The sequence below is a fragment of the Lactuca serriola genome, chromosome 2 (genome assembly GCF_051521515.1).
Source record: "Lactuca serriola cultivar US96UC23 chromosome 2, Lser_US96UC23_V15, whole genome shotgun sequence".
In the NCBI taxonomy this organism is placed as follows: Eukaryota; Viridiplantae; Streptophyta; class Magnoliopsida; order Asterales; family Asteraceae; genus Lactuca; species Lactuca serriola.
This window is the reverse complement of record NC_136409.1, coordinates 13,769,089-13,841,177: the sequence shown is the minus strand read 5'-3', so window position 1 is coordinate 13,841,177 and position 72,089 is coordinate 13,769,089.

Below are 72,089 nucleotides of genomic sequence, written 5' to 3'. Positions count from 1 at the left end.
ATCAAGTTTGGAACTTGGTTGAGAATGTACCAGGTCGTAAGACCATATGGTGTAAATGGATCTTCAAGAAGAAGACCGACATGGATGCTAATGTACACACGTATAAGGCACGACTGGTTCCAAAGGGATTTTCTCAAACTCTGGGAGTTTGATTATGATGAGACCTCTTCTCCAGTAGCCAAGATTAAGTCTATTAGGGTTATGTTAGCCATAGTTGCATTTCATGACTATGAAATATGGCAAATGGATGTCAAAACCGCTTTCCGTAATGGAATGTTGGCTGAGGAGGTTTACATGAGTCAGCCAGAGAGTTTTGTCAACACAGGGTACCCTAATAGAGTGTGTAAGCTTGAGAAATCCATTTATGGATTAAAGCAAGCACCTCGCAGATGGAATCTTTGCTTTGATGAGAAAGTCAAAGAGTTTGGTTTTTCTAGGAGTGAAGTGAAGATGAATCTTGTGTATATGTCAAGGCTAGTGGGAGTATAGTTAGCTTTTTGGTATTGTATGTGGATGACATACTACTCATAGGAAATAACATCCCAACTCTGCACGAAGTTAAGTCCTGGCTTGGGAAATGTTTCTCTATGAAGGACCTAGGAGAAGCTGCCTATATTCTAGGGATAAGGATCTTGAGAGACTGGAGTAAAAGACTAATTGGACTTAGTCAGAGTACCTACTTGGATAATGTGCGAAAGAGATTTAGCATGCAGGACTCCAAGAAAGGAGACGTACCAATTCAGTGTAACGCCAGATTGAGTAAGACTCAAAGCCCGAGTACTGAGGCTGAGATAGCAAAAATTTGTCGAGTACCTTATACTTCGGCTGTAGGATCGATCATGTATGCTTTGACTTTGTACTCGACCTGATGTAGCCTTCGCTTTGAGCATGGTTAGCAGGTATCAGGAGAACCCTGGCAAGACATACTGGACTGCGATAAGGAATATCCTTAAGTACCTACGGAGGACTAAGGACTAGGTCCTCACCCTCGGTGGGAGTGATGACATGAGAGTTGTAGGGTATAGTGATGCTGGCTTCCAGACTGCTAGGGATAATTTCCACTCTCAGTCAGGCTGGATCATTACCCTAAATGGAGGAGCAATCACTTGGAAGAGTTCCAAGCAACAGACAGTGGCTGATTCCACTTGTGAATCAGACTATATAGCAACGAGTAAGGCAGCAAAAGAGGCAATATGGCTGAAGAACTTCATTGGAGACCTTGGGGTTGTACCAGCTATAAAGGAGCCTATGGAAATTTTCTATGATAGTGAAAGTGTTGTTTCCTTAGCTAAAGAACCAAGGGATCACGGGAGATCCAGACACATCGACATAAAATATCACTTTATCAGACATCGCATAGAAGAGAGAATCCTCGTGGAAAAGAGGGTATCATCAGATGAGAACCCAGCAGATCCCCTCACGAAGAGACTGAGTCGAGTAAAGCATCTTCAGAATGCTCGGAGCATAGGGCTAAAGGATGATATTAGTTTTAGTATTTAGATAACTTTGCAAATTGGTAAAGTGTAATTGACATTTGATGATGAATAAAATTTGTGTTTATTTAGGAGTAAAGTGTTGCTTGCTTTTGTCAATCGTTTACAAGAATATCTTTTGTGTCTTTTGACTTCTAGAATATTATGTTTTGTTTAACATATTATTCAAATTTTCCACAGTTGGTCGTATGTTGGAAGTAGATATGAACTAAGACTGTCATGAAGTTGGTTGTAGGTGTCAAAGTTTTAAGACAACACTTCATGAGTACTAATAAGTTCTGAGTATTGGAATCAACCCACGCTCATTGGTATCACTTCATGGAATTTATCTCGAGTGATTAGGAGACGGTAACATCATATAAGTCTTCAAACCTAGAGATATGATTTGTTGCCCTTGAGTTGGTTATGCATTGATTGTACGAAAACGCATTGGTAACTCGATGTTATAAAACATGCTTTTGTATATAATTTAACAAGTAGTAGAACAAACATATGAGTCGAAGTTTATCTGTTCCTTCTTAGATTAGAAGCTGATGTCTGGGTCCCTCGATGATTTTTTTTAACCTATGTACTAGGCCCCGTCAGAACTAAGTTGATGTGTTCAATTAAGTTCTTTGTCAAACAAATCGGAAATCGGGAAAAAATTGTTGGACAATAAGAAAGACATTTTTCCATGTATTTGTCCGGTGGATATCTAGAACAGAGGATTATATGATCACTTATCTTAAATGGAGCTACGATTGCCGATCAGTTCCTGAAGTCATACTTGCAGTTATAGTTATTAGACTTATCCAAGTGGGAGACTATTGGATAAGGTGTCTAAGTCCAAAACTATTTCTGGTATGTACTTCACCCGACCCGGCATGGTCCATTTAGGTTGCATGGCACCATGCATTGGATAAACTAAATGAGAGAAATAACACTTATGGTTTATTAATATATTATAATTTCTAATATATTAATAATATTATTTAATTAGTTTGATCAAGAATTAATTTAGAATTAATTAAGTGATCAAAAGATAAATTATTAAATATATGGGTTGATTATGTAAATCACCCATAACATATATAGTGGGTTAAGAGGCTCCATGGATTATCAACTTGGGTTCCAACCGTAGGTTGCTCCATGGAGTTAATCCATGGATCATGGAAATGAAGAGTCATGTTACATTAGGGTTTACCTAATGCACCACACTATATAAACCATGAGACATCTCCCAAAATCGGTGACACTAAGTAGAACAAGAGGGCTACAGCCGATTTTAGTGTGTTATACATTCTCTCCAAGTTTACTCCATAGCATTTGGTGTTGTGGTAAGCATTTGAGGCATAACACTTGGGGTGCTAGGCTCACAAGGTTTCAACGAATCAAATTCAACAAGAAGGTAGTTTATTCTATCTTACATTGAAGTTAAAATGTTCCCCATGTATGCTAGATTGGATAATGAACCTTGGAAATAAATTTTATATGAATCTTAGATAAACATAGATCCAAGGTTTATAAGGGTTGCATGTACACTTAGGAAGTGTTAGAATGCTCAAAACCCATCAAGAAGCACCTGAGGGAGGTGCTAGAGACTTTGAGGAGGGAGAGAATTTTCGCAAGGTTCTTCAATTGTGAGTTCTGGTTGCACGTGATGTAATTTCTTGGGAACCTTGTCAATCAGAAGGATATTCTAGTCGATTCGACCAAGATAGAGTCCTTGATGTAGTGGGAGATTTCGAGGTCTCCAATTGACATTCGGAGCTTCCTGGGTTTAATGGGTTATTACCATAGATTTATTCGGATTTTTAGAAGTGGTGTGATCTTTTGGATTAGCTGGTGTTGAAACCCTATCAAGGATAAGCGTAAGTTCTAGCAGATTGGTCATGGGAGGGTAGGAAGAATTGAGAATTTTTCTAGTTTTGGGTGTTGTAGGGCATTAGCTGAATCAAAGTGGGGGAGAATCACCCAAGGATTCTGAAGCAAGTGCGGTTATGAAGATAGGATAAGTTTCGCATCCTTGTCAGGAAGGAAGAAAGCCTAAGCGGGTGTATGATTTGAGGATTGAGTGAGATGGAAGTTTAGAAAAACTTGCCAATGATGAGATCGCGTTCTTGGAATGTTGCTAACAAGCCTTAGGGAATCAGTTTGGGGATTCCAATCAGGACATGGGTTCAATTTTGGATGTTAAGTCGCATGTATGCTCGACGCCGGATGTGTTCGAATTAGTAATCAGCGAATGAGATAGTTTCTGAGTGTTGTAAGTCTACGGGTGTAGCTGTAGCATTCACTAGCAGCCAAATATCACCAGAGTGTTCTAAGTCTGCGGGTGTAGCTATAGCATTCAGTTGCAACCAGATAGTGTCAGAGTGAAGTATGTGGATGTAGCCATAGCATTCACTAGCAGCCAAATAGTGTGAGAAAGTGTGGTAAGACTGTGGGTGTTATCGTAGCATTCACTAGCAGTCAGATAGTTCTAGAGTGTTGTGAGACTGCGGGTGTAGCTGTAGCATTCACTTGGTTGGTTGATAGCATGATCACGTTGTTAGGACTCGGAAGGAACAGTAGTACCCACCCGTTTGGGTGTAGCAGTGAGGATATGGAAATCCACAGATTGGATTTCGGAATTTCCCAGACGGATTAGACCTGGTTAAGCCAGTGATAAGACTGTAGGAACGCCACTAAAGTTTTGAGATCGAGAACGCAATTGATTGCTTAAGGTTGCTTGTTATATAAAGCTTAATTGGTCATGTAGGAATCGAGATTAACCGTGGGTTGGTGATATCAGGATTCGATACACAGACCCGATTAGTTGGATCAGGAGGTTGTTAGAGTCTCAGTTGCATGATAATTAGTGGCAACTAGTTCCAGAGAAGTATTTGTTCAGAAGTCGTGCGAGTCGACTAAGTAGGGGACCCTTTGGCTCCGCAACCGGGTGGAACCCAGTATTTCAGGAAATTGGTGAATGAACTGAGACTAGAGAGGTCTCGTTAGATTTTGGAGAGCAACCATGTGGCAGTATACTGATTCAGGCAGTTCAGTGTTCGGGCAGTTTCAGCGTTTTGGGCAATGTTAGTAACTATGACCCAAGTTGCAAGTATAGAAAGGACAGGAATGATTTAGCATGTATGTGATGGTAAGGAATGTTTTCGAGGACGAAATATAATTTATGTGTGGGGAGTTGTAACGCCCCATTTATTTAAATAAATTAATAAATGTAAGTCCCGGACTAAATTGCGAAGAATTTTAGAAGTTGGTGGTTAAAAGTGTAAGTTCCAGATTAGCTTTATAAGAAATTATGAAGACGGGGACTAAATGGTAAATTGTGGGACTTCTTTTGAAAAGATTGTAGAGGTTAAAGGACTAATTGATAAATTCCGAATGTTATTTGTAAGGAAATTCCGAAGCTGGGGTAGAAAAGGTAAATAAGGGGCCTTGGTTTGAAAAGATTTTATGGGGAGGGACCGTTCTTACCAATATGGAATGAAGATTGTTCGTAGCATGTATATAAATGTTGCATTGCTCAAAACCCTAACCCTAGGGAGTGTTATACTCAGCCACCGACTTCACTACTCTCGTGCCCTCCTCCAGCCGCCACTCGAAACCTTCACGTTTTTCCAGCCAGACAAAGACCCGGCTGCCACAAGCGTCCATGCCGTAGGCCAGAGCCACACTCTAGCATGTGACCATCCCATTGCCGATACAAACCAAGAGCGGACGTCATCTCCTTCTTCCTCGGATTGCCGATGCTCTCAACAATCGGTGGAGTCGCATTGAGCCTCTCTGTCTTCTTCTGCCCCTACTCAGTCGCCGTTGATCATCCCGAGGGCTGTTGCGGCTGGTGCTCCTTCCCGGCTGCCTTGCGCCACCTCGAGTAGTCGCTCTTGTCAGAGTGCACCTCTAGATCAAAATTGCGACATCTTGGGTTCTGTGGACGTTGTTGCTGAGCTGGGACGCAAGGAAACTCGCCACCACCATAAGGTGGTGGCTGTTATCGAAAATCCTCCGGTAATCGTTGCTGCTGTCGTCGCCTCGTGTCACCACCGCCACCGTACGCCACCAGGTGGGTGGCTGGCATCCTTTTTCTAAGCAAAGAAGTGAAGATGTGCATATTTCAATTAGCGTGTATGGGTGTGTATAGTTGGAGTTCATGGAAACGGCATGACCACCACCATAGGGTGGTGGCTGCCGCCAAGTGCCACCGTCGGTCACCATGGTGTGGTTATGTGTGCATGATAGTTAGTGTGTGTGTGTTTTTATCTTCGGATTAAGCATTTTAATTGTAATTTCCCAAATGAATAATGAAAAGAAACTCAAACCACCACTGTAAGGTGGTGGCTGGCATCGTGTGCCGCCATTGACCACCACTACCCGAGGTCGTAGTAGGTTGTGCCCTACTACCAAACCCTAATGGTCTTATAGATTAGTTTTGGGCCTATTGGGCCATGTATCGGTGGAAAACCCTAATTGTGAGTATTTGTGCCTTAGACTTGTTTGGACCCACTTTTGGGCCATTGGGATTGGATTATATATTAAGCCCAATTACTCCATACCATTTATCTAGTAGGGTAAGGGACTTAATGGATTAAGTCCTTAATGGGTAAAGTAAGAAGCACTTAACGCTAATCACCATTTTATGCGAAACCCTATTTTCACTTGGGCCTTGAGTTGGGCCTTGCGATTGGGCTTTGGTAATTGGTTTATTAATGGGCCATCAAAGAATAATCAAATGGACTAGAGTAATTATTTGGGCTTTAGGGTAAGGCCCATATGGAGGATTGGGCCCAATTTGGAAAATTGGGCCATATTCAAATTGGGCCATATTTTGGGCCTAGATGGTTGTATGATATTGGGCCCTTAGAATGAGACATGTTGGATTGGACTGAACAATTAGGCCTTAAGGGAAAGTCCGTGTAGATGTTTGGGCCCAATTTGGAAAATTGGGCCATAGTTGGGCCTTGGTCCATTATTAGACTTTTGGTCCTTTAGATTGGACCTTAGGCTTGAGTCAAGCTAAGTTATGGGGTAAATTAGTCTTTTACCCTAAGCATGGATTTACGAATATGTGTTAGAACCCAATTACCAATTAGGTGTTTTTTTGATGTTGACAGATTCAGGAATCTATCATCCAACAGCTAGGGTTTTGTCAGCGGGACTTCAGCAGTGTGAGGCGAGTTTCCATCCAGTAGGAATGGTTCTACGGCCACAATGTCAGCCCGTTTAGATAGCAGTAGTTCATTATGCTTGATGTCTTTGTGATTCAGGGATGTTTATGTGTTATGTGTTCCGGGCTGCGGTCCGATGCAGCATGCATTATATATGTTATTGTTATATGTTATGATTATGTTATTCTATGTCCAGTCAGTTCCGGACTTCGGTCTAATGTAGTGGGCAAGGCCCTATTTAGTTTCAGACTTCTGTCCGATGTAGTGGGCAAGGCCCTAGTTAGTTCAAGACTTCGGTCCGATGCAGCGGGCAGGGCCCTAGTTAGTTCCGGACTTCGGTCTGATGAAGTGGGCAAGGCCCTAGTTAGTTCCGGACATCGGTCCGATGCAGTGGGAAAGGTCCAAGTCAGTTCTGGAATTTGGTCCGATGTAGAGGGCAAGGCTCTAATCAGTTCTGGACTTCCGTCCAATGTAGAGGGCAAGGCCCTAGTTAGTTCCGGACTTCGATCTGATGCAGTGGGCAAGGCCCTAGTTAGTTCTGGACATTGGTCTGATGCAGAGGGCAAGGCCTAGTATGTGCTTTATATGTTACTTTATGGTATGTGATAGTTTGGGGGAGCTCACTAAGTTTGATGCTTATAGTTTCTATTTTGGTTTCCGGTAATTCAGCTAGCAAGGGGAAGGGCTCGAGATGATGGTATGGCACACACCACAGTTTTAGCCTAGGAGTTACACTCTTATATTTTTGACATGATCTTGACATCAGTTTTGATATGAGACATATTTTATGACATTTTGAGACATGCGACTTATGGTTTTTCTTATATGATATTTGGATATTATGGTTTTAGTAATGTTTTCAAATGAAATTTTTGGCTTGTATTTTTCAACAATTTTTTTTTCATTTTTAAAAACATAAATGTTTCTATTTTAAACAAGGCATAAATAGTTTAATTATTCTGTCAAATACAATTATTCAAAATCCCAAGATCATAAAGACAATCTTCAGTGTGTATCGATCATGCCGGCGCCTTCCCACGGTCCTCGCTAGTACCTGAAATACATGCACAACAACTGTAAGCATAAATGCTTAGTGAGTTCCCCAATATACAACTTACGCACATACGCCTTTCCAGGCCCGACCTTTCGGTCCATGTGTCTCAGGGGACTTCCGTCCCTGCTGGGTAAACCTTCCGGCCTTACCCACGCCGACCTTCCGGTCCATCACACATCATATCGCCTTCCGGCCCATAATATAATCGCCTTCCGGCCCATAACATACATAGCACACATAACAAATAACTTACCACATATAGCATACATATCACATATCATATCCGACCTTCCGGTCACACAGTCAAACCCTTCCGGGTACAGTATAGTGAGAAGACTCACCTCGTAGAAGCTGAACGCTAGCAATTCCCGAAATGACTCGTGCACAACCGACGAGCTACAACCTCCCTATAGCATTTCATATCTCATTAATACTTATATCTTCTAAGTGTGACTATCCCTAAGAAGTCAGACTTAGGTCAACTCTGGTCAACGGTCAACTGTCAACTCGACCGGACTCGACGAGTACCATGACGACTCGGCGAGTCTGGACGTCTTCCAACTTTCTGAGATTCCTTATCTACTCGTCGAGTACCCTCCTCGACCCGACGAGTTACTCCTGGAAGAATCGCGGGGCCACCCCGACTCCACTCGCCGAGTCTGAAGAACAACTCGGCGAGTCCCAGTAAATCTTCAAGCTACTCGCCGAGTCTGAAGAACAACTCGGCGAGTCCATGCCATGCAGACGAGTAACTGCTTCCTGAGATAGGTCTCGTCCCGAATTTCACATGCATGGGACCTGCTGGACCTCTAAAGGTCCTACTACAAGATTATAGTCGTGGGTAACAGGGCACTACTTCATCTAATCACTAAATGGGTTCTATAAACCCTAATTTCATAAATACATCAATATAGCAGAGCACACTCGAATTCTTACCTGGATGATGTATTCTCTGTATTCCCAATCCTCAGAATGTGACCCCTTGCTGCTCCTTTAGCCAATCCTTTCTCTTCCTTGCACAACCACTCTTCTATAACCAACAATGGCCTAAGATCCTTGCTCCAGCTGCACCCAATCGATCTAGGGTTCTTCTCAGAAGGCTAAAACGAACAATGACGGCCAATGAGTCCCTTTTATACGTCCCAAACCTGAACGGTTAGGGTTTCCGCTAAACAGCGTCGACTCGCCGAGTCCATACCTGGACTCGTCGAGTCCAGTCGCGATCCCGCGACCAAGTCTGCGATCCTACTCGGCGAGTCTAGGCCCCAACTCGCCGAGTCCCCTCTTAATCACCCAAAAACATAATTTAAACAATACCTGAGATTTCGGGCTGTTACAACTCTCCCCCACTTGGATTAGACTTCGCCCTCGAAGTCTCACTCCGCAAATAGTTCCGGATGCTGCTCCCACATCTCGCGTTCCGGTTCCCAAGTCATTTCCGATCCCTTACGGTGTTGCCATTGAACCAACACCAAGGGTACCTCCTTGTTCCTCAGAACCTTGATCTTCCGATCTCTGATCGCCACTGGTCTCTCCGCGTAATTCAGGCTCGCATCCACCTGAATATCCTCCAATGGAACCACTGCCGACTCATCGGCTATGCACTTCCTCAGCTGCGACACATGAAAAGTGTCATGGATCTGACCCAACTCTGCTGGCAATTCCAACCGATAGGCTACCCGGCCTATCCTTGCAATCACACGAAATGGCCCAATATACCGGGGCCCCAACTTGCCTCTCTTCCTGAACCGAATCACTCCTTTCCAAGGAGAGACCTTCAGGAGAACGAAGTCGCTGACCTGAAACTCAAGCTCGGATCGGCGCCTGTCTGCATAACTCTTTTGCCGGCTCTGGGCGGTCAATAACCTTTGTCTCACTTGCTGGATCTGCTCTGTCGTCTGTAGCACGATCTCCGTGCTGCCCATCACTCTTTGTCCCACCTCTCCCCAACAAATGGGAGTCCGACACCTCCTACCATACAACAGCTCGAAAGGTGGCATACCAATGCTCGAATGGTGGCTGTTGTTGTAGGAAAACTCTGCCAATGGCAAATACGCATCCCAACTACCCCCGAAGTCTAACACACATGCCCGGAGCATGTCCTCCGGCGTCTGAATTGTCCGCTCGCTCTGACCGTCTGTCTGGGGATGGTATGCGGTACTAAAATGCAATTTAGTACCCAGCTCCTCATGGAATTTCTTCCAGAACCTGGAAGTGAAGCGCACATCGCGGTCTGACACAATCGAAATCGGCACCCCGTGCCGAGATACCACCTCTCTCACGTATATCTCCGCTAACTTTTCCGCTGAAGAACTCTCACTGATGGCAAGGAAGTGTGCACTCTTCGTCAACCTATCCACAATCACCCAAATTGCGTCAACTCCCCTAGCAGTCCTTGGCAATTTGGTGATAAAATCCATAGTGATCTGTTCCCACTTCCACTCGGGGATCTCCAATGGCTGCAACTTGCCATGCGGTCTCTGGTGTTCGGCCTTAACCCTACGGCAGGTCAAGCACCTCTCAACGAACCATGCTACGTCCCTCTTCATACAGGGCCACCAATATTCCTTCCTTAAATCCAAATACATCTTTGTAGCACCGGGATGGATCGAGAATTTCGATTTATGAGCCTCTTCCATCAACGTAATACGCGTACCGCCCACGAACGGCACCCAAATCCGACCCTGAAACGTCATAAGGCCTCGACTATCCTTGACAAACTCTGAGATTAACCCCACAACCCGCTCTTGCTTCCGCATTTCTGATCGCACAGCCTCTGCCTGGGCTCCACGAATAGCGTCCAACACTGGAGTCATCACAGTCAGTCTCAAGCATACATCTCGCAATGGAGTGCTCTCCGCCCTGCGGCTCAATGCATCGGCTACCACATTAGCCTTGCCTGGGTGGTACAGGATCTCACAATCATAATCCTTGACCATATCCAACCACCTCCTCTGACGCATATTTAGGTTGGGCTGATCCATCAAATACTTCAAACTCTTATGGTCCGTGTAAATCGTACATCGAACTCCATACAAGTAGTGACGCCAAATCTTGAGAGCGAACACTACTGCCCCCAACTCTAAATCATGCGTGGGATATCTCGCCTCATGAGGCTTCAGCTGCCTCGACGCATAAGCTATCACATGACCCCTCTGCATCAACACTGCACCCAATCCCGAAATCGATGCGTCGCAATATACCACGAAATCTTCCATCCCTTCTGGGAGAGCTAATACCGGGGCTTCGCACAATCTCTGGCGAAGTGTCTCAAAGGAGGTCTGCTGCTCGGGCCCCCACGAGAATGCCACACCCTTCCGGGTCAATCTGGTGAGTGGCACTGCGATCTTGGAGAAATCCTTGATAAATCTCCGATAATACCCTGCCAACCCAAGGAAACTTCTGATCTCAGAGGGTGACTTCGGCACCTCCCAACTCATCACCGCCTCAACCTTGGTTGGATCGACCAATATCCCTTTCTGATTAACCACATGTCCTAGAAATTGGACCTCCCGCAACCAGAAGTCACATTTGAAGAACTTTGCATAAAGCTTCTCCGTCCTCAATACCTTCAGGACCTCCCTCAAATGCTCCTCATGCTGCTCTCTAGTTCTCGAATACACCAGAATGTCGTCGATAAATACGATCACTGACCGATCCAACATCGGCCTGCAAACCCTGTTCATGAGATCCATGAACACAGCCGGGGCATTGGTGAGTCCAAAAGGCATCACCACAAACTCATAATGCCCATATCGCGTCCTAAACGCTGTCTTCTGGACGTCTTCATCCCGTACTCTCACCTGATGGTATCCTGACCTCAGATCGATCTTGGAAAACCAAGATGCTCCCTGCAACTGATCGAATAAATCCTCGATCCTCGGCAACGGGTAACGGTTCTTGACCGTTAACTTGTTCAACTCCCGGTAATCAATGCACATCCGGTGTGAACCATCCTTCTTTTTGACGAACAGAATAGGTGCTCCCCATGGCGAGCTGCTCGGCCGAATGAATCCCTTCCCCAGCAACTCCTGGAGTTGCGAGGACAACTCTTGCATCTCTGGAGGTGCAAGACGATAGGGCACTTTAGCGATAGGCGCGGCCCCCGGAACCAGATCGATACTAAACTCTACTTGCCTCACAGGAGGTACTCCCGGCAACTCCTCGGGAAAAACATCTGAAAACTCGCACACCACAGGAACTTCCTCAACTGTTTTCGGTCTCTCGGCGATCTTCCGCGTATCCAACACATACGCCACAAAACCCTTACAGCCCTGCTGTAGACACTGCCTCGCCCTAGCGGCCGAACAAAAAGCTGATCCCGAACGGGTACCCTCGCCGTACACCGAAAGGACTCCCCCCCTAGGGTCTCGTATAGTCATCAACTGACGCTCACAGTCGATGACCGCGCCGAATCGGCTCAGCCAGTCCATGCCCACGATGACACAGACATCCCCCATCACGATAGGAATCAGATCAATTGGGAATCCAACCCCGAAAATCTCTAGTACACATCCCCGAAGGACCTCCGTAGCACAAATCACCTTCTCGTCAGCTATAGAAACTCTCAAAGGTCGACTCAACGACTCACGACTAACGCCGATATGCTGACTAAAGGCTAAGGACACAAAGGACCTACTCGCGCCCGAGTCAAATAACACTAAGGCAGGCACAGAGTTCACAAGGAAAGTACCTACGCGCATAATAACATAAGCATAACATATCGACATTAAAATAATTACATGAATTACAACATACCTGCCACAACATCGGGCGCAGCGCGGACCTCTTCCGCAGTCAGCTGAAAGGCTCTTCCCCGAGCCCTCGGGGCCTCGGCCTTCACCGGTCGAGTCGCAGTAACTCCGGCAGCAGGTGCAGATCCCTGAAGAAGCTGAGGGCACTCGGCCTTCCTATGGCCAGTCTGGTTGCAATGAAAGCAAACCGTAAATCCCTTGGGACACTCCCTAGCAATGTGCCCCTCCTTGCCACACTTGTAGCAAGAACCTGATCGACATACTCCATCATGACTCTTGCCGCACTTCCCGCAAGTGCGACTCTTCGAACCTCCCGTCCTCGAATCAGCGGACTTGGTCCGCTTGGCTGCCGGCTGGGACTGAGCCGGTCGCCGGTCCACCCGCTGAATCTCAGCCTCCTCCCGAGCCTGGGTCTCCAACTCGATCTCACGCTTCCTGGCATTCGCCTGAAGCTCAGCAAAAGTATGGTAAGTGGAGTTTGACACAAACTCCCGGATCTCCCTCCTCAGAACACCCAAGTACCGGCTCATCCGAGCCTGCTCTGTGGCCACCAGCTCGGGGCAAAACATCGCCCTCTCATGGAACTTCCGCGTGATCGCCGCCACCGAATCAGTACCCTGCTTGAGGGTTAAGAACTCCTGAACCAATCGTTCCCGCTCCACCGGGGGAACGTACTCATCCCTGAACATGGTAGTGAACGCCTCCCATGTCACTGCCGCAGTCTCTGCCAAAGTGAAGTTCGCCGTCACGAACTTCCACCAGTCCTTTGCTCCCAGACGGAGCTGGTTCAAAGCGAACCGTACCCTCAGGTGCTCCGGGCATGAACAAGTGTAGAAGCACCCCTCTATATCTGCGATCCACCTCATCGCAGCAATCGGATCCTGCGTCCCATCGAACTCTGGTGGCTTCGTGTTGCTGAACTCTCGGAACAGCAATGAATCACCCCCCTGTGGCCTAGCAGCGGCCACAACTGCGGTAGCTGCAGCGGTTGCAGCCTCAGTCAATGCGGCGTACCGCTCGTCGAACGTCTCCATCAGGGTGGTCTTGATAGACCCAAACATCTCCGGGATCTCAGCCCGGATCGCCGCCACCACCTCCTCGTGGATCATCTGACGAATATCCTCGTCACTCACACCGCTCGTACTTGCCCCGTGACGCGGTCTAACCATGATATCTCTGAAATACAACATAAAACTATCAGAGATTCTACCGAGTATAATCGTACTCGACACGCAACCCTACTCAGTCCCAGATATCCAGGGATTCTTACTTGGGCCTCCCACTGACCCGGTGTCCTCGGTAGTACGGGCCCAATACTACCGACCACACCGCATCAATGTTCATCCCAAGTCCTCCTCCCCAAACTCCGGATAGTGAGTACTCTACTTCTGATACGCTCTATCTACCCGCATACTAGCAAAGCATCTCATATAGGCAACTTCCCTAGACTAAGGCATCACAAATCAGGCCACTCTAGTCCTATCATGAATACCTAGTCTTCTAGCATGCATAACAATTCATATCATATAATATTGTAAGGTATTTTGGGGATCTTTACCGTTCGGGCGCTGACTGATCGTACACACTGCTTCTTTCTTGCTTACCACAAAACCATTTACAAAAGTTTATGCCTTTATTTGAAAAGCTTCCTCAAATCCTCGGTTTGAGTTCAGATACCCCCCCCTAAGGTGCACCCGAATCCCTCAAACCAAGGCTCTGATACCAATTGTAACAACTCAAATTTTTCAACAATTTTTTTTTCATTTTTAAAAACATAAATGTTTCTATTTTAAACAAGGCATAAATAGTTTAATTATTCTGTCAAATACAATTATTCAAAATCCCAAGATCATAAAGACAATCTTCAGTGTGTATCGATCATGCCGGCGCCTTCCCACGGTCCTCGCTAGTACCTGAAATACATGCACAACAACTGTAAGCATAAATGCTTAGTGAGTTCCCCAATATACAACTTACGCACATACGCCTTTCCAGGCCCGACCTTTCGGTCCATGTGTCTCAGGGGACTTCCGTCCCTGCTGGGTAAACCTTCCGGCCTTACCCACGCCGACCTTCCGGTCCATCACACATCATATCGCCTTCCGGCCCATAATATAATCGCCTTCCGGCCCATAACATACATAGCACACATAACAAATAACTTACCACATATAGCATACATATCACATATCATATCCGACCTTCCGGTCACACAGTCAAACCCTTCCGGGTACAGTATAGTGAGAAGACTCACCTCGTAGAAGCTGAACGCTAGCAATTCCCGAAATGACTCGTGCACAACCGACGAGCTACAACCTCCCTATAGCATTTCATATCTCATTAATACTTATATCTTCTAAGTGTGACTATCCCTAAGAAGTCAGACTTAGGTCAACTCTGGTCAACGGTCAACTGTCAACTCGACCGGACTCGACGAGTACCATGACGACTCGGCGAGTCTGGACGTCTTCCAACTTTCTGAGATTCCTTATCTACTCGTCGAGTACCCTCCTCGACCCGACGAGTTACTCCTGGAAGAATCGCGGGGCCACCCCGACTCCACTCGCCGAGTCTGAAGAACAACTCGGCGAGTCCCAGTAAATCTTCAAGCTACTCGCCGAGTCTGAAGAACAACTCGGCGAGTCCATGCCATGCAGACGAGTAACTGCTTCCTGAGATAGGTCTCGTCCCGAATTTCACATGCATGGGACCTGCTGGACCTCTAAAGGTCCTACTACAAGATTATAGTCGTGGGTAACAGGGCACTACTTCATCTAATCACTAAATGGGTTCTATAAACCCTAATTTCATAAATACATCAATATAGCAGAGCACACACGAATTCTTACCTGGATGATGTATTCTCTGTATTCCCAATCCTCAGAATGTGACCCCTTGCTGCTCCTTTAGCCAATCCTTTCTCTTCCTTGCACAACCACTCTTCTATAACCAACAATGGCCTAAGATCCTTGCTCCAGCTGCACCCAATCGATCTAGGGTTCTTCTCAGAAGGCTAAAACGAACAATGACGGCCAATGAGTCCCTTTTATACGTCCCAAACCTGAACGGTTAGGGTTTCCGCTAAACAGCGTCGACTCGCCGAGTCCATACCTGGACTCGTCGAGTCCAGTCGCGATCCCGCGACCAAGTCTGCGATCCTACTCGGCGAGTCTAGGCCCCAACTCGCCGAGTCCCCTCTTAATCACCCAAAAACATAATTTAAACAATACCTGAGATTTCGGGCTGTTACAACTCTCCCCCACTTGGATTAGACTTCGCCCTCGAAGTCTCACTCCGCAAATAGTTCCGGATGCTGCTCCCACATCTCGCGTTCCGGTTCCCAAGTCATTTCCGATCCCTTACGGTGTTGCCATTGAACCAACACCAAGGGTACCTCCTTGTTCCTCAGAACCTTGATCTTCCGATCTCTGATCGCCACTGGTCTCTCCGCGTAATTCAGGCTCGCATCCACCTGAATATCCTCCAATGGAACCACTGCCGACTCATCGGCTATGCACTTCCTCAGCTGCGACACATGAAAAGTGTCATGGATCTGACCCAACTCTGCTGGCAATTCCAACCGATAGGCTACCCGGCCTATCCTTGCAATCACACGAAATGGCCCAATATACCGGGGCCCCAACTTGCCTCTCTTCCTGAACCGAATCACTCCTTTCCAAGGAGAGACCTTCAGGAGAACGAAGTCGCTGACCTGAAACTCAAGCTCGGATCGGCGCCTGTCTGCATAACTCTTTTGCCGGCTCTGGGCGGTCAATAACCTTTGTCTCACTTGCTGGATCTGCTCTGTCGTCTGTAGCACGATCTCCGTGCTGCCCATCACTCTTTGTCCCACCTCTCCCCAACAAATGGGAGTCCGACACCTCCTACCATACAACAGCTCGAAAGGTGGCATACCAATGCTCGAATGGTGGCTGTTGTTGTAGGAAAACTCTGCCAATGGCAAATACGCATCCCAACTACCCCCGAAGTCTAACACACATGCCCGGAGCATGTCCTCCGGCGTCTGAATTGTCCGCTCGCTCTGACCGTCTGTCTGGGGATGGTATGCGGTACTAAAATGCAATTTAGTACCCAGCTCCTCATGGAATTTCTTCCAGAACCTGGAAGTGAAGCGCACATCGCGGTCTGACACAATCGAAATCGGCACCCCGTGCCGAGATACCACCTCTCTCACGTATATCTCCGCTAACTTTTCCGCTGAAGAACTCTCACTGATGGCAAGGAAGTGTGCACTCTTCGTCAACCTATCCACAATCACCCAAATTGCGTCAACTCCCCTAGCAGTCCTTGGCAATTTGGTGATAAAATCCATAGTGATCTGTTCCCACTTCCACTCGGGGATCTCCAATGGCTGCAACTTGCCATGCGGTCTCTGGTGTTCGGCCTTAACCCTACGGCAGGTCAAGCACCTCTCAACGAACCATGCTACGTCCCTCTTCATACAGGGCCACCAATATTCCTTCCTTAAATCCAAATACATCTTTGTAGCACCGGGATGGATCGAGAATTTCGATTTATGAGCCTCTTCCATCAACGTAATACGCGTACCGCCCACGAACGGCACCCAAATCCGACCCTGAAACGTCATAAGGCCTCGACTATCCTTGACAAACTCTGAGATTAACCCCACAACCCGCTCTTGCTTCCGCATTTCTGATCGCACAGCCTCTGCCTAGGCTCCACGAATAGCGTCCAACACTGGAGTCATCACAGTCAGTCTCAAGCATACATCTCGCAATGGAGTGCTCTCCGCCCTGCGGCTCAATGCATCGGCTACCACATTAGCCTTGCCTGGGTGGTACAGGATCTCACAATCATAATCCTTGACCATATCCAACCACCTCCTCTGACGCATATTTAGGTTGGGCTGATCCATCAAATACTTCAAACTCTTATGGTCCGTGTAAATCGTACATCGAACTCCATACAAGTAGTGACGCCAAATCTTGAGAGCGAACACTACTGCCCCCAACTCTAAATCATGTGTGGGATATCTCGCCTCATGAGGCTTCAGCTGCCTCGACGCATAAGCTATCACATGACCCCTCTGCATCAACACTGCACCCAATCCCGAAATCGATGCGTCGCAATATACCACGAAATCTTCCATCCCTTCTGGGAGAGCTAATACCGGGGCTTCGCACAATCTCTGGCGAAGTGTCTCAAAGGAGGTCTGCTGCTCGGGCCCCCACGAGAATGCCACACCCTTCCGGGTCAATCTGGTGAGTGGCACTGCGATCTTGGAGAAATCCTTGATAAATCTCCGATAATACCCTGCCAACCCAAGGAAACTTCTGATCTCAGAGGGTGACTTCGGCACCTCCCAACTCATCACCGCCTCAACCTTGGTTGGATCGACCAATATCCCTTTCTGATTAACCACATGTCCTAGAAATTGGACCTCCCGCAACCAGAAGTCACATTTGGAGAACTTTGCATAAAGCTTCTCCGTCCTCAATACCTTCAGGACCTCCCTCAAATGCTCCTCATGCTGCTCTCTAGTTCTCGAATACACCAGAATGTCGTCGATAAATACGATCACTGACCGATCCAACATCGGCCTGCAAACCCTGTTCATGAGATCCATGAACACAGCCGGGGCATTGGTGAGTCCAAAAGGCATCACCACAAACTCATAATGCCCATATCGCGTCCTAAACGCTGTCTTCTGGACGTCTTCATCCCGTACTCTCACCTGATGGTATCCTGACCTCAGATCGATCTTGGAAAACCAAGATGCTCCCTGCAACTGATCGAATAAATCCTCGATCCTCGGCAACGGGTAACGGTTCTTGACCGTTAACTTGTTCAACTCCCGGTAATCAATGCACATCCGGTGTGAACCATCCTTCTTTTTGACGAACAGAATAGGTGCTCCCTATGGCGAGCTGCTCGGCCGAATGAATCCCTTCCCCAGCAACTCCTGGAGTTGCGAGGACAAATCTTGCATCTCTGGAGGTGCAAGACGATAGGGCACTTTAGCGATAGGCGCGGCCCCCGGAACCAGATCGATACTAAACTCTACTTGCCTCACAGGAGGTACTCCCGGCAACTCCTCGGGAAAAACATCTGAAAACTCGCACACCACAGGAACTTCCTCAACTGTTTTCGGTCTCTCGGCGATCTTCCGCGTATCCAACACATACGCCACAAAACCCTTACAGCCCTGCTGTAGACACTGCCTCGCCCTAGCGGCCGAACAAAAAGCTGATCCCGAACGGGTACCCTCGCCGTACACCGAAAGGACTCCCCCCCTAGGGTCTCGTATAGTCATCAACTGACGCTCACAGTCGATGACCGCGCCGAATCGGCTCAGCCAGTCCATGCCCACGATGACACAGACATCCCCCATCACGATAGGAATCAGATCAATTGGGAATCCAACCCCGAAAATCTCTAGTACACATCCCCGAAGGACCTCCGTAGCACAAATCACCTTCTCGTCAGCTATAGAAACTCTCAAAGGTCGACTCAACGACTCACGACTAACGCCGATATGCTGACTAAAGGCTAAGGACACAAAGGACCTACTCGCGCCCGAGTCAAATAACACTAAGGCAGGCACAGAGTTCACAAGGAAAGTACCTACGCGCATAATAACATAAGCATAACATATCGACATTAAAATAATTACATGAATTACAACATACCTGCCACAACATCGGGCGCAGCGCGGACCTCTTCCGCAGTCAGCTGAAAGGCTCTTCCCCGAGCCCTCGGGGCCTCGGCCTTCACCGGTCGAGTCGCAGTAACTCCGGCAGCAGGTGCAGATCCCTGAAGAAGCTGAGGGCACTCGGCCTTCCTATGGCCAGTCTGGTTGCAATGAAAGCAAACCGTAAATCCCTTGGGACACTCCCTAGCAAATGTGTTCCTCTAGTGGTGAGGGTTGATAGTTGTTATGCATGTTCCCTAGGGTATTGTGGTAGTACTTCATACAAATATGGGTAGGTGTGGAAGGTAGTATGGGCCCGTACTACTGAAAGCACAGGACCCATACGCGTATCAGGGAAACCATGGTCTCTAGGGTAGGGTTGCGAGAGTTAGATCCCAGGATTTTGGGAAGTATCTGAGATTGGTAGGGTGTCTTCATTATGGAGAACTCGAGGCATGACGATAGTGGATCCGGATCAGGTCGGGAGCTGGAGAACGAGTTCCGGGTGGATCGGTGCCGTCGGAGGCTATCGATCGGACGAGCACGAGCGAGCGGGATGCGAGGATTCGCGGGATCCTGCGTGATGAGGTTGCTGCATTGTTACGGGCTGAGTTGCCAGAATGGTTTGGGTCGATCAGGACCACTATGATTGAGTAGTTTGATGAGCGATATGCGGCTCTCGCAGAGACGGCTGCCACGGCAGTTACAGCGGCTGTAGCAACGGTAAAGAAAGGGGCTAGTCGGGGTTTTCAGTATCGGGACTTCTATTATGCAAAGCCTTCCACATTCGATGGAGTTCAGGACCCGATTGTTGCTATGAGATGGTTATCAGACGTGGAGGGGTATTTCTCCACGAGTTTATGCCCTGCTGATCAGAGGGTGAAGTGTGCTCTGAACCTGTTGAGGCTAGGAGCGAAGGATTGGTGGAGATTGACTACGAGGTCATTTTCCGATGCATGGAGGGCTGCGGTTCATGGGATCGATTCAGAGAGATGTTCAGTACTCGCTATGTTCCGCGGGGTGAAAAGGAGAGATTGGCTCGGGAGTTCCTCGAGCTGAAGCAGGATTTGGAGTCGGTGACTGAGATCACCGGGATGTTTATTGAGAGGGCGATGTTTTGCCCTGAGTTCGCTTCGGAGCAGGCTCAGATGTCCCGATATCTAAGTATGCTCAAGAGGGATATCAGGCAGTTCATGTCTGCGTGGAGGTGTGAGACCTTGTTGGAGTTGCAGGAGGCCGTCATGTGGCGTGAGCTAGAGGTTGAAGTTGCAGTTGCGTGAGCTGAGGCAGGCCCCGATGCAGTCGCAGTCGGCGCCGAAACGGTTCAGGACCGTAGATGTTAGAATGGGGGATCGGAGCGGCCACACTTGTGGGAAGTGTGGGAGGGGTTACACCGGCGCTTGCTGGTCCGGTGGTGCATGCCGCAAGTACGGAAAGGAGGGGCACGGTGCACGGGATTGTCGGCAGTCAGTGCCAATTCGGGATTTGAGGATTGTTATCAGTGTCGGCAGGTTGGACATTTGAGGGTCAACCGTCCACAGCTTTCTGCAGGACCGGTGCAGGCTCTAGCACCGGCCACCTCGAGGAGTTCAGGAGGAGGACAGGATGGAGCGGAGCTCAAGGGCTCAGGGTCGTGCTTATCGGCTTGCGGCGGAGGGAGACGGAGCAGTGCCGGAGGCAGCTGCGGGTATAAGGCTTTCTTAATATCTTGATTGGCTTGTGTTGATTGTGACGTATCGTTCGTACTGGTACTTTGTGTGGATTTTGATGCGGTATTCGTTGTTTCGCGGGTTGGGCATGGTTACGGATTGGTACTTCAAGTTTTCACTTTGGCATTGTTGTTCCCTGATGGTTTGGTATGGTTATAGTTTGGTGTTTTGGTGCCGGTGGTCTTGTGCGGTTTTCGACGTGGTATTCATCCTTTGGCAGGCTGTGGGTTGGTTACGGGTTAGTGTTTGGGGATTTCGTTGGTCATCGTTCGTGAGGATTTTTAGTGGAAATGCGGCACTGGGTTGAATGTCGGGTAGCAATTGCAGTCGTAAAAGGGATAATGGAAAGACCGGATTCTTTTGAATGGATTGATCAGGGAGGAGATGTGTGTTGCCGAGGGTCACTTATGCTGGTGGGAAGCAGTCAGTGTGTAAATACTCTCTTTATGCAGGATTGTTTTGAAAGGTCATTAATGACGATCGATGGCAGTTAGTCAGTGCTTTAGTGGGGGAGAATTGGAGAATTCTCCAGGAGATCGATGTGTATGTGAAAGTGCTTAGCTGTTGGGATTCAGCAGTGTTGTCAGCTCAGAGTATAGGCCGACGATAGCGGGTGTCGAGTATGCGGGGCGGGATACAGACCTAGGGCATTTGATTGTGGAGGCCTGAGAGGAGGCCGGGATCAAGCTTGAGTAAGTAATTGGGGTTATGCGATCAGAGTATTTGTATGTCTGAGGTACGTGATGAGTTGTACTGCATTAATCCCACGGGATTATGTTGTGCATGTTTCTAGAGCTGGAACCAGAAGGTTCCCAGCGTTAGAACCTGATGGTTCGCAGAGTTTGGGTGTACGGACCCACAGAGATATAGCCTCGAGTGACTAGTATGTGTTATGAGAGTCGGTCCAGTCATGCTGGAGACTCTGTTGGTATTGCTGGATCAGTTTGAGATTGCGGATCGTGTATGTTACAGTGTGATTGCATTGGAAGGTCTGGCCCCGGGTTAGTGATCTTGTTTAGCTGAGGCAGTGATTTTGATGAGTGGAGAGAGTGCATGGGATTGAGAGCCCCTGCAGTGAGAACCAGAGTATGTGAATAGCAGTCATGCAAAAAGGGTGGTGTCGATTGGGGCAAGCACCGTCACACCGGTTGGAGTGGCATTATGGCCAAGAGGGTCCCTTGGAAGGAAAAGAGAGAGGTGTGTAACTCCGAAAGGGGGTGCAAGTTCACGAGAATGAAAGCTGCAGAACAGAGTTATGGTTAGAGTATTTCGAGTATGGCTTCGAGCATCGTGTTCGCGGCAGCGAAATAGGAACCCATCCGGGTTGGGGATGTCTGTTGAGGCTCGGAAGGGATGCAGAGGGAGAGAGAATCTTAAATTTCCAGTGTGATTCTGATCAGGGTGTAGGGTGGATGTAGTGGTTCATCTTGGGAGATGTTCGAGGATATCATCAGTGTATCGGGTCTTCTAACCTGCGGGTGTTGGGGTTAGTTCAGCATGTGGGTGTGATGACAGGAGGAGAACTTGTGAGAGTTGCTCTGAGAGTGAGAATGGATCTCTCAGTCGGTCCGGAATGGATGAAGTGGGCTTTGGATCGGGGATCTGGTGATTCTTAGTTTCCTAACCCTTATGGGTCGAGTGATTGTGGAGATTTTGAGCAGAGTTGCATCTTGGGTAATTCTCGGTTACAGAGAGCGATGGACAGTGCAGAGATCGGGCTTCAGTCGACAGAGCAGATGAGACAGAGGTTATTGACCGCCCAGAGCCGACAGGAAAAGTTATGCAGACAGCCACCGATCCGAGCTTGAGTTTCAGGTCGGCGACTTTGTACTCCGGAAGGCCTCCCCTTAGAGAGGAGTGATTCGATTCAAGAAGAGGGGCAAGTTGGGGCCCCGGTACATTGGGCCTTTTCATGTGATTGCGGGGGTAGGCCGGGTGGCCTAGCGGTTAGAGTTTCCCTCGGATTTGAGACAGATCCACGACACCTTTCATGTGTCGCAATTGAGGAAGTTTATAGCCGATAAGTCGGCAGTGGTTCCATTAGAAGACATTCAGGTGGTTGCAAGCCTGAATTATGCCGAGAAGCCAGTGGTCATCAGAGGACGGAAGATCGAGGTTCTGAAGTATAAGGAGATACCTCTAGTGTTAGTTCGGTGGCAGCACCGGAGGGGATCGGAAATGACCGGTGAGCTGGAATGTGAGATGCGGGAGCAGCATCCGGAGCTAGTTTGCAGAGAGAGACTTCGAGGGCGAAGTCTAGTTCTAGTGGGGGAGAGTTGTAACAGCCCGGAATTTCAAATATTAATATAATTATGTTTTGGGGGTGTTTTAGGAAGGGACTCGGCGAGTTGGAGCCTTGACTCGCCGAGTAGGATCACAGACCGGATCGCGGGTTCGCGACTGGACTCGACGAGTCCGATATGGACTCGGCGAGTCTACGCTGTTTAGCGAAAACCCTAACCGTTCAGGTTTGGGACGTATAAGAGGCACTCATTGGCCGTCATTGTTTAGTTTAGCCTTCTGGGAAGAACCCTAAATCGAGTGGGTGCATTTGGAGCAAGGTCTTAGGGCCATTATTGATCTTGGAGGAATTGTTGTGCAAGAAAGAGAAGGGATTGGCTAAAGGAACAGCAAGGGAGTCACATTCTGAGGATTGGGGACACAGAGGATGCATTATTCAGGTAAGAACTCGAATTATCCTCTGCTATGTTGATGTGTTATGGAATTAGGGTTTATGGAACCCCTTTGTGATTAGATTAAGTGTTACCCTTGTTACCCAAACGACTATAACCCTGTATTAGGACCTTAGAGGTCCAGAAGGTCCCATACTTGTGTATCTCGGAACAATACTTATCTCAGAAAGCAGTTTGATCGACTGCATGGCATGGACTAGACGAGTCTGATGAACAGACTCGGCGAGTAGCTTGAAGAATAACTGGGACTCGTCGAGTTGTTCTTCAGACTCGGCGAGTTGAGTCGGGGTGGCCCCGCGATTCTTCCAGGAGGAACTCGTCGAGTAAAAAGGGGGATACTCGACGAGTAGGAGGGGAATCTTAAGGAATTGGTGAGTCAAGGACGAGTAGACTCAGAGTCGTTGAACTCGGCGAGTCTTGGGGTGACTCGGCGAGTTAGGTCGCGAGTTAAGTAAAGTTCTGAGTATGGGGACTCGGCGAGTCATTGGGTTGACTCGACGAGTAGGGTCAGTCAGGGGTTGACTTTGACCTTGTCTTTGATCAATGATTGACCAGTGGTTCCAGGGATATTTTGGTAATTGTTGTTATTGTGTGAGCTCAGTGCATTGGTGACTATCTAGGAGTGGAGATCGTATCAGTGATCGGAGCAGCTTGAGCTATCTATTCAGTCGGCAGTTTCGAGGTGAGTTATCCTCACTATATCGCTAGGGTTTATGGCACTAAGGCCGACCCGTTTATCGGATGGAAATCCGGGTAGTTGTAAGTTGTTATATGTTATGTGCCGGAAGGCATTACTATGTGGATAGGAAGGTCATGGCCTGGAAAGACGAATGTATGCATTTAGTATGTTGACTGATTTATAGAGTAATGTTATGACAGTGACCGGCTAGACCGGCATCTTGTAAGAGTAATGCTATGATATGTGATATGTATGCTATATGTGGTAAGCTATTTGTTATATGTGTGCTATGTATGTCATGGGCCGGAAGGCGATTATATTATGGGCCGGAAGGCAATATGTTACGGGCCGGAAGGCGATTATGTTGTGTGACGGACCGGAAGGTCAGGGCCTGGAAAGGCGAATATGTGGTTGGTATTCTGGGGGTATCTCACTAAGCTTTCGGGCTTACAGTTGTGGTTTTATGTTTCAGGTTCTCAAGAGTCTGTGGCAAGGCAATGGCGTGATCGTACCGTTCCTCGCATTGATGTTTTATAATATGAACCTGGGAAATTACTCTGTTTAATAATGTATTGAAAACCTTTTTGTAACAACGTTAATAAAATGAGTGATTTTGAAAAGTTTTAATTGTTTCGAAATTTTGGATGTTACAATATATATATATATATATATATATATATATATATATATATATATATATATATATATGTATATATATATATATATATATAGGGTGAGGAGTGCATGTGAGGTACAATAGCGAAGGAGCTTAAGTGTGTGTATTCTAAGTTGTGAGAGAAACAAGAGAGAAGAGTGTGTGTGAACTATGTGTATGGAGCATCAATCATTTCATTAATACATCATAGATTCATATTCTTCTTCTTCTCCATCTCTTCTATTTTGATCTGACATCATCTAATTGATTAAGATTCCACACCATCAATTGGGGACTTATAAGTGGTATGAGAGCTTGGATTGTATCAATAAAAAAAATATACTTTTTAAATTTTGACTTTTATTTTTGACTTTTTACTTAAAATTTTAATTTTGACTTTTAAAGTTTGACCTTTGACTTTAAACTTTGACTTTTTTTGTTTATCTTTTAAAATTTCAAATTTAGCCTTTTGGTTTGACTTTTGAAGTTTGACTTTTTAAGTTAGACTTTTTCAATTTGAATTTGAATGTGGAATTTCTCGGTTTTTAAGTCAAAGGGCAATTAAAATAAAGGAATTATTATAAAAAAAAATGAGTTCCCCATCAATTTCGGCAAATGAAGTTTCATGCACTCCATCTTGTGAAACTACTATTAAATTTCTCCGAGATCAAATCGATTTATTAAAAAGAGAAAATGAGGACCTCAAATACGAAGGCTATACTGTTAGGAAATGTCAGAAACCTCTGAAAGCTGAATTAGAGGCCAAGACTAAGGACTTTAGGAAATTACAAGAAGATTACAGCAACAAGTGTAAAAATTACGATCACATTAAGAAAAAACTTGTTGCCGTAATTAAAGAACTTGACGCCTTGAAAATTAAGTGTGGAAAAATAAATGTTAGTTTCAAAAATTATACTGCATCAAGTAAGGCAGTCGAGTCCTTATTTGAAAACCAATTAAAATTCAAAGATAATCAAAACAAGGATATAGGGTATGATAGTGTTCCTCCCCCTTTTAATCATAACTATATATCCATCCCTATGACACATGAAGAAATTGATAGGGAGGTATATCTTCAATATGGGAAACCTGCTGTGGTTATGCCAGAAAAGGTTGAGGTGAGCGTTTCTAATGATTCCATTACATATGCAGGTAAAGTAGCAGAAGATGAGAACAAGGAGAAAACAGTTGAACAATCCAATGACTCCTTGAACTCTGAATCTGTTGCTTCGAACTCAGTTGCTACTGATCAACCTGTTGTTGAGAAATACAGGCCACCAAAACAAGCGAAATCGACAACTTGTTGAAAGTGTGCATGTGGGAACAACGTGAGACAAGGCATGGACACGCAACCAGGGGCAGGAAGAAACAACTTCCCAGCGAAGAAAAAGACATGTTTTCACTGTGGAACATCTGATCACATTGCCCGAAACTGTCCAAATCGCGTATACATTCCCTACTACGCACAAGGATGGCAGAATGTGCCAAGAGGGAGACCTTCCAAAAGAAACCCCTCAAGGTCACGTTCAGACAATGGCGACTGGAATGCGCAGACGAGCAATAATTCAACTCCCAAGCCCAAGAATCAAAATCCCAAGGTCAAGAAGGAAATGCCTGCCAAGAAGTCCAATCTAAGAAATACTCATGTGAAGCCAAGACCGGTTAGGTCAAAATCATCTTGGAAGCCAACTTTGAGCTTAAAATCAAGTGCCGAGCCACCCATTAGATCGAAAAAGAAATGGGTCAAACCCAACTACAAATGAGTTCCAAAGGTTCAATCTCCTAATGATTATAATATTTCTACATGTTCTGTTTGTGATAAATAGGACATGTCATGGGTGAAAGTATCGTGTGTTGTTGACTATGGTCGACCCAGTTTCAAATTGGACTGGTTTCCAAAGACCAACTAATCTCTCTCTAAGTCGGAGCAGCTATGGAGGCATATCATTAGACTTCGGTTTGTTGGTAGTGTCTGTTCCTGGCAAATGATATGCAGACATCTCTCAACTGTACAACACTCAGAACATTGTTTGAGAGTATCTATCCTTTTGCGGAAAAGAAGGAAAGGAAGAGATCACAAATGGGGTTAGTTCTTAATGAAATGAAGGATTTTCAAATCTTTTATGAGATTATGTGTGTTTTTCTCAGACCTTCTGGATGCAAATTCAATCGGTGAATTACGGTGTGAGTTTTCTTCTCGATACTCCTGAGTTTATTTTACACTGATTCATTTTAAAGTTAATGTTTTATTTTCTTACAGTTTTTCTTTAGTAGGTATTATTGGGAAGTGATATCAACAAGTGAAAACAGACAATCTGAATCTATGTAAGCTACCAAAGCTGAATTGTCTAGGCTCTATGTTCGATACGCTGGTAGGCACGAAAAGTTTAATGGACTTGACTAGGTATAGATGAACTTAAGGAATCTAGAGACATGATAAAATTTCACCTAGATAGTTCCGTTTAGCCTAACAATATGACACTTGGGTAGGTAAATCAGGGAAATATACATGAGAATCTACCGGTCACATTAACAGAACCCGTATGTAGAGCCTTGGTTAAACTTTTCCTTAATGTACGGATTTTGTCCTTAATTCCGATATTGACGGAGTGACTGGGGAATTCCGATAAAGTAGGTCTGTATAAAATTATTTTCATTCTTTCTTATTTTTTGTCATATGTTGCCTCCTCCGTGTGATCGAAAGATCCGACCTAGACTGCAACATATGCAACTCTGTCTCTCTGCATCTTCTATCAATGCTATTCTTTCTACTTGTTAGCCATATGTTGTCTCCTTTGTGTGATTAATAATCCGACCTAGTACATAGAATATGCAACCTTCTGCTTCTCAATCCCTCTGAAATTCTAGTTAGTCATATGTTTCATCCTCTACGTGATTGGAAGTGATCCGACCTGGGTGTACAACATATGCATTCTAAATCTATCCTCTCTCCGTATAATTGTCTGCTCACCTAAAGTAAGGGTCCTTGATTATTGGGGTATAATAGGAAGCGGGAAATACGTTCCAGTACAACTAAAATTGAACGATTTATAGGTTATCTGTAGATCTCGCTGCTCAACTTAGGTGGACAACAATATCCTTGGTCGTCGTTAGATGAATGGTCCTTAGGAAGTTTTATCTAGGAACATAGGATCAACTTGTCTTGTCACTTATAGCATGTCCAAAATTTATCACAATTTATCGTGCTTAAGTGGACCACAATATCGGCGATTGACCAGATCTATTCATGAAGGGGAAGGTACTGACAAACGGATTAAGACTGTCAAACAACTTTGATCCCAAATATTTTTGTTTTTGTTAAATTTTGTTCATTGTTTTCCTCTATGCACAAATTTAGGCGGAGTATTAAAAAAAATTCAAAAATCAAACAAAAATCAGAAAATTAAAAATCCAAAAATAGTGTTATATTTTGTTTTATTTCTTGTTCAGAGAAATCAAAAAATCCAAAAATATTTTTGTTTCTGTTTTTATTTTTCTAGAAAACATAAAAAATCCAAAAATATTGTGTGCTAAGTTTTCTGTTAGTTTTGTTTCGTCTTGAAAAAATGAATTCAGATGTTGATGAGACTCATGGAGACTATATCGAAGATTTTCTGAGCCAAAGCTTTATCCGTGATGATCGAAGAATTCTCATTCAAAGGAGCAAGAAATGAAGATTATTCTTTCGACATTCAATCTTTCAACCCTAGAAGCATGATGAAGCTATAATTGAAGATTTTGTGACAGATTGCATTGAAACCTCCTCAATCATTGTGCTGCTATCTTTGTACCTGCTGAAGTGATCCAGAAGATTATTTCTCTCTGTTAGTTCTCTCTGAAGATTCTCAAGCTGAAAGCGCTATCTTTCAAGAATCAGTACATGAAGCTTCCTCACCCAATGTGCGTTCAATGTCAAATCTTGAAGAAAAGCCCAACTGCTCCAGATGAAGTCATTCATTGAAGATTCATTAAGATCATCTTGACTTTGTGAAGAATTTGAAGATAATAGCTGAAGCCAAGCTCCCAATGAAGATTTACAAGAAGGGCCAGCTACTTTTTATGGGGGGCGGGGCTTGTTGGGTCAATTAGAAAAGAAAGCTATAAACCAAGGGGGAGATTGTTGGGTGAAAAATATGGTTTACACAATGCTTTTCTAAGAATTTATTGTTTTAATTATTTGGGCCAAAATAGTATAGGATTAATTGTAGCTTGGACCAAAAACCCATGTGTTTTCGGTTTAACATTGGATTATTTGTATTTTAGGCTTGGCCTTAGGTCCATATATATATATATATATATATATATATATATATATATATATATATATATATATATATATATATATATATATATATATATATATATATATATATATAGGGTGAGGAGTGCATGTGAGGGACAATAGCCAAGGAGCTTAAGTGTGTGTATTCTAAGGTGTGAGAGAAACAGGAGAGAAGAGTGTGCGTGAACTATATGTATGGAGCATCAATCATTTCATTAATACATCATAGATTGATAGGGATTCTGCACCATCAATTGGATGTGATTGATACACAAGCAGATTTGGGGACTTACATTGACTTAGGGTTTGGTTAACCTTATCTTTGGGAAACCATGAAGGGGTAAATTGGTCTTTTTCCCACTTCAAGAGAGAGAGAGAGAGATAACTTAGTAAAATGTGTAATTTGAAGAGATAATTAGATATAATTATCTTATGTGATTAGGAGGAGGCTAGATTTGGTGATTTGTGTGCGAGAGTATTCATTCACATAGCTTGCTTACGAGGTGAGTCTTCTCATTATACTTACCAAGAGTGGTATCTTTATGTGATTGAGTTGTTTTATGTGTTTATCTATGTATTTTAATATTCTGCATTATGTCTTTGTGATTATCGCTGAATATTGTTGGTATGAGTTTACTGAGTTGGGACCGGAGGGTTCCACTGAGACGCGTTGACCGGAGGGTCATATTGAGTTATGGCCTAGAATGGCTAATGAGCTGTGTATGGTATTCTGTGGAACTAACTAAGCTTTCTGCTTACCATGTTATGTGTTACGTGTTATGTGTTTCAGGTACCTCTCATGATCATGGGAAGGGGCTGACTTGATTGTACACACACACTAGAGATTGTTTTATGATTTAGAGGATGCTGGAGTTTTTATATATTGTTTGCTGTTAAACATCCGTTTTGGTGAATTGAAATTGTGGCATTTTATGGTTATTTATTAAAATTAATGTGTTTTGAAATTTAAAAAATTGGTTAAAATTTTACGTTGTTACAAGTTGGTATCAGAGCCTTGGTTTGAGGGATTCAGATAAACCTCCTATTGTGTTTGGACTCAAACTGGGGATTTGAGAAGAGTTTTCAAAAGAAAATAATTTTTCCAAAACTAGAACGATTTTCAAAAGAAAACTAGTTGAAGCGGTGTGTAAAATTGGCCAGAGCCCGAACGTTGATATCCCAAAATACGTTTATTTTTGTATTACGTGATATTTTCATAAAATTGCATGCTAGAGGGTAAGCTAGGTATTTCATATTCTAGGGCTAGAGTTGCCTAATCTATGATGCCTTAGCCTAGGGGATGCTTTGATCAGTATTACCTGTTATTGTTTGAGTATGTGCTGAGTTCTGAGTCGGGAAATAATCTAGGAAGAGATACATAAATGAGCTTTAAAAGGGGGTCTTCTGAGAAGGTGGTCTACGATTCGTGAGATATAGAGTATTTGGCAATTAGAATCCTAGGAGGAGGACTTGGGGTGACTACAGGTGGCGTGTGGAAGGTAGTATTGGTCCCGTACTACTAGAATCACCCGATCTACAAGAAACCCAAGTAAGAATCCTCAAGATGCTAATGAGCTAGTGGGGATGAGTAGTCGAGTGTGAGTATGCTCGAGCAAGTCTTTGATTATTTTGTGTTATGTTTCAGAGATATCATGACAGGTACGTGCAATACCCCAGGGAGCAGTGGAGTTAGCGATGATGAGATTCGCCGGATGATTCACGACGAGGTGGCCACAGCCATCCAAGAGGCTTTTCCGGAGATGTTTGGGTCTATCAAGACCACTTTGATCGAGACGTTTGATGAGCGATATGCATCTGTTTCCGAGGCGGCTGCTGCTGCCAGGCTACAAGGGGTGACTCGTTGCTATACCGGGAGTTCAGCAACATGAAGCTACCAGAGTTTGATGGGACTCAGGATCCGATTGGTGAGATGAGGTGGATCTATGATGTTGAGGGATGTTTCTACACTTGCTCATGCCCAGAGCATTTGAGAATACGGTTCGCGCTGAACTAGCTTTGTTTGGGAGCGAAGGACTGGTGGAAGTTTGTGACGACTAGTTTCACCCTGCAGAGCATGTTGTGGTGACTTGGGAGAGATTTGTTGTAATATTCCGAGATGAGTATGTTTCCCCTGTGGAGAGGAAACGGTTGGCCCAGGAGTTTCTGTTTCTTAGACAAAAGACAGAGTTGGTGATTGTGATTACGCGGATGTTTCACTAGAGGGAATTGTTTTGCCCTGAGCATGTGGCGACTGAGAAAGCTCGCATGAGTCGATACTTGAGCATTCCGGGGAGGGATATTGGGGATTTCATGGCAAAACCGTCTTACCGTACATCTACTAGGCTCCAGACGAATGCTAGGAGGAGGGAGATCGAGCTGGAGGCTCAGGCGATGGAGGACGCGGAGTCTCAGGAGAGAGAACGATGGCCGGCGCAGTCTCAGCCGGTAGCCAAGAGGGCTAAGCCTGCTGATCCTAGACCAGGAGGCCAGAAGGGCCGCACTTGTGGCAAGTGTGGCAAGAGACATGAGAGGATCTTGTTGGGCAAGGATTTGCAACAAATGTGGCAAGGAGGGGCATATGGCGAAAGATTGCCCCAAGTGTTTTGCAGTTTGTTTCCACTGCAATCAGACTGACCATCAGAAGGCCGAGTGTCCTCAGCTTGTTCAGGGATAAGCCCAGGGTTCCACTTCTGTTGCATTGCGTGTTACTAATGTTAGGTCGGTGAAGGCCGAGGTTCCAAAGGCTCATGGGAGAGCTTTCTAGCTGACAGCGGAGGAGGTCCGCGGAGCACCTAATGTGATGGCTGGTGTGTATTTCTCTATTTATTCATTTCTTTATTTTGCGCTTCTCTTTATGATTATCCTATGCTATATTTAGGTACATTTCTTGTGAGTTATGTACCTGCTTTAGTGTTATTTGACTCGGGTGCGAGTTAATCCATCGTATGCATAGCCTTTAGTCATCACATTGGCAATAGCGTAAGGTGTTGAGTCGACCTGTGAGGGTTTCTATAATATATGAGCATGCAATTTTTTCTACCGAGGTATTCCGAAGATGCGTGCTGGAGGTTTTTGGCGTCAAGTTTCCGATTGACCAGGTACCGATCGCGATGGGAGATGTCTATGCCATCATGGCATGGATTGGTTGAGCCGTTAAGGAGCAGTGATCGACTACGAGCACCAGTTGGTGACTATACGAGACCCTAGTAAGGGAGTGCTTATAGTGTATGGCAAGGGTACCAGTTCTGGGTCAGCTTTCAGCTCTGCCGCCCGGGCAAGTCAGAGTTTACAGCAAGGTTCTGTGGGATTCCTGGCGTATGTGATTGTTGGAATAGTGTCTAAGGCTGCAACTATATTAGGCAAGTATTTAATCCGGTTGTGCATCGTCCTTTTGGGTTGCCTTCACCATAGCAACTTGACAGGATGATTTATTATGAGAGAGTAGATATTATTAATATATTATGAGAATAATATAAGGAATAATAATATTTCTATTTGATTAATATAAGTCATAAATTAATTAGTATTAATTTGGTGACTTAAAGAGATTAATTGAATAAGAGGGTATAAACTGTCAATTGTTCGATAGTTACACTTTAGACTGTAAATCCTTATTGGATAGAGGATGGACGAATTCTAGAAGCTAAGGATAGCTCAAAATCATCCAAGGTTTTTGAGTGAAACTCAAAGAGCCTTACAAGTATAAATAGACCCCATGGGCAAGGGAATTCGACACCTCTTCAAAAGAAAAGAAACCTTGGCCGATTTCCTCCCCTCTCCTCTCTCTCAAATCATCCTCTTTGCTAGTTGGTGTTTGTAAGCCATTAGAGGAGTGACAATTGTGACTCTAGAGCTCCAAGACAACAAGATCAAACAAGAGGTTCAAAGGTCAACTTCCAGATCTGATTTTGTATTGTTCTTATACATATTTAGTTATTAGAAGTCTTGGATTCAAAGCATGTTTAATTAGAGAAACCTAGATCCAAGCATTAGGGTTTGCATGTGCACATAGGAATGTTCATATGGCCATAACCCATCTGTGGTATTAGAGCCTAGTCTGGTTTCTATTAAATTGTTTCTTGATTGTTTGTTTCTTGCCTGTAAAATTTGATTTTTGTGTTTCTGAGTCATGGACTCAGCGAGTCCCATGGTGGACTCGGCGAGTTGGTCTGACTCGGCGAGTCCCATGGTGCACTCGGCGAGTCCGAGCGTCAAGAAAGGATAAAAACAGGATTTTTTGGTATTTATCTTATGGAAACTTGCCTTAATCATATTAGATCAACCCTAATCCGATTTTTTGATATATATGACTATAAAATATTTAATTTACTTATGTGATAATTAATTAATTATTTTGATTAAAATTGGTAATTATCTTGCAAGAAATCATAAATAAATCAAATATGGATAACTAAGAAATTAATTGTTAATTAGAATTATTTGTTATTTGATCCTCCATGTTTTAAATGTTTAAAACTTGTCCTCAAGTTTTGAAATTTATGTTTTGTTATTAAAACTTTTAATTGAGACAATTTAAATTTCAAACCCTAGAATTTTACAAGTTTAAAATACAACCCTATACTAATATAATATTACAAGATTAATATATATATATATATATATATATATATATATATATATATATATATATATATATATATATGTATGTATGACTAAAATGCTAGTCTTACCGTTAGTAGGCCTCATTCACGAAGCCGATCTATAAGGTGGGTATAAGGTTGTGGCCTATAAAATGGCGCTTAATGGGTGAACACTCTCACCCACCGCTTGCTTGATCGGTGGAGGGTCGTTAGCCGAACGGGTAGGATAGGGCAACCTCCTCCTCTCATTAAAAGTATAATAAGAAATAAAAAGTAACTACATGTTTTATAAAATTTCGCAATCTTAGTTACTTTAGGAAAAGTGAATTGATGCGATCCCATGAAATTACACTTTGCACCCTTGCTAAGAAGTTAGTGGAGCGTGTGTGGTTTACTGGCACACTAATTGGTTCTAAGCAAAGGTGGCAAAGGGTGATTCATTGTTTATCATAGTTCGATGGAGCGTCTGTGGTTTACCGGCACATCGAATAGGTGATTGTTACAATGAAGGCACCATGTGAATTTGCATGGTAATTCACACCCGCTTTGTGATCCTCGGTATCCCAGTCACAAACAAGAGGGGCATATCGAGATTTAAACATGCCATTGAAGACTTTCAATGAATCTCATCTAAACCTAGGAATTCTCAATGCATTTAGACTTAAAGTTAGGTTTTATGGAGGAGAATTAGTGAATCGTCATTCACTTACCTTCAAAATGTTTGCATGTTAGATTACGGTATCCCTTTTCTAATGTGTAAATATTGTTGTTGGATCCTAGCCCTAATTTTCTTATTGGGTGATAATTAGGGATTCATATTCTAATCTATCTTTGTCCTTTCTAATTGTAGATGTCGAACGCAAACAACGTTGTTGCTAGTTCATTCACTTTGATGAGCCTTTGTCAAAAGGTCACCTTCGATGGAACGAACTTTACGGAATGGATAAGATACATTCGCACGATTTCTCACTATGAGGATAAGGAGTATGTCCTCGATGAGAAGCTCGAGAAGATCAATCCAGAAATAGCTACTCCGGCTGAAATGACCACTTTTGAAACTCATGAGCGTGATGCAACGAAGGTACATTGCATCATGATAGCCACTATGAACTCCGAATTCCAAAAGTCCTATGAGGACATGTACCCGTATGAAATGCATCAAGACTTGTTGGAGCAATACCACCAAAACGCGAGACAAGAGCGTTATGAGATTTTCACTAACATGATTTCCGCTATGATGGGTCATGGAGAGTCTCTTACCGTGCACCTGCAAAAGATGCAAAGGCATGTCGACCGTCTTCGCAAGTTGAATGTTGACTTTGGGGAAGACTTGGCGATCGACATGGTGCTTCACTCATTGCCTCCAAGCTACAATCAATTTATGATGGCCTACCACATGAGCAAAGAGGAGGTCACCCTAAGCAAACTCCAAGGTCTCTTGAGGGTCGTTGAGAGCAACTTCAAGGACAAGTCTGTTGCACCAACTCCCAATCCACCCGCCACTCCTGTCTTGGCTATTGGACAAGGAAAGGGAAAGAAGAGGAAGGCTTTGTCTAAGAAGTATAGCAAGGTTAAAATCCGAGATGGTGCCTCTTCTAGTGGGACTGAAGTTGATCCTGCTAAGCCCTGCTCTAACCCAAAGGAGGCAGAGTGCCACCATTGCCACAAGATAGGACATTGGAAGAGAAGCTGCTGTCACACCCCTGAACCAAGGATGGCGGAAACGTCCAGGGATGGAGGACTTCATGTGTAGTATCATAACAACAATGGTAATAGTGATGAAAGTAAACACAACCAACATATATATATATAATTGAAAGAGTTACATCATTGTATGAATTACATGTTTCAAATTCAATTACAATATGTTGACAAAATATAATAAGTTTGACGCCTCAACGTCCCATCCTCAAAAGTACTTTGTTACCTGTTTAGTGATTTCCTGAGAATACAAGCAGTTTGAAAAAGTGTCAACACAATGGTTGGTGAGTTCATAAGTTTTTGTATATCTTTATGAAAAAGCTCGTCAAGTAATGGCCTAGTTGTTCCAGAAAAATCCGATATTTTTCTTAAAATGAATAATGTAGTCTTGTATCCAAAGGCTGTAATGTATGAGTAATCTTCCTTATTTACGGGAAATAATGTGTGTTTATTTCAATTTAAACGCATATGATACTAGTGAAACTCTCGTAATTTCTTAAATTTGTTAATATTTTTTGTACGTGTAGTCCTAAATCTTAGGACCAAGAAAATAACAAGTATTGTCCATACTTAAATTTATAAACGTGGTATCACATGATGTGTAGTCATAAATACCAAAACCGAAAACGTACAGTAATAACCGTACTTATTGAGTTAAAAGTGATTTCAAAATCGTCATCAAACTCGTTTAAGTTTTATAAAAATCCCATAAACTTTATGTATTGTTATATCCTTAGGTGAGTCGCTATAATCATACTATGACTAATGAACCTGCCACGACGTTTCTCAGGCGTCGCAAAACTGAAATGACATTTGTCACCCGTAGACCTGCAGGTCCAACTGTAGCTAGCAGCAAGGTCTGGGGTGTCAAACCCAATATAGATCTATATACAACTATCACGTTCTCCTTCCAGGAGACTCTGATTATAACTAACAAGATTTTATATCCCGCACTCGGACGTACGGAAAGAGAATGTCTCACAATTTAGGTTAACAAGTTTACAAGTTGTATGCGGGAGTGTAAAATCCTTCTGTATGAATGTACCCTTTTCGTACGTGTGTGTTATGTGATGTATCATAAACTATACCTATTATAGTTTATCCAAAATATTTGTAATATGTAAGAACTCTTTTATGAAAAAGCGTTAGGATTATGAAATCCATTAAACTATGCTTTTTATAGTTTAGATATGTATACGTGTTCTAAATGATTGAGTATTCTTATCATGAATGACATATTTTCAGTTTATGATGATAAAATTTACAACGTGTCACATTCAATACTTAGAACTTGACATTATACACTTTGCTCAACATAATACAAAGTGTTATAAAAATTACAAGCTGTTAACAAATTTTCAGCCTTTCTACACTGTTTTTGAAAATTCATAGAAAAATCATACGAAGTCGAAAACTAAATCCGTAAATTCTGGGAGTTCCCAAAATGTGTCTAGTTTACTCATAATTTTTATCATGATTTTTAATTACCTGCAACTTAGGTGAAAAAGTCCATAATCACAGACTGGTTCGGATTCGTGTTTGAAATGATAGGCAGTTTTGTAAAAATCACCATAAATTGTAGAAACATCGTATGGAGATGTGCAAGTAGTCATTTTAAAGCTAAGAAGTGGAACTACATGCACCTAAAACAGTTTTGAAAACTAAAATGTTTAAGATGTCCAAAACAGTCCGTGAATGGAGTCCAACTTTTCTGACGAAAGCTGTTAGAAGAATTTAGATATGTTCTTGGTGTTTTGGCTTGTATTCCCCCCCCTAAAAACTTGAGAAAACATGAAAATGTAGGGGTATGAACTCAACTTAAGTGTTTTCAGTAGATGATTGATGAAGAATGGAGGTGCTTAACTCAAGGACACTTGGAATGTCTTGAAGATTTCGAGAATCTAGCATGATAGTTATGGAGTTTGTATGAGCTATCAATGATTTGAGTAGAACGAAGGGTGAGAATCACAAGGAGGGTGGATTACACTTACCAAGAGTGGAAGAACACTTGATGATTAGCCTTGAAATCATGAGTTAGAGAGAGAAGTTGGAGAGAAAGAGTTGGAGTTCATTCTTGGTGAATTTTGAGAGTGTTTGAAGAGAATGAGGAGAGAGGGTGTAGGATCAGCCCTTAGATTTTGGGCTGACTTGTGAATGAGAGTAAAAGGTACAAGGTATGGTGGAGAGGAGTGTGGGTTGTCATGGAGTGGGTGTGGGGGTTGCTTGCGTCATAAAATAAGGTAAAGTCAACACTCTACCTTTGTACTTTACCTAATCTTATTTGGATAAGATTTTACCCTTAAAATATGATTAAATTATTAATTTAGGGGTCTTATATTTTAAAATGAAGTTTTGGGTGAAAATCTCATGTTAAAATAATTAAAAATGGGTTTAAAACGCAAAAATACGCAAAAACGGGGTGAAAAATGTATTTTCCAGCGAGGTTCTTCGGACATAGGCCGAAGCTCGTTCCCTAGGCCGAAGTTCGGTCAGGGGAGGCGCTAGTCTCGGAAGCGAAGGCGCGAGTCGGAGAAGGAGCGAAGGCGGGGTTCGTCCGATGGCTCGGTCCGATGAGGAGTCAGATGCGAGAGTCAGGGGGTTCGGTCCGAAGTGAGGCTAGAACCGAAGGGACTGTTGTGAACAGTGATGAACAGTACTCTCGGTTCGGACCTTCCTTCTATGCCGGGTTCGGTTCGGATCTCCTTCAATGCCGGGTTCGGTTCGGATGAACAGTGACTTCGGTCCGGTTCATGAACAGTACTTTCGGTTCGGACCCTCATGAATAGTGCTTTCGGTTCGGCTCATGAATAGTACTTTCGGTTCGGAGGGTTCGTTTCCTTAAGTCCGTTTTTCGCGTAGACTTCCGTTCTTGGGCTATTTTTCGCCAAATTCGAGGGTCGGGATGCCCCGAGTGATTATAGAAAGTTGGGAGAGATTTCGAGAGAGATTTGAGAGAGATTCCTCGTTCTCAAAGAGATTTGGGAGAGATTTGACGTACTTGGAGAGATTTCACATACAAAGAGATATGTGAGAGAGATTTCACATACTTAGAGAGATTTGGGAGAGATTTGACATACTTGGAGAGATTTCACATAAAAAGAGATATGTGAGAAAGATTTCACATACTTAGAGAGATTTGGGAGAGATTTGGCATACTTGGAGAGATTTGGGAGAGATTTGACATACTTGGAGAGATTTCACATACAAAGAGATATGTGAGAGAGATTTCACATAATTAAATAGATTTGGGAGAGATTTGACATACTTGGAGAGATTTTACATACAAAGAGATATGTGGGAGATAGAGTGAAAACGATTGAGAGTGTTTTCGTGTGTGATGAATGAGAGTGTCCGGCTTCGCAATGCAAGGTCCTTAGACCCTGTTGTGCCATGATTTAGGATCTTACGCACTCCCTATGAGTATGCAACATTGTATTATTGTTTTTGTTCATTGTTTAGCACCAATGCTAAGGAAATTTAAACACATGAACTTTCCAAGTGGTGTTTTCTCATTAAAATAGTGAGTTATACAGTATTTACATAATATAAACCCTATCATACAAGGTTTTAATTGAGTTGACCGGTTTGACTCGTTGACCTTGTCCGGCTTAGACTTGACCCGAATTTGACTATTGTCACAGCTGCCCAGGGTACCTGCAATCCATCAAGGAAGGAAAGATCAAGCCCTCTTTCGCAGGTATATACACAATTAAATCTAACGATTCATTTCATGATATTTCTTGGGTTCTTGATACCGGTTGTGGTTACCACATTTGTACTAATGTGAAGGGACAAAGAAGAAATAGGGATGTGGAGGCTGGAAGAATAAATCTAATCATGGGGAACAGAAGATTGTCGCCTGTGACCAAGATTGGAGTGTATTCTTTAGTGCTTAGGAATGGTTTTAAGTTTAGATTTGAACAATTGTTGCTATTTGCCAGAAATGGCTAGAAACATCATTTCATTTCATGGTTTGTTTAGACAAGGTTTTAGATTTTCTTTTAATAATGAGAATGGTTCTATTTTGGCTTATCTAAACGGTTTCTTTTATTTTGAAGCTATACCATGTAATGGGATTTATGAAACTGTTATGATTGTTGATAACTTAGGAAATGATGTTTTGAACATAGATTCTTCCAATAGTATGGATAAAGCATCCTTGTTGCATTGTCGCCTTGGACATGTCAACAAGAAACGCATAGCCCAACTCCAAATGGATGGAGTGTTGGAGTCATTCGACCTTAGGGAAGATGACACATGCGAGTCTTGTTTGCTTGGAAAGATGACTAAGTCACCCTTCGCTGCTTCTTGCGAAGGGGTGAGGGTCTATTAGACCTAATACATACCGATGTACGTGGACCGTTTAGATCAACCACGAAGGATGGGAAACGCTTCTACGTGACTTTTACTAATGACTATAGTAGATATGGGTATATCTATTTAATCAAGCAAAAGTCAGAAACTTTTGAAAAGTTCAAAGAGTTCAAGAATGAAGTAGAGAATCAATTGGGTAGGAAAATCAAGATGCTTCGATCCGATCGAGGAGGAGAGTACTTAAGTCTTGAATTCCACGATTATCTCAAGGAGTGTGGAATAGTTTCACAATTGATGCCACCTAGGACACCACAATTGAATGGTGTGGCAGAAAGGCGTAATCGAGCCTTGTTGGACATGGTTCGCTCTATGATGAGTCGTGCTTCACTATCTATCTATTTTTTGGGGTATGCCTTAGAGACTGCCGCCCATATCCTTAACCGAGTCCCTACTAAGAAGGTTGCCAAAACACGTCACGAGATGTGGACAGGGAAAGCTCCCTCGTTGGCACATATCAAGGTTTGGGGTTGTGAGGCTTTCGTAAGACGAGATACTCACGACAAACTCGAACCTCGAAGTGAGCGATGTATTTTCATCGGCTACCTGCAGAAATCCTTTGGATATCTCTTCTATAGACCGAAGGACAATGTAGTCTTCATTGCGAGGAGAGGAGTTTTCCGAGAGCGAGAACTCATAAGCCAAGGAGACAGTGGGAGGCAAATCGAGCTTGAAGAGATTCAAGAGTCGATAGATGAAGGAACCTTTACCACTGGCACTCAACCCGAGGAGGAAACTCAGGTTGAACCGATTGACGTATCGTTACCTCTTAGACGTTCCGAAAGAGTTGGGTTTCAACCCCAGTTGTATGGTTTTCATATTACTACCGAAGGGGAGACATATATTAGTTATAGTACACTAATAAACCTTGATGAACCTAATAGCTATAAGGAAGCCATGGCAGGCCCGGAGTCTGCAAAATGGAAAGAGGCAATGGATAGCGAGATCCAATCCATGTATGATAACCAAGTTTGGAATTTGGTTGATAATGTACCCGGACGTAAGATCGTTGGGTGCAAATGGATCTTCATGAAGAAGACCGACGTGGATGGACATGTATAAGGCGCGACTGGTTGCGAAGGGCTTTACTCAAACTCCCGGAGTTGACTATGATGAGACCTTCTCACCAGTTACGAAGATAAAGTCTGTTAGAGTGATGCTAGCTATTGCCGCATTTCATGATTATGAGATTTGGCAAATGGATGTCAAGACCGCTTTCCTTAACGGAAAGTTGGCTGAGGATGTTTACATGGCTCAGCCAGAGGGGTTTGTGGATCCGAAGCATCCGAATAGAGTGTGTAAGCTTGAGAAGTCCATTTATGGACTTAAGCAAGCATCTCGCAAATCGAATCATTGCTTCGATGAGAAATTCAAAGAGTTTGGATTTGTACGAAGCAAAGATGGATCATGTGTATATGTCAAAGCCAGTGGGAGTATAGTTAGTTTCCTCGTTCTATATGTCGATGACATATTACTCAAAGGAAACAACATCCCGACTCTGTAGGAGGTTAAGTCCTGGCTCGGGAAGAGCTTCGCTATGTGTCACACCCCAAAACCGAGAACGGCGGAAACGTTTAGGGGTGGAGGACGTCATGTACAGTATCACAACAGTGTAATATAATAAACAAGCAACAACATCAACCATTGCATTATAAGTAAAGTTTTAATACATGTGTGTTCTTTCATTGTAGTAAGAAACCAAAAATATACAATCAAAATAAAAGACGAGACTTGTCTGCTCCGTCTTCTCAAAACCTGGCCTCCGTACCTGTCTACTGATGACCTGAGAATACAAGTTATTTTGAAAGCGAGTATCAGCTTTAAAGCTGGTGAATTCATAAGTATATAAGTGTCATTGCCTTGTTTCTGAAAAGCTTTTATGAAGGCCTTGTGGATCATTAAATGAAAATGTTGATGTAAGTATGAATAACCCTAGAAAATCCCTTATTTCCTATTAGTTTGAGATGTAGTCTTCTACCAAGACCCGAATGTTTTGTTTATGACAATGTAGTCTTCTACCAAAACCTGAATGTTTTGTTTATGACAATGTAGTCTTCTACCAAGACCCGAATGTTTTGTTTATAAAATGATAGTTTTCCTTTAATTATTTAGTACTAAAGTACTTAGTCTAACTCATTGTTTATGTGAAAGTATCACAAAATAAAGTAAACAGGAAAATATACTACTATAAGTGTTGTCACTGGATACTAGGACTAACACAACATATGTAACTGTTATCCCAAGGTACTAGGGTTAACACGACCTATATAACCTAATGAACATCCGAAGATTGTCCAATTGTCCTCTGTAGCAGCAGTAGGGGGAGGAAGGGTTAGTCCTTGTAAAGGTACTCCTAGTATAAGTAATAACCGTAGGCATCTGTAGATGTTCATCGCCCACTGTTGCTAACAGATTGGTTCCGAAATGGTTAGTCCCGTCCATATATCCCGAGATACTCAGGATAGGGTCCTATTCTAGATATCCCAAGGTACTAGGGATAGGCAGGGTAATTTACACAGATGGTACAATTAAATTATCCTCACAATTCGTGATACAAATATTCAAATAAGTATACATAGGTAAAGGTATCTACGTAAAGGTACTTATGTAATGTGTTCATGTATCATGTAAGCATATGTAAAGGTACTCAAGTATCAGGTAAGGTACTAGTAAAGACTCATGAATGAACTGACTCTTGTGTGATTCCTTGTAATAGGAATAATGTTTTGTTATCTTCAAATTATCCCTATGATAATTTACTGTAATTTAACTAGTTGATCATGTAGGTTTACACACTCTTACTACTCAAGGGTGTGGGAAACTTAAATGAAAGATGCAAACTATAACATCAATACACATATAAGAATATAAGTGTATATGCATAATTTAGTTCAAGAATGTAAAAATGGTTTTGTAAGACATCTTATGGGTTTTGAACAATGATTAACAATAACCTGAGGTCATTTTAATATACATTTCGAAGGTAAAACTTTTGATAACAATGTGTTTTTAAGATTTAAAACCATTTCATGCATCACATTTTGTAGTATGTGAAATCTGTTAAATAACAAACACAGTTATAAAATACATATCAATGATTTAATAACATGTTTGTTTCTACTTGTATCCCCCCCCCCCCCGCCCCCTTTAAAGCATTTAAAATCACTTAAAACATTGATTAGGGGTATGAACTCACTTGAAAGTTTGAAGATAGCGAGATGGAAAACCGGGCAGAGTTTCGTCTCGGGAAACGGATATTTCTCGGGATCCTCGGGAATCTCGGGAGTAAAATCGACCTTCGGGACTTGAGCAAAATGATCAGGGCTTCGTGGTAGTGCGGGCACGGAAAACGAGGCAATATCATGAGAGAAATGGGGTGAATTTCCCGGAACCCTCGCATCTCTATTTATAGGGGGTCTGAGAAGCCTCGGTACGCGGGGCGTACTCGTGCATCACCCGTGACCGAGTCCTCGACTGCCTCGCTTCGGATGGGACGGATCGGGTAGGCTCGCATAGGGGCGACGTGGACAGACCGAGACCAAGGCCTTCGTGTACGCGGGGCGTACGGGGTTACGTGCCACGTAACACGGATGAGGACACTGACTCCTCCTTCGGATATTACCGGATTTTTGATTTAAATTTATATATAATTTATTTAATAAATTTCAAAAAATCATATCTTCTTCATACGAACTCCGTTTTTGATGGTCTTTATATCCACGCGTAGGTGAGACTACGCTCTACAACTTTCGTTTAGACTCCGTCGGCAAATTCCGAAATTATTTTTATTATTTATTTATTAAAATTACGTGATTAAGGAATTTCTTTAAAAATTCATAACTTCTTTATCTGACGTCGTTTTTTGCCAGACTTTTTACCGCTAAAATATCATTGTCGAGACCTTCGATTCTCGTTTAGGTCATTCCGGCCAAAAGTCGTTCGATCTTTCATTCGAGTTTTTAGCTGTCTGTTGCTAAGCTGAACTTGGAAAAATCTTAACTTCAGTATACGAAGCCGGATTTGGGCATTCTTTTTACGTACAATCTCGGTTTAATGATATTAAACATAGTAGGTAGTTAAATAGAAACTTTTTGGACATTTTATTATCAAAGTTAATTTCTTTAACTCAAAAGTGGTTATAATACTTGACCTATTAGGCCATTACAAAGAGTTGAAATATCGGGTTGTCACACTATGAAGGACCTCGGAGAGGCTTCCTATATTTTGGGAATAAGGATAGTAAGAGAGAGAAGTAAGAGACTAATAAGACTTAGTCAGAACACTTACTTAGAGAAAGTACTAAAACGTTTCAGTATGGAGAACTCGAAGAAGGGAGAATTACCGATACAAAGTAATGCCAAGATGAGTAAGACTCAAAGTCTGAGTACCAAAGCTGAGATAGCAGAAATGAGCCGAGTACCATACGCTTCGGCATTTGGCTCAATCATGTACGCTATGACTTGTACTAGACTTGATGTAGCCTTTGCTTTGAGTATGGTTAGCAGATATCAAGGGAATCCTGGCAGATCTCATTGGATTGCGGTGAAGAATATCCTTAAGTACCTTTGGAGGACGAAGGAATGGTTTTTAGTCCTCGGAGGGAGTGATGACTTGAAGGTGCGAGGATATAATGACGCCAGCTTTCAGACCGACAGGGACAACTACCGTTCGCAGTCGGGCTGGGTCTTTACCCTGAATAGAGGAGCAGTAACTTGGAAAAGTTCCAAGCAGGAAACCGTATTTGATTCAACGTGCGAATCAGAGTACATTGCAGCGAGCGAAGCGTCGAAGGAGGCAATATGGTTGAAGAACTTCATCGGTGATCTTGGAGTTGTACCTGCCATAAAGGAGCCCATGGAGATTTTCTGTGATAATGATGGAGCGGTTGCCTTGACCAAGGAACCGAGGGATCATGGTAGATCTCGTCATATCGACATAAAATACCACTTTATTAGACATCGTGTAGAATAAGGACAACTCGTAGTGAAGAGGATATCATCAGAAGATAACCCAGCAGATCCGCTTACGAAAGGACTGAGTAGGGTTAAGCACTTGCAGCATGCTAGGAGTATTGGGCTGAAGGATGATATTAGCTAGATTAGATAATATTAGTAACGTGTAATAGATAAATGTAGTTAACATTTGATGATTAAATAAAGGAGTTTTATTTATGAGTAATGTTACTGTCTTATGTTAATTGTTTAACTATTGTTTCGCTTTGCATGTTTTGACTTCCAAAATAATTGAGTTTATTGAGAATAATCGAATTATTCAAATTGTCCACAATCGTTCATATGTTGGAAGTAGATATGAATGAAGATTGTCATGAATTGGTGTGTAGATTGTCTAAATGGTATTAGACATAGCAAAAGATTGAGGCGACGTTCATGAGTGCTTATGAACTGGTTTTGAGCATTGGAACAAACCCGCGCTTGCTGGAATCACCTTATTTAATATGATATAAAAGGGTGATCGCAAGACGATAATATCATATAGTCTTAAACCCTAGATATATGGTTTGTTATTTGTTAATTGGTTGTACATTGATGATGCGAAAACGCATTAGTAACTCGGTGTTATAAAATGCATTGTTGTGTAGTTGATTAATGAATAAGTAAATGCATGTAAGTTGAATTTTATTTGTGACTTTTATCCCAGGAGGTTAAAAGTGATATCTCGGCCGCTCGATGATTTGATTTGACTTATGTGCCAGGCCCGGTCAGAACTGAATTGATGTGTTCGATTAAGTTCTATGTCAAATAAATCGGAGATCGAGAAACCTAAATGCTTGACTAATCATTCTACAAAATTGTCAGCATGATATATAACAGAGGACTGTACGATCCCTTATATAAAGGACAAGGTTGATTAAATCAGAGTTTGACATCGTCTTTGAGAGCTATGATTGCAAATCGAATTGTACTTGTGCATATAGTTACTAGACTTATCCAAGTGGGAGACTGTTGGAATAGTGTCTAAGGCTGCAACTATATTAGGCAAGTATTTAATCCGGTTGTTCATGGTCCTTTTGGGTTGCCTTCACCATAGAAACTTGACAGGATGATTTATTATGAGAGAGTAGAAATTATTAACATATTATGAGAATAATAATATTTCTATTTGATTAATATAAGTCATAAATTTATTAGTATTAATTTGGTGACTTAAAGAGATTAATTGAATAAGAGGGTATAAATTGTCAATTGTTTGATAGTTACACTTTAGACTGTAAATCCTTATTGGATAGAGGATGGACGAATTCTATAAGCTAAGGATAGCTCAAAATCGTCCAAGGCATTATCTTGGAAGGGATTTAGATTGCTTTGAGTAATAGTTATCCAGCCAAGGTTTTTGAGTGAAACTTAAAGAGCCTTACAAGTATAAATAGACCCCATGGGCAAGGGAATTCGACACCTCTTCAAAAGAAAAGAAACTCTGGCCGATTTCCTCCCCTCTCCTCTCTCTCAAATCATCCTCTTTGCTAGTTGGTGTTTGTAAGCCATTAGAGGAGTGACAATTGTGACTCTAGAGCTCCAAGACAACAAGATCAAACAAGAGGTTCAAAGGTAAACTTCTAGATCTGATTTGTATTATTCATATACCTAATTAGTTATTAGAAGTCTTGGATTCAAAGCATGTTTAATTAGAGAAACCTAGATCCAAGCATTAGGGTTTGCATGTGGACATAGGAATGTTTATATGGCCATAACCCATCAGTGATGGACTCGCAGACTATATCAGAGAGGTCGAGTTCGGTATCCGAGGTATCAACAGTATGCGACTTCCCTGATGTTTTCCCCAAGGAGTTACCGGATATGCTTCCCGAGAGGCAAGTGGAGTTTCAGATTGATTTGGTTCTGGGGGTGGCACCTATCGCCAAGGCACCTTATCACCTTGCACCGCCAGAGATGCATGATTTATTCTTGCAGCTTCAGGAGCTGCTGGGGAAGGGGTTTATTTGACCAAGTAGCTCGCCATGGGGAGCGTCGTTCATTTTTTTCAAGAAAAAGGATGATTTGCAACGGATGTGCATTGATTACCAGGAGTTGAACAAGTTGGCGGTCAAGAACCGTTACCCGCTTCTGAGGATTGATGATCTATTGGATCAGCTACAGGGGGCATCCTGGTTCTCCAAGATTGATTTGATATCCGGATATCACCAGATGAGAGTGTGGGAGGGGGATATCCAGAAGACGGCCTTTAGAACTCGTTATGGGCATTACGAGTTCGTGGTGATGCCTTTTGGACAAACCAACGCACCGACGTTCATGGATCTCATTAACCGGGTGTGTAGGCTTATGTTGGCCCGGTCGGTGATTGTGTTCATTGATGATATCTTAGTGTATTCGAGATCCAAGAAGCAGCACGAGGAGCATCTATGAGAGGTTCATGGGGTTTTGAGGTCGGAGAGGTTGTATCCCAAATTCTCCAAGTGTGATTTTTGGATACAAGAGGTGCAGTTTCTGGGACATCTCATTAATCAAAGCGGGATATTGCTCGATCCAGCCAAGATTGAGGCAGTTATGCAATGGGAGTTGTCGAGGTCCCCATCCGAGATCCAGAGTTTTCTAGGATTGGCCGGCTACTATCGTATATTTATCCAGGATTTCTCCAAATTTGCGGTTCCTCTCACCTAGTTGTCCCGGAAGGGCGTTACTTTTGTTTGGGTGCCTGAGCAGCAGACATCTTTCAAGATCCTTCGCCAGAGATCGTGGAAGCTATGGTGTTAGCCCTTACGGAAGAAGTAGAGGACTTTGTAGTCTATTGTGATACATCTATCTCCGGGACGGGTGCAGTGTTGTTGCAGAGGGGTCATGTGATTACATATGCGTCAAGGCAACTGAAGCCTCACGAGACGAGGTATCCCATACATGATTTGGAGTTAGGGGCGGTGGTGTTAGCGCTCAAGATTTGGCGTCACTATCTTTATGGTGTTAGGTGTACCATCTACATGGACCACAAGAGCCTAAAGTATCTCATGGATCAGCCCAGCCTAAATATGAGACATAGGAGGTGGTTAAATGTGGTGAAAGATTATGACTGCAAGATATTGTACCATCTGAGTGAGGCTAATGTGGGAGCTCACGCCTTAAGCCATAGAGCAGAGAGTGCTCCAATCCGAGATGTGTGCATGAGGATGATAGTGATGAGTCCAGTTTTAGATACCATTCGAGAGGCCCAGCTGGAGGCCATGAGATCGGAAAATCGCAAGAGAGAACGGGTGATTGGGCAAGTGTTCGAGTTTTTGCCTGATAGTCGAGGGCTTATGTCTTTCCGGGGGCGGATTTGGGTGCCCTACACTGTCGTAGCTCACCGTATTTTGATGTAGGAGGCATATAGATTGAGATTCTCGATCCATCTACGAGCCACTAAGATGTACTTAGACCTGGAAAGATATTATTGGTGTCCCTAATTGAAGAGGGACATGGCTTGGGTAGTTGAGAGGTGCTTGACCTGTCGTTAGGTTAAGGCCGAGAAACAGTGTCCTCATGGTCCATTGCAGCCTCTGGAGATTCCCTAGTGGAAGTGGGAATAGATTGTTGGGTTTTGAGCATTCTAACACTCCTTTGGTGTACATGCAACCCTATAAACCTTGGATCTATGTTTTCTCTATTATACATGCAAATAAGATCTTTCCAAGGCTTTAATCCTAACTAGCATATTATGAAGTTCTTATACTACAAAGTTCTAGTTAGATGACATACCTTTTGATGTAGCTTGATGTCTCCAAGCTTTAAGAGCTTAGCCCCAATAGTGTGGAAGCCTCAAGTGGAATCACAAATCACCAAGACACCTTGGAAGACTTTATAGAATATGAATACTTGGTTCTATCTAGTGAAATCGGATATCCCTCTTAGTGTATCCACACTAGTGCCCATTTCACCAACCAAGGACATCTTTATATAGTATGGAGGATTAGGGTTAAACCCTAATATCCATGACCTTTCATTTCCTAGGATCCATGGGTTAAACACTCCATGGACTATCCATGAAATCTTAGCCCAACCTAAATGAACTTGGCCCATTCCATATATATAAGAGTCCATATTTAATTAGTTCCTTTTGATCACTTAATTAATTATAAATTAATTCTTGATCAATACTAATTAAATAATATGATTCCATATTAATATATTAGAACTTATAATATATTAATATTAATCATAAACATACTATTCTCAAGAGATTATCCATATGAATTGTGTCGGTGAAGTGCAACCCAAATGGACCATGCCGGGTCGGGTCAAGTACATACCAAATATAGTTATGGACATAGACATTAATCCAACAGTCTCCCACTTGGATAAGTCTAAAACTATTATTGCGTATGACTTCAAGAACCGACCGGCAATCGTAGCTCTCAAAAGCTTCTGTCGAATTCTGATCTTGTCAACGAACTTGTCCATTAGATAAGGGATCATATATTCCTCCATTCTAGATATCATATGGACTGAGACGGATTACAATCATTCTCTCTGTCCATTTGTTGTTTCCCGATTTCCGATTTATGACGACTGACTAATTGAACAAATCAAATCAGTCCTGGCCCGGCCGAGCACTTCCATTTGTCATCATCAAATCATCGAAGGGCCTACAGATATCGCTTTTATCCCGAAGGTAAAAGGAATGGATAAACTTCGACTCATATGGCTTGTTCTACTACTTGTTGAATCATACACAAAGGCACGTTTTATAGCACCGAGTTACCAAATGCGTTTTCGTGCAATCAATGTACTATCAACTCATAGTAACAACTCATATCTCTAGGTTTGAAGAATATAAGATATTATCGTCTCATGATCACTAGTGATAAAATCCATGAAGTGATTCCAATGAGCGCGGGCTGAATCCAATACTCTGAACTTATGAGCACTCATGAGTGTTGTAGCCCTTTGTCCAACACCTTAGACCTCTACAAGCCAACCCATGACAGTCTTAATTTATATCTACTTCCAACATATGACCGACTGTGGATGGTTTGAATAACTTAGTCATTCCGAAAGAATAACCTAGTTTATTCGGGAAGTCAAAACATGCAAAATGAAACACAAGAATAATTGAATCCAATATGGTATCAAAACCTATGAACATAAATAAAACACCTTTTATTTATCACCATATGATTACACATTATTCATTGTATATTGTTTCACCTATCAACTTTATTCTTGAATTTAAAACAACAGTTGTCCCATGCTCCAAGCATGCACACTATGTTTTCTAAACACTAGTCATGCCACACACCAAGTATGCATACAATGTTTGTCTATGATCTTTACTTTGTGAACTAGATCAATTGAACATAACTTCAATGATTCTCTTTTCACAATCACAAATCCTTACTGCAAATGCAAAAATTCCAAATTCATGCCATTTACTGAAATCTGTTAGATTCTAAACTTATATGCATTGAACCTCTTGTAATGATTATGCACAAAGTCAGAAGGACTTGACAACAACCATTACAGACCATTCCAAATGAGATCAACTCCTTGGAAACATCCTTCTTGCATTAATTTTCCTAATCTTAAACAGATTGAAAAATTCTAACTTTGAAACATTTCCAGATTCCATTTTTACTATCACTTCTGAACAAGAGTTGCCTCCTTATAGATTATGTCAATATGGTCCTTCCAGAATTATCACTATACTTCCAACTGTCCTTGAGCAACCAATCTTTGGTAAACCTTAGATTGTCCTCGACAATTGTTTAATCCTTTTAGTCATATCCAGTTCTAAACCTTTTCCCTTCTTAATGCCCTAGGCATTTGGAAAATTTTAGAAATGATGAATATAGTACATGTAATCGATCCTATATCCGAAGCATATGGGAAGCGATTCATGATGTCTCACATAAAGACTAAACCAGTCTTTTGCTATAACATTTCCATTTCAATTTGCCAAGTTCTCATAATTCAGATTATGAAAAGGGATGCCGTAATCATAATAGAATTTTAGAACGCAAATAATGGATCCATATACAGAATTTCCTTCTGTTGAGCCATTCCAACATGAAATTCATATATATATCCTTGACTAAATGATTAAAACCTCACGATCTAAGCTTATAAATTTGAGATGAAGTATAATTTTCTCTTCCTTAATTATAGCAAAACAACTTTTTTCCCAATTGAAACCTTTTGTTTTCTATAATTAACATTGAAAACTTGCAATACTTATCATAATTATCATGCTCCCACTAACATGATGATTATTAGCATAACACTTACTCAGAAATCAGCTGGACTTCTAGAAGTTCAGATTTCTGACACTAGATTGTTTTGATAAGACTTTATCAAAATCATACACCTTCCCTTAGATATCACACTTGTGTGTCTAAACAATTATGAAGAGGGATGCCGTAATCATAATGGTTAGACCTTTTTGCCACTTCTCACAAGTCCAGGTTAGTGTGCCGGTAAACCACACACGCTCCACTAACGACTTTGAGAATGCAAATATCACAACTGCTACCTAGCTAAAATCTACTTAGTGAAAGTGTTTCCTCACCATCATTTTCATGAATCGGAGAGAAACCTTATGACACTTAGATTTAATGGTGTATGTGTTCTTATCCATGTGAATTGTCATAACCATAGTCACAAGACAAGGATAATGACAAATCAAAACTCAAATGGATTGAACTCAATCTTAATTTCTTGCCACTCGGCAGCTCAAGGGCCTGCCATTGCTTCCAAGTTGTTGTGCAACACATTAAGAACTCTAAGGACTCATATGCAAAGCCAACTTTAACTAGAATGGGCACAGAATATGTCAACACGATAGGTTATAAACCTCTAGTCGTGTGCTAGTGAAGAACTTCAGGTTTTATTCTTGATTAGTTCTTGAGACTTTCAAGGCCTTTAAGACTCCCATTGTCCTCTTGACCTTTAAGACTTTCTTGTCAGATATTCAAGAGATAGTGTGGATTCTAATCAAGACAAACACTTCACACGATTGTCCTAAGTTGGTCTTTGTTTTATCTAGAACATCACAACTTACCAATTTCAAATGTACAAGAGTAGAAAACTTTTACTCTTACATTTGACAAGTGTTTTAAACCTTCTTTAAGACATGTCACTCAAGTTACAATCTTGGAGTATGACTCTAAGACTTGTTTTGGAACGAAGTATGACTCATCTTCTTGATTTAACCATTTCAACAATTCAAGATCCCTCTTCTTAGTCATAAGAATGCACTAAGATTTTACTTAGAGAACTAATTGTGATATGGTTTCTTAATCATTAAGATGATCACAAAACTGATACTAAAGTACTCTCCCATCTTTTCAGATTTGAGAAACTTTTATCCTTCTGCCTAATTTGATTCTTCTTATTCGCTCTGCCATACATTGGAACCTTTTCCAATGTCTCAGAGTTACACTTAAGCTTGTAAGTATAATCATATTTACTAAGCTTTAGTAAACTATGAGGAATAGTCTTATCAATCTTTTGTGGTGGACTTAATCAGTGCACAAGACTATGTACTCGATCCCTTAGTCCATTACTTGACTCACACATCCATGTGAATAAGTAATTAGTCTTAATTTGCCAATACTTGAAAGTTCTCATTCATCATGCTATACCACTTGCATGATTCCAAGTTCCGGTCCAAATGAAACTTGGGTGATGAGAATCTTTCCTTATTTGGTAAATTTAGACATTACCACAAATGAAAGAATCAATTTCATATTTCCACTCTTGCTATCAATGGAATCTTATAAGCAACACTTTTCCCTCAATTGCCATTGTAAGGATATTTTAAAATAAATAAAATCATCATTTTTCCTTTTATTTTTTTAAAAAATTTGCGGAAAAACCATCCTTACAATGCAAAAGAGCATGAAAACTTTGTTGTTATCTATTCCTAAGCAATATCTCATAACTCCTAAGAAGTAGCTCAAGAATCCGATTTTCAAGCTATGCGATAGAAATCCATCTACGCGATCAGATTCAGCATATTCTTTCTTTAAGTTTCTTCACTTTTCTTTGATTCTTAAAACATCACCTTGTGACCCTGTCACATCATGTTTCAAGAATCTCAGAATAGAAACTTAACAGAGTTAGATAGTGGACTTTACCTGAAGTAGAGTCAAACTTATTGACTTTAACATCCTTAGGTAAATTTGGCAGCTTTGCAACCAATGCCCCTTCCTTTGGCAATATAAACATATGGACCCTTTGATAATGGTACACGAGACTATCACAGACTTAGCTTTTCTCTTTACCATTTGGTCAACCCAGTTGACTATGGCCGATCCCTTTCCACTGGGAAGAGAATGCTTTTTCTGGATTTCCTGTGTCACTATTGTCAATGTCCATCAAGTTTTAAGGAAGTTGATCTTACCAAATAGACAAGATCATTAAGGGTCTTGTCGTAGTCTGTTTCATAGGTGTTCCAAAAGAACTCACTATGTGACTTAGAAAGTGATTGAACCACCAACTTTCTCAAGACTTTGACACCCAACTCACCCGACTTGTCAATATGTGACTACATCTCCAAGATGTGATCACACCTAGACCTTGCCTTGCCAATAGGGCTTGAGTGACCTTAAACTTTTCAAGAACTTGTGGGTTAGGAGAATAATTGGAGGAGATGAATGAAGTATGATTTCCAAGGGACATCATCTTCATTTAGGAAAGCTTGCTTCAAGAGATTTGGGAAGATCATAAATGTCTAAACCAGACATCTTTTGGGAGATATTCAAGATAGTTGATCTTAAGTCCTTAATATGACACCCAATATGAAATATTAAGGCTAGGACCCAATAAACTATTTTATAACATTAAAGAGGGATGCCGTAATCCAAGTTATAAAATATTTGAAGGTAGGTGAATGACGATTCACCAATTTCCACCAAGATAAACGAAATCTATTATTAGGTTTTAATTGGTTTTTGAAACTCCTAGATCTTTTGAGATTCATTGAACTGTTCAATGGCATGTTTCAATCTCAAGTGTGCCCTTCAGGTTTTGTGACTGGGATGCCGAGGATCACAAAACAAGGTGTGAAGTAACCATGCAAATTACTGGGTACCCTTAAGTGTTTACCCCTCAATCGATGTGCCGGTTAACCACACACGCTCCATCGATACTATGATAAACATTAAGTTACCCTTTGCCTACCTTGTTAAATACGAGTTAGTGTGCCGGTTAACCACACACGCTCCACTAACCGACTTAAACAAAGTGCAAAGTGTAATTTCATGGATTAGCACCTTATTCACATTTTCCTAAGTAACTAAGATTGGGTATTATTAAGAGTTTAGTTACTTAGTATTTATCATTAATACTTTTAATGAAGGGAGAACTATAGTCCTGTCAAACCCGTTCGGCTAACGACCCTCCACCGGTCAAGCAAGCGGTGGGTGAGAGTGGACACCCATTAAGTTGTCATTTTATAGGCAAAAACCTTATACCCACCTTATAGCGGCTTCGTGAATGAGGCGTACTACCGGTAAGACTGACTTTACTCTTATACATATATATATATATATATATATATATATATATATATATATATATATATATATATATTATTAACTTATAATATTATAAAGTATAAGGGTTGAATTTTAACTCTTTAAAATTCTAAGGGCTAACTTGGAATTAAAGTATTCATAAGTGAAAACTTTTTCAAATTCAAAAACTTGAGGGCAAGTTTTGAAACTATTCAAAAACTAATTAATTCCATAACTTATGTGTTTAAAGTAGTTTTAATCCAAAAACTCTTCAAGTTGCATAACTTATGGAAGACTTTAAACTAATAAAAGAATTAACTTTTCTTTATTTTATAACTTATGGAATTAATTAAGGTTACACTTTTATTCTTTAATGAAGTGACTCTTGAACTTCCATAACTTGAGGACAAGTTATGGAGTCATAAAAATTATTCAATGACTCAAGACTCTTCATTTTGTAACCATTGCCAACTTTTATGAGTTTTATGAGTCTTTAATGTGACTCTTCATGTAACTTGAGGACAGGTTACACAAACACATTTTATACTCAACTCTTAGATTAAAATGGATTGAAAACAACTATTTCAATTAACTTTTTTATTAATCTAAGCAACTCATAAGAACAAGATAATTCAAATCAAAGTTTTTCATGTAATTAGTCTAAACTTTAAACTAATACAAAACATGAATCTATTGACAATTATCTTTGAAATTGGATTAGCATGAACATTACCACATCAAAAATAAGTTTATAAGTTCAAAAACAACTTAGGGTAATGTTCCATGTCCATTTCTAGCCAAAAAAGTCGAATTTATGCTGTCTGGGAGTCGAACTCGTCGAGTGCATGAACCAACTCGGCGAGTTGGATCGATATGATCACTTTTTAGGCATGGACTCGCCGAGTCTGATGATCAGACAGCAACAATTTTTATTTTTTAAGCAGTTTTGCAAGTATAACGAGAAAACAAGCCTAGGCTCTGATACCACTGTTGGGTTTTGAGCATTCTAACACTCCTATGGTGTACATGCAACCCTATAAACCTTGGATCTATGTTTTCTCTATTATACATGCAAATAAGATCTTTCCAAGGCTTTAATCCTAACTAGCATATTATGAAGTTCTTATACTACAAAGTTCTAGTTAGATGACATACCTTTTGATGTAGCTTGATGTCTCCAAGCTTTAAGAGCTTAGCCCCAATAGTGTGGAAGCCTCAAGTGGAATCACAAATCACCATGACACCTTGGATACTTGGTTCTATCTAGTGAAATCGGATAGCCCTCTTAGTGTATCCATACTAGTTCCCATTTCACCAACCAAGGACATCTTTATATAGTATGGAGGATTAGGGTTAAACCCTAATATCCATGACCTTTCATTTCCTAGGATCCATGGGTTAAACACTCCATGGACTATCCATGAAAGCTTAGCCCAACCTTAATGAACTTGGCCCATTCCATATATATAAGAGTCCATATTTAATTAGTTCCTTTTGATCACTTAATTAATTATAAATTAATTCTTGATCAATACTAATTAAATAATATGATTCCATATTAATATATTAGAACTTATAATATATTAATATTAATCATAAACATACTATTCTCAAAAGATTATCCATATGAATTGCGTCAGTGAAGTGCAACCCAAATGGACCATGCCGGGTCGGGTCAAGTACATACCAAATATAGTTATGGACTTAGACATTAATCCAACATAGATTTCTATGGACTTTATCACCAAGTTGTCAAGGAATGTGCTTGGAGTTGATGCAATTTGGTGATTATAGACCGGCTGGCGAAGATCGTGGTCGATTAGTGTCTAAGTCCATAACTATAATTGGTATATACTTGACCCGACCCGACATGGTCCATTTGGGTTGCATGGCATCGGAACATTTGGGTAGACCTGTTAATGAGAAGAAGATATTTGTGACATATTAATATATTATAAGTTCTAATATATTAATATGAAATCATATTATTTAATTAGTATTGATCAAGAATTAATTTGAAATTAATTTAGTGATATAAAAAGAGACTAATTAAATATATGGTGATTGATTGTGTAAATCATTGATTCTTATATATGTGGGCTTATGAACCATGATTCCTTATGTTGGGTTAACCCATGTGGTGGCCCATGGATACTGCATGGAGGTTAAAACCCATGGAGCATAAGGAATGGGTAAAGTCATATGTTACATGGTGTAACCCTAATATGCACACTATATAAAGATTGCATTGGTTGGTGAAATTGGCACTAGTGCATAACATAGAAGGCAAGTCGATTTCATAGAGTGATAAGACTCATGTCTTCTCTCATGGTTATTCCAAGTTGTTCATGTTGTTGTGTGAACCATTTGAGGTGTCACATTTGGGGCACTAGCTCTTGAGCTCCATGGAATCAAGCACCAATAAAGAGGTATGTAATTCTACTAGTTTTTATATTATATGTACTTTATATTATGCTAGTTAGAACAATACCTTGGATAATTGATATTTGCATGTATAATATTGAAAACATAGATCCAAGGTATTTAGGGTTGCATGTACACCATAAGAGTGTAAGAATGCTCAAAACCCAATAGTTGTTTCAGAGCCATGGGTTGTTTTCTGTTATATTGATGCAAATGTTTTATTTTCAAAGTTGAAAAAAAACATGACATTTGTCAAATTTTAAGATAATTACTTGTTTTTGTGAAAAACTAATTATTTATAAAATTTGAATCATTTGCTATATGAGTTGAATTAGGTCAAATTTAGTAAAAGATAATATGACATGATTATTTTATTAGTTTTAAAAGTTTGATCTAAAGAGTTCTTTTCTTGAAACCTCCATATGTTATGGATATGAAAAGGTTTTAAAAAAATTTATTCAAAGTTTTTATGGAGTTACAAAATTTGGTGTTAATGTTTTAAAGAATTCCATAACATATTCTTAAGCTTTGGAACATGAAAAGTTTCATCATAAAACAAGCATTTAACTCCATAAGTTATGGATCACCAAAAGTTTTATGTTTCCTTGATTTATGAGTTAGTTTGGATTAATAAAAAAAATTGTGTTTTAGTTGTTTTCAATCCTAATTAATCTAGAGGTAGTTCATAAAATGTGTTTTTGTAACTTGTCCTCAAGTTACATAAAAGGTCACATTTATGAATTTTTAAAACTCACAAAATTTTCTTAGGTTACCAAAAATGAAGAGTCCTTTTCTTATAAATAGTTTTTATGGACTCCATAACTTGTCCTCAAATTATGGATGTCCAAAAGTCTCTTCATTAAATGTTTTTTAAAATTTTTATTAAACTCATAAGTTATGAAAATCTAAGAGTTTTGAATATTTTCAAAATTTTCCCTCATGTTTTGGAATTTGTAAAGTTAACCCCCCCATGTATACTTTAATTCCAACCCTTAGAAATTTTAAAAGTTAAAATTCGAACTTTATGGACTTCATTAAATTAATTAAAGTTTTTTAATTAAAAGAGTTAATAATTCCATAAAGACATGATTTAAGTTTAATTAAATTAAGAGTATAGTTTAATTAATAGATTAAATCACTAAGTATTTTAAATGTTTAAAATACCCCCTTATACTATTATTATAATTTTAATTATATAGATATGTATAAGACAAAGTCAATCTTACCATTAGTAGGTCTGATTCACGAAGCCGTTCTATAAGGGGGTATAAGGTTATTGCCTATAAAATAACAGTTTAATGGGTGTCCACTCTCACCCACCGCTTCCTTGACTGGTGGAGGGTCGTTAGCCGAACGGGTGGGAAAGGACTATAATTCTCCATTCATTAAAAGTATAATGATAATACTAAGTAACTAAACACTTATAAATCCCAATCTTAGTTACTTAGGAAAATGTGAAATGGTGCTAACCCATGAAATTACACTTTGAACCTTTGTTAAGTCGTTAGTGGAGAGTGTATGGTTAATCGGCACACTAACATGGGACTGAAAATGTGTGGCAAAGGGTGACTTAAGTTTTATCATAGATTGATGGAGCGTGTGTGGTTAACCGGCACATCGATTAGGTGATAAATTTAAGGGTACCAAGTTAATTTGCATGGTTATTCACACTTTGTTTGTCATCCTCGGCATCCCAGTCACAAACTTGAGAGGGAACAATCAAGATTCAAACATGCCATTGAAACTTCAATGTATCTCAAAAGATCTAGGAGTTTCAAATCCAATTAAAACTTAATTATATTTTGTTTTGATTGTGGAAATTGGTAAATCATCATTTATCTACCTTCAACTATTTTTATAGCTTGGATTATGGCATCCCTCTTCTGGTTAAAAATAGGTTGTTGGATCCTAGCCTTAATATTTCATATTGGGTGTTATATTAAGGACTTTATATCAACTAAACTTTAATTTCTCCCATTATATATGTCTATTTAAGACAACTATCATTTTCCCAAATCTTTAGGAAGAAACTTTCCTAATGAAGATGATATCCCACATGCCAATGAAGGTGAAAGATTAATCCCTTTGTTGTGCATTGACGGGAATGGAATTATATTTCACTTCCTTCACCTCCTCCAATTATTCTCCCTATCCTACAAGTTTCAAGACTTGATAAGTTCTAAGTCACTCAACCCCCAATGGCAAGAAAAGTCTATATGTGTTTACATCTTAGAGATTAAGTCACATATTCACATGTCGGGAGAGTCGGTTGACGAAGTCTCGAGGTAGCTGGCTGTTGACTTGGTTCTTCAGTCACTCCCTGATGACAGATCACGACATGACCCTTAATGATCTTACCTATTTGCTTAATGATGCTAAATCAGCAATGATTTGGAGTATTGGTAAAGCAAATTAGATTGGAAGATCTACTTCCAAAACCTATTTGGACATTGACAATAGTGAAAATGGAAGTCCAGAAAAGTTTCTCTACCCAATTGAAAGGGATCGGCCATGGTCAAACCGTTTGACCTAATGGTAAGGAGAAAGTCTAAGTCTGTGATAGTCCCGTATACCATTTCCAAAGAGTCCATATATTTCTTTTGCCAATAAAAGGGACATTGGTTGCGATGCTGCCCAATTTAACTGAAATTTAATAAGGAAGGTAAAGTCAAAAAGTTTGACACTACTAAAAAAAAGCCTTTTATGACGCTCATTGCGCGTCGTAAAAGGCTCAGACGAAGCGCAAATGCGCGTCAAGGAAGGCCTTGTCATAAAGAGAGACGACGCACATTTACGATGCTCATTTACGACGCGCAATTACGACGCGCGTTTACGACACGCAATGCGTATCAAGGAAGGCACTATCATAAAGGAAGTCAACACGCATTCGCGTATCGTAACTTTATGACGCGCGTGTTAATGACACGCAATGCGTATCAAGAAATCCCCTATCAAGAAAGGCCATGTCATAAATGAAGATGACACACATTTTTGCGTATCATAATTTTAAATGTTTAAAAAAAATATTATTTATAGATTTACTAATTTTCAAATAAATAATACATTAAAAATCTCATAATACAAAATAAAATACCATAAATAACAGAGATAATTCATTTCACTAATATGTGAAATACAAATAATTATTCCAATAGTAAGTAAATGTAACACAATGCTAAGATTTCATAATATTTATTATAGAAAACAAAACATGTACAACATTAAAAGAAACCCATGACTAAATTCTCCTTTGACAATCTCATTTGACAATTTCCTTTCTAAAAAGAATAACCTGATGCAGGAACTTTGAAAGGCTTCAGGGCATAGAAGGAGGTTGCTAGAATTTTCAAAACCTGCACATGGCAAATCGGTAAGTTAACATGCAATACAATACAAGATGATATGATAGAGCTGGTATGGTATCCAACTATATATTTTTTTTGTCTATTTTCTTTGCCAATGCCAATTAGGCCACTAAGCTTAGGAAAATGATATTTTAGTAGTCAAACATGATAGTTCATAAAGTCAAACACTGTCCCCATATCTATTACCTGAGTAGCACCAAATGTGGTCTTCAATGCTTTGCTATTTGATGTAAGCTTAATTTTCTTCAACAAGTTGAGTAACTTCTTGTAATACGACTTTACATTTAGGTCCTGCCGAGTCACCAACCTGCCATTATGTATGTAATCAAAAATATGGTGAAATGAGTCTTAAAATAAAGAAATATGTCTAAAAATTTTCTATTGTTTTGAACACGTACATGATTAGAATGCCCAAAAAACACATAAACATACTGAATTAACTTAATTCACAAATTGGAGTCTTAGCAACCATTGCAATAAGTTTTCTTGATTGTCTCAGTAGACTTATTTTATGTAAGGGCTAAATATAAGAAATAGAAAAATACTTCCATTTCTTTATATTACAACATTATACTTTTATTTTATTTTTTCCTTATTATTGATGCATCATATGATAAAAAAAGTCAACCGAATTCCAACGTTATACTTCCAATCTTTTTCTTCTTACCACATCATACTTTGAAAGATCAACCCAATTATAACAACGAAATTTCTATAATAACTGAGTAGATTTTTCTTGGATTTATCCCTTTATTTAGAATCACACATCACAAAACAAAAATATCTCTATATCAATTAAACTTTTTTATACTCGTTTTTGGCAGAAATGAAAATGTCAAAGCAAAAGAAACACTAGACATATCATCATCATGCAAATGAATAAAAAAAATAGACAACACAAACCTTTGCATCAATTCAAATGCATACAGATCACATCATTCAGAGTTGCTTGGAGGCTTCTCCTTTGGATGCTTGGAGCTGTAATGGTCAACAAGCTGCTTCACATTTGTTAACTCCACCTGAAAAGTAAAAACCCCAAAGCATTTTCCATTAACTATCTTATATATTTAAAAGTTATTGTCGTTTATAACTTATATTACAAGCAGTTGTCAAACAAGAAAGTCATTTTTTTCATTAGGTACTAATTCCGGACAAAAGGGTAAAATGGTCATTTACTATCATTCAGAACTAAATGAAACTTAAATAAGCAAGAAATGATTCTATATCTATGTGTATTATCTAATTTAGTTCTACAACCTCCAAATAATAAGAAAGTAATCTACACCCTAAATCTTAAAGGAGTTAACACATGTATGCTAATATAAAAGTTTTACTATCACTATAACAGAGAGCAAAGATTAATCTATAGCTACATTTTTCCTGATTTTACTTCGTGTATACCATTCAACTTTTGAGAGAAGTCATAATCTGAAAATGGGAATAATATCAGTCATAAGACCCCAAAGAGGTTTAATCATCCATGGAATTTGAATAATCCCATAGTAAAAACTGTGCTTCGGATGGTTGTAACTTTTGCACATCTTTCATTTACTATTTACTCTTATTTTTATTTAAGTAAAATGCTATAATCAGATTTTTATACATGTAAGGACTCCTTTTGAACTTTTCAGCAACTGTTTCATCAACAAATATTAGACCCAAGATCCCTGAAGCATTCCCATTTAGGACCGCAGAAAAATCACTTACACTTTTTCAAGAGACCAATTATCCTTCCTGTTTGACCATGAAAACAAAAGGCAGAACAAAAAACATTTAAAATAGGGTAAAGGGTAACAACTTGTATGTACAAGAACTTAAAATATACATAAATCTCGAGACTTAAAAAACTGATATGTTTGACCATGAAAAGTCAACATCATATAGGGAAAAAGTAAATGCATATCTTTCTTACATTCTTTCAAGATTTAGTTCACTTAGATCGGGTATACCACCATTCAGATTGTTGAAATTGAAATCTCATTGTAAGTATATGAAAATAGATATAGAGAATACTTCAGGAAAGTTAAATAGAAACCAAAGAAGCTTATCATGTAGAAATATATAAGATAACGCTAATGGATATGGACTAAAGAGGGAGGACTTACAGATGTCTCAAATTGAACATTTGTGATATATAACCCAAAATACTCCCAGTTATAATCAGCTTCTCAACGTCCTGCAACATCCACCAAAGTTTATGAAGGTACCAGTTTTGAAATTAAAGTCTTGTTAATAGATTTCTACACCCTATTACTTACAACTTATTCATGCTTGTCAACCTATTCAGATTTGGAAAACGAAAGCCCTCTCCACTTAAATCAAAAATTTGCCTGCACACGGATTAGATAAAGACATGTTGATTAGTAATTACTGCAGGAATAGAAATTAAGAACCGAAGATCTTATGGAGGGAGTATATGTTTAACTTATAGTTTCGTTAAATATCTCAACAAGAAAGACTTTCAGGTATTGGTCCTTCTAGACCACTAGAAGTAGCAAAAGATAATTAGCAAGACATATGGAAACGGGGACCAACATATACTATATAAAACCATAACACTACACCAAACAGACAATGAAATAATATGACAAGAAGCAAGAACAAGAACAAAACATAACAGGGTATATTTCGTTTAAGCATTTTAACAAACACTTTGTGTGCATATATACAAATAGAGCGTAAACTCAAAAAACAATTTAAGCTGAAATGAAGAAGTGAATAATGAAAGAGGTAATGATGCACACTTAAATGTATATGAGTTTGCAAATTACATATTGGAATAGAATCTGAATTCAAACGAAGCTAAAGAAAATAGTTCACATTATTGCTATATTATGGAGGACTAATTGTACAAGTAATTTTTAAGAAGAGGGATGAATTAATACCACAAACTTCCGGCTTTGAACATAAGATGTCATTATCCTCGACAGAGACAGACGAAGGAGGAGTGGTGCGCAGATGAGGAAGAAAGATGAAGGGTTTTCATTTAGCTAGGAAGAACACAATCCAGGCGAACAGTCGCCTTTGTAAAGCAGATGAGATAGAAATTTCATGTTCGACTTTTTCATGCTTCTGGTAAGGGCGCGTGGAGAAAACGCCATACAAAACCCCAACGATGGATTGCATGTTGCTTTTATCGACATCAAAAAACGGGAAGGAACAGGCGGCGGCGGTCGGAGTCCAAGGGATTAAAGAAAACAACGCTCGATGTAGGAAGTGGAGGAAGAGCGGCGATAATTTGTTTTGGGGAAAAGAACACACCTAGGGCAAAATAGCGGAAACAAGGAAGGCTGGTTTCTAAAGACGAGTCGCACTTATCGGAGGAAAAGCGAGCGGAGTTTGCCGGCAAGGTGACGTGAGGTCGCGGAACAGATCGATTGTAAAGAGTACTGAGTGAGTGAGTTTTTGTAATGTTCTTGAATGAGATGTTTGATGATACTGAAGATGAAGATGAAGGGCTTTTTCTTGCTAAGTAGAAGAGGCGGGAGGGGGGGGGGATTAATTTTTGGGATTCAATAGGCGGGGGTAATTTTCGTCGATTTCCCGCCTAAAACGTGTGTTTCACTTAAAAATTATAAAGCGACACCTTTACATGACGCACATTTTATGAAAGGCGCCCTCCGCATTTCTTTTTTTTTTCTTTTCTGACACTAATTTTAGGGCGCGCACAAATGCGTGCCCTCTATCCTTTAAATTTTGCAAAACTGACATTATCTTTTAGGGCACTTACAAATGCGCGTCGTTTATCAGCGAGTGTCATTGTTTGCGCGTCATTAAAGGGCTGTTTTCTTGTAGTGTGACTTTACTTCGGGTAAACTCCATTATCTAACTCTATTAAATCTCTTTTTGAGATTCTTAATACACGATGTAATGTAATTACATTTGGATGTTTTGGAAGAATCAAAGGAAGCTTATAGTATGATTATGCTGATTCTGATCGCGAAGATGGATTTCGATTGCATGGTCCGATGACCAAAATTTTGAGCTGTTGCATAAGAGTTATGATATATATTGCTTACTAATAGACTACAAAGTGTTTTTCATATGTATTTCCATTGTAAGGATATGTTTTTCAGCAAGTTTTTAAAATAAAAAAAATTATTTTATTTATTTTAACTATCCTTACAATCGCCTTTGTGAAAAAATTGTTGTTTATATGTTTCCATTGATAAGCAATATTGGTAAATGGATTTGATTCTTTCATTTGTGGTAATGTTATAATTTACCAAATAAGAAAAAGATTCTCATCACCCAAGTTTCAATTGGATTTAAACTTGGAATCTATGTGATGAATGAGAATTTTCGTCTTTGGGAAATTAAGACTAAGTCCTTGTTCACATGTATGTGTGATTCAGGTGAAGGACTAAAGGATTGCATACACTTGCTTGTGTGCTGGTCAAGTCCACCACAAAGGCTGATAAGATTATTCATCATGATTTACTAAAGTTTAGTAAACATGGTTATGCTTACAAGTTTAAGTGTAATTCTGAAACATTGGAAAAGTTTCAATGTATGGTAGAATGGATAAGAAGAATCAAATAAGGTAGACAGATAAAAGTTTCTCCAATCTGAAGAGATGGGAGAGTACTTGAGTATCTTGTTTTATGACTATCTTAGTGATTATGAAACCATATCACAATTGATTCTCTAAGGACACCTTAGTGCATTTGTTTGACTAAGGAGAGGAATCATGAATTGTTGAAATGGTTAAATCAATGGATAAATCATACTTCGTTCCAAATCAAATCTTAGAGTCATACTCGAAGATTGAGCCTTGAGTGACATAATCTTAACAAAGTTTATAACACTTGTGAAATGTAGAGTAAGATGTTTCCTATTCTTGTACACTTGAGATTGGTAAGTCGTGATGTTTTGGATAAAACAAAGACCAACTAAGACCAATTGTGAGAAGTGTTTGACTTGATAAGAATCCACACTAACTCTTGAATATTTGTTTTGTCAAGGAATGGTTCTTGACAATGATGTCACAACTAGAAATTTTTGTGCCCTGTAACTACAACACTTAAGTCAAATTATGAATCAAAGACATGAAATCATGCATCATATTTACTCTATGACAACAAAATTTCAATGAAACACTTCATACAATCACTACAAATAGTCAACAAGCAATTAGAAACCCTAGAAGTTGTTATTTAGGTCCATTTGGAATAGGAATTCCTTATTGGGCCCAATGGACCAATAAGCTTCCAATTTGACTATCTTGGGCTTAGAACTCTTAAATGGGCTCTAATTGGACCCACTTTCATTTATTTTAACATTTTGGGTCATATTGGGCCTTGAATGAAATAAAATACCTTAATGGACCTTATTGGACCATAATAAATCCAATTAACCTAAATGGGCCATAAAAATTTATTCTCTTTGATAAATAGGACCGTGAGACACCCTAGGAGTCCAATGGGCCGAAAAGCAATCAATATGAGCCCATGATTTGGATTTAAGCACCAAAGGCCCAAATCTCCATCTCTCTCCTCTATCTCTCGGCCCAAGTAGTAATAATAAAAAAAAGGGAGAAAGAAACGAAGAATGTGAGAATTAGCCACCTCCTTAATACCTATGGGATATCCAAGCAAATATCACATGTATCCATGCATATCCATTCACTTCCCTCTCTCTCTTCTTCTTCTATTACTCTCGGCTGAGAGTATCACACACCCACACATAATCATTCACTTAAGCACTCTCAAGAACACACCACAAATCCCTTCACTTCCCCTTCAAAAATTTCGAGATTTAAGGACTTTGCAAGGTGGATTCTTCACAAAAATCATCATCTTAGGTAAGTTGATGCTTGGATCCACACTCTAGACTCCTTGTTCTATCAAAAATCTCTTCATAACTCATATGAAATCATGATCTTAAATCTTAGAACCCCCTAAATTCGAGATCTTCCAAGAAAAGGTTGCTAGGGCCGAAAATAACAACAAACTCTTCTCTTCTCTTCATCAAAAACCAAATCCACACCCAAGGTGAGCTTCATACCCCCTATTTTTCTGTTTTTATAAGTTTTTGTAGGGGAGAATACAAGCAAATGTGTAGATCTATGATTTCATATATGCCTTGTGTGATTTTTGTGCTTGTATGTATGATTTTATATGTTATGTTATGAATATGTTAGCCAAAAATACCTAAAAACTGGGACCTATCACATGTGGAATGAAACAAACGTAACTTATACCATTTTACACTAATCAAGTCAATAAAAATAATTTATTTGGTTAGGACGAATATTTTTGGACATAAAACCCATTTTTGGGCTCAAATTGTCAAAAATACAAAAGCTAAGGGCCCAAAACAACAAATGATAATTATCGAGGTTGGAAAGAGTCTAAATAGTTTATAATATAAATTTTATGTAAATCAAAACTTTTGAGGGGCTTAAAATGTAAATTTTGAACCTAATGGGCTAAAAATGGGCTTTTCGGCCCAATAATCCCCAAATTGCGAAAATTATGAAATAGAGGGGCTGAAACTGCATATTTATGTAAAATAGGGGATTACTAGTGTAATAAAACTAATTCAAGGGTAAAAAATGTTTTCAAAGTCAAAAGGGACCAAAAATGCAAAAAATTTCCATTTTGGGCCAAAACTGTAAAGTTGCGAAAATAAGGGTTCCATCCGAGAGAAAATCATTTTTGAAGGACTTAAGCTATTTATCAAGTGAATGTAGGCTGAAAATGTCTTTTTAATAAGTTTTGACACTAAAGTGTCAAGAAAAATGGTTTAAGGACTAAAATGGAAATTCTTTTACATAAAGGGTTAAAAGTGTAAATTTTATCCAAGAAGGGTCATAAAAAGGTAAACTCTCTTTTTTTTTAAAAAACAATAAATCCCTTAAGATAAAATACGAGTACCACGACTACCGGCAAAACATAATAACAAATACGTTTTCAACACCAATATCGTTGCCAAATGAATTGATTCGGTCTCGAATCAATAACGAATCAAAAATCAATAAACAATAAGTACTTCAATAAACACGCAAAATTCACGAGAAGTCAATATTCAATCTTTGGGCTTGAAAGTTTCAAATCGTGCTTGTGGGGCCTAGCTAGCCGAATGACATGATCTTTGAGCCCGAAGGGAACGCGCTTACATGTTATTGGGCCTTCTATGACCTAATTCCATGTAAAAGGACTTTCAATAGCTTTATTGTGCTATTAGGCCCCAAGGGACCATTGGTACTGCTAGCAAAGTCGAGAAGTCAAATTCGAGTCGGGCCTAGTGCCTTTCGCATTCATGATAGCCTTGAACGACTTATGGAAATAACGGGGGCTTCGTACCCTCTTTTCTCCTCAGTTGTGGGGCTATGAAAAGTCAGGGTGGTTGGATTAAGTGAGTCTTACGGACGACGCCTAAAGGATCATTTGTAATTGGTACTTATAGACTAGTCATCTTCATTGATGCGTGAATATAACGATTCACAGCCCATAATTAATCCAATATCACTTGGAATTATCGGAAACAATCGTTGAATCGGTATAACAATAAACAAGACACGAAATTCTATGTACGAGGAAAACATCAGGTTTTCCCGGGAAGTTTAGCACTTTTATCTATGTGATGTATAGAAGGTTTAACAATTATACATGTTTACAAAAATCGACAAGCATACTACGGATCTCCACACTTTTTATAAACAATACTCTTTTCAGAAAATATCGGATTTTCTGGGTTTTCAAACTACACAAAAATCATTATTTTTCAAACATGACTTATGAACTCACCAACATTTCATATGTTGACGTTTTCCAAAATACTTGTATTCTCAGGTAACAGGTAAATTGAAGAATATGTATCCAGTGATGTCACGGTGTTTTGTTTAAATTAGTATCGAACGGTTTAAGGTATGGAAATGTAACGTTTAAAACAATGCACTGAATGTAAACAATATCAGTTGTAATATTTCAATGCTCGGTGATGAATGATGTTATGATTCATGTATAACCATTGTGATGGTATTCAACTGAGTCACAATAGCCCTCGGACGTTTCCGCCGTCTGGTTCGGGGGTGTGACAAAAGAGAGTCTTTTATGTCTAGAGGACAGTCGAAGTCTAAAAGATCCTGAAATAGTTACAAGAACTAATCAAGAGTATTGTTAATCACTGGTCCACGACCTTCAATCCATATGCGTTTGGATTTTCCACTGACCTTGTCTTGTGATTATGGTTATGAGAAATTCACATGGATAGGAACACTTACACCACATAAAATCTGAGTGTCATAAGGTTTCTCTCCGATTCATGAAAATGATGGTGAGGAAACACTTTCACTAAGTAGATTTTAAGTAGATAGCAATTGTGATATTTGCATTCTCAAAGTCGTTAGTGGAGCGTGCGTGGTTAACCGGCACACTAACATGGACTTGTGAGAAATGGCAAAGGCCTAAACAATTGAGACTATGATTACGACATCCCTTTTCATAGTTTTGAAATTGTGTAGACACACATAATGTTTTATCAAATCATCTCGTATCCAACTGATTTCTAAGTACATGTCAAAGCTAGTGGGAGCATAAGTGTTATGCTAGTAAAATAATAATCATTATGCTAGTGGTAGCATGATGATTGTGTTGCAAGTTAGCAATGTTAATTATAGAAAACAAAAGTTTCAATTCACTTTGAAAAGTTGTTTTCCTATAATTAAGGGAGAGGATTTTATACTTCATTCCAATTCGACAAGCTTAGATTGAGATTTTAATCAACTTTAGTCAAGGATATATATGAATGTTATGTTGGAATGGTTCAACATAAGGAAATTCTATAAATGTTGCGTTCTCAACATTCGATTAAGATTACGTCATACCTCTTCATAGTTCGAATTGTGAGAACATGGCAAATAAAAATTGTATAGCATGAATCATGTCCCATATGCGTTGGGTATAGGTTTGATTACATGTTCTATAATAGTTATCCATTCTAAATTTTCCAAATGCCTAGGACATTAGGAGGGAAAAAGGAATAGAACTGGATATGACTAAAATGATTAACCAATTGTCAAGAACAATCAAAGGTTTACTAAAGATTGGTTGCTCAGGGACAGTTTGAAATATAGTTTGAATTTTGGAAGGACCATATTGACATATTTTGAAAGGAGGCAACTCTTATTAAGAAATGATAGTCAAGATGGAATGTGGAATTGTTTCCATAGGTGGAAGATATTCTTTGAATCTGTGTAAGATAAGAAATTTTAATGCAAACAAGGATGTTCAAAGGAATGTACTTTAAATATGAGATTTCATTTCCATGAGATTGAATTCCATTGGAATACTTTGTAATATCCGTTGCCAAGTCTTTGTGACTTTGTGCATAGTAATTACAAGAGGATCATTACGTATAAGTTTAGAATCTAACAAATTACAGTAAATAGCAAGCGTTTGGTATTCTTACATTTACAAAAAGGATTGGGATTGTGAAATTAACATCATTGGAGTCGTGTTCAATTGATCTATTTCACAAAAGAAAGGACCATAAGTAAACATAGTATGCATGCTTGGTGCATGGCATGACTATTGTTTCAATTCAAGTGTTAAGTTGATAAATCGAAACAATGAATAATGAGTAATCAATATGGTGCTTAGATAAAAGGGTTTTTATTTACACTCAAAGTCTTGAGGCCATACAAGATTAATATTATTTCTATGTTCCACCTTACATGTTTTGACTTCTAGAATAATTAGATGATTCTTCCCGAATGATTAAGTTATTCAAACCATCCACAGTCATTCATATGTTGGAAGTAGATATGAATCAAGACTGTCATGAATCTGGCTTGCAAGATTTGTCTAATGTGCATTAGACATAGCAATGGTTGCTACAACATTCATGAGTGCTCATAAGTTCTGAGTATTAGATTCAACCCACACTCATTTAGATTCACTTTATGTATTTTATCACGAGTGAATCGTGAGACGATAATAGCTTATATTCTTCAAACCTAGAGATATGAGTTGTTGACTATGAGTTGGTTATACATTGATTGCATCAAAACGCATTGGTAGCTCGATGTTATAAAACACGTCTTTGTGTATCATTCAACAAGTAGTCAGTACAAGCATACGAGTCAAAGTTTATCCATTCTTTTTACCCTTAACGGGATAAAAGTGATATCTGTGGGCCCCTCAATGATTTAGTGATGGCACTCCTAAGTGCTTGGCCAGGGCTGGACTGATTTGATTTGGTCAATTAGTCGGTCGTCATAAATCAGAAATCAGGAAACAACAAATGGACAGATAGAATGATTATAATCCATGTCTCAGTCCATATGATATCTAGAATGGAGGAATATATGATCAGTTATCTAATGGATGCGTCATTGATTTGTTCAGTGTTCGGCATCAACTTTTAAGAGCTACGATTGCTGGTCATGTTGTGAAATTATACTTGCAATAATATTTATTAGACTTATCCAAGTGGGAGACTGTTGAATTAGCGTCTAAGTCCATAACTATAATTGGTATATACTTGACCCGACCCGACATGGTCCATTTAGGTTGCATGGCATCGGAACATTTGGGTAGAGCTGTTAATGAGAAGAAGATATTTTTGACATATTAATATATTACAAGTTCTAATATATTAATATGAAATCATATTATTTAATTAGTATTGATCAAGAATTAATTTGGAATTAATTTAGTGATAAAAAAAGAGACTAATTTAATATATGGGGATTGATTGTGTAAATCATTGATTCTTATATATGTGGGCTTATGATCCATGATTCCTTATGTTGGGTTTAACCCAAGTGGTGGCCCATGGATACTCCATGGAGGTTAAAACCCATGGAGCATAAGGAATGGGTAAAGTCATAGGTTACACGGTGTAACCCTAATATGCACACTATATAAAGACCGCATTGGTTGGTGAAATTGGCACTAGTGCATAACATAGAGGGCAAGCCGATTTCATTGAGTGATAAGACTCATATCTTCTCTCATGGTTATTCCAAGTTGTTCATGGTGTTGTGCGAACCATTTGAGGTCTCACATTTGGGGCACTAGGCTCTAGACATCCATGGAATCAAGCACCAATAAAGAGGTATGTAATTCTACTAGTTTTTATATTATATGTACATTATTTTATGCTACTTAGAACAATACCTTGGAAAATTGATATTTGCATGTATAATAAAGAAAACATAGATCCAAGGTATTTAGGGTTGCATGTACACCATAAGAGTGTTAGAATGCTCAAAGCCCAACAGAGCACTCATTTCCTCGCCATTAGTGAGAGCTCTTCTGTAGAGAGATTGGCCGAGATTTATATGAGGGAGGTGGTAGCTCGACATGGAGTCTCGACCTCGATGGTGTCAAATCGAGACGCGTGTTTCACTTCTAGATTCTAGAAAAAATTTCTTGAGGAGTTTTGTAACATCCTAAAATCCAAGCCCAAAAATTTCATTTTTAATTATTTATTTCCTAAAAGCATTCATTAGAAATATTGTGCCAACACGTCAGTTCATAAAACAATGTATCATGTGCGAAACCCACGTCATAAACAAATATCATATCAGAGTAGAATCCCAGAAAACTGTTGGAATAGTGTCTAAGGCTGTAACTATATCCGGTTGTGCATGGTCCTTTTGGGTTGCCTTCACCATAGCAACTTGATAGGATGATTTATTAAGAGAGAATAAATATTATTAGTATATTATGAGAATAATATAATGAATAATATATTTGTTATTTGATTAATATAAGTCATAGAATTAATTTGGTGACTTAAAGAGATTAATTAAATAAAGGGGTATAAACTGTCAATTGTTTGATAGTTAAGCTTTAGACTGTAAATCCATTTGGATATACTATGGACGGATTCTAAGAGCTTTAGGAAAGCTAAAATCGTCCATATGATTATCTAGGAATGGATTTGGATAGCCTTAAGAGAAGATTATCTGATAGGGACTTATCTGTAATCCTTAAGGAGTCTACAAGTATAAATAGACCCCATGGCTGATGGAATTCGACACTTGATCTTAAGAAAGGAACCTCTGGTCGA